The sequence below is a fragment of the Xyrauchen texanus genome, chromosome 26 (genome assembly GCF_025860055.1).
Source record: "Xyrauchen texanus isolate HMW12.3.18 chromosome 26, RBS_HiC_50CHRs, whole genome shotgun sequence".
Taxonomy (NCBI): Eukaryota; Metazoa; Chordata; class Actinopteri; order Cypriniformes; family Catostomidae; genus Xyrauchen; species Xyrauchen texanus.
Window position 1 is genome coordinate 40,617,213 of NC_068301.1, and position 68,811 is coordinate 40,686,023.

Below are 68,811 nucleotides of genomic sequence, written 5' to 3' on the forward strand. Positions count from 1 at the left end.
ATCAACAGTAACAAGTTCAAATTGAAGTTCACAGCTTTTAAACACTTCTGTGTACAAATATGAAGGCTGCTAATTGGATCAATAAAGGTAAACGTAATATTAATGGAGAGGTTACGACCTACTAAATCTTGCATTAAGAGCAGTGGTGGCTCAGTGGTTGAGACTCAGGGTTACTGATCAGAAGGTCAGGGGTTCAAGCCCCAGCACCACCAAGATGCCACTGTTGGACTTGAGCAAGGCACTTAACTCCAGGTTGCTCCAGGGTGATTGTCCCTGTAATAACTGCACTGTAAGTCGCTTTGGGTAAAAGCGTCTGCCAAATGCATAAATGTAAATGTACTAAGCCCTTGGTGTGAACTTTATGTCCCAAATTATGTGAGACCTTTCGCACAGCTGGACCCAACCCAGGAACACAGACAGTGCTGAAGCCTTTGATGGTGAACAATATGTATGGTTGTTTAAAATATTCACATTTTATGTAATAGTTTATTTGAAAGTTTCCCTGAATTTTGACGAGTTTTGTTTTTATTCTAAAATAACTTATTTTAAATCATCTTGGAAGTTCATAATTTTTTAGGTCCCCTATAAGGGTAGCCGGCCTCCTGCTGATAGATGCATGTGGAATGGGATTAGGAGGGGTGGTGGTGTAGTGGGCTAAAGCACATAACTGTTAATCAGAAGGTCGCTGGTTCGATCCCCACAGCCACCACCATCATGTCCTTGAGCAAGGCACTTAACCAGGTTGCTCCGAGGGGATTGTCCCTGTAATAAGTGCACTGTAAGTCGCTTTGGATAAAAGATTCTGCCAAATGCATAAATGTAATATGTAAAATGGAAATGGAAATGGAATGCATCCTTTAAGACCTGCAAAGGGTGGTGCGAAATGCCAGAAACATCATCGGAGGTGAGCTTCCATCCCTCCAGGACATCTATATCAGGTGGTGTGTGAAAAAAGCTCAGAGGATCATCAGAGACTCCAGCCACCTGAGTCATGGGCTGCTCTCACTGCTACCATCAGGCAGGCGGTATCGCAGCATCAGGACCCGCACCAGCCGACTACATGACAGTTTCTTCCCCCAAGCAATCAGACTGCTGAACACTTGATCTCTCATGATCAATATACACCAGTACTGCACTTTATTAATCTATTATCTCACACTGGACTGTCATAATTATATTCTCCACAATACAACTACAGCATATATACTTTTTTTTCTTGTATGTGCATTCTATATTGTGTGTATTGTTTACTGTATATTGTATATTATTATTGTGTTGTGTAATTATGTGTACATTTGATATGTCAATTGTGTTGTGTAAATATGTTATTTAATGTAATTGGTATATGTCTCGTCACTGTCATGACTGCTATGTTGCTCGGAACTGCATACAAGACTTTCACCTACTGTTGCACTTGTATATGGCAGTGTGACAATAAAGTGATTTGATTTGATTTTGAATGGTCCGGCCTTTTTTTAATGGATGCTTATGGATAGGTTGTTTCAAGAATAAACTGCTTTTGTGAGGAACCAGCTCACTTATTGAATTGACCACCTGTCGGACATTCTATGTTTTACTCTAACTCTGTACGGAGGCGCGCAGGTCGTTATCTCGGTATTGAAGTATGGTCAGCAGATGGCAGTACTACATCTCGCGTCTCACAATATCAACATTGATAAAAATCAGAGAAGAAAAACCGGCCCACAATTCATTGCTGCTTGTGAGAATTGCCAGTCATCTTTAGTGTTGATCGCGAGTGGTACGAATTTAGACAGTTTGGGACTGTTTCATTTTTATTCGTATTTTCTTCAGTACGAGTGTTTGAGAATGAAAGAATTAACGGCGAAGAAGCGCGAGAAGCCGCGAGGGGAAAAAGAGCCTAAGAGCGGCAGCGGGCCCGAGCCACAGGATGTGGAGATGAACGAAGACGAACAGAAAGCACCCAAAGAACAAGATCAACTTACACTAGAAGGTCTGATAATTTCATAAGTTCTGATTGTCTATATAACATTAGGATTATCTTTTTATTATAATAAATGACAAGTCCGTCGGTCGTGTTTTTTTGTTATGTTTGGATGGCGGTGACTGACTGACTGACTGACTGACTGACTGGCCGGCCAGATATGCAGTAAACTTGTAGTTACTATGTTTTTTTTTAATGTATATAAATACTTTAGTCAAGCTATGGTCTCTGTTGTAAAACATTGTTTCTTTTCATAAGAGAACGTTTTTGCCCCCCCTCCCCCTCCCCTCCCCCTCTCATGGGTTTGCGTCCCTGAAATAAACAGTCTTCATGTAAACATAACGGCTGTGTCTATGACTGCACGAAATTGTGATCAAAATTGTGATCACGATTATTAATTGTAACATTTCTGTGAGAATGTTTTATATATATTACAGGGCTGAACGATTTGGACAAAATAAATCAATATTGCCACTGCTTTGATATCAATTCTAAAAGAAAGAAAGAAATAATAATAATATTAAATTACATTAAACTGAAGGTCTCATATTGAACAAAGTGTTTTATGAAAATGCTTTTATGCCAATATAAGAGTTACTCTAGGGTTTTAACACTTACATCCTGTGTCGAGATCTATTTTTATTATTATTGTTTCAATATAGAATATTAATACTATTTGGTAATAATTTACCATACAGCATTGCTATATGGTCTGTAGCCTTTATTTTGATGGGAAAATGTGTTGTGTGTTAACAAGTGTTTTGTGTTGTTTTTGTGTTTACATTGGAAGGAGCAAAAAGCTGTTGTCAGATCAATGCTCTCATTTCCTCTTTGCTCTAAACAAGCGGTTCTTAAAATTTTTGCGAGTGCGACCCCCTTTCAACAACGACAATGTATTGCACCCCCCCCCCCCCCCCCCAATCTTTATTAAAATATAGTTTTATAATATCAAACAACATCAATGTTAACTCATTCAGTGGGATGGTTGAGCTTGGATAGAAGATGTGAGGTGGTCCAGTCATGGCTGAGTAGGTCTGAGAAAAAGACGCCATCTTCAACAACTAGTCTTGCTCTATACTTGTTCTTCAGGTACACTAGCACTGAAAAACCAGTCTCACAGAGATAGGTCCATGAAAAAACTTCTCCCATTTGCAAAGCAATGTCACTCAGTTCTTGGTGTTCAGCATGCACTGATATCCAAAATCCGCTGTGAACCTCTGCTTCAAGGCCATGTCTTTTGCCCTGTCAATGATGTCGATTTGAGCCTAATCCACTCTTCTGTTACAGACACAGCTTGATTTTCAGGGAAATACTCACGGAATTGCATTTGCATTTCATTTTGGTGAGCCCCGATAACCAGCCACAAGTTGGCTTTTAGCACTGTTCCCGTTCAGAAAATCATTGAAAAGCATCAAAGATATCATTGTCCAAGCATGTTCACCATAATTATAGTTTTCTGATTCTTGCTTCAATCTTCTCATAAAGAGTGAAGAGCGATATATTTTTGCCCTGAAGTCCTGCGTTTAGATCATTAAGTTGGCAGAAAATGTTAGGTAGGCCAAAAGGGCAGCCATTTTTTATCTGAAAATTTTGGAGATAGCAGGGAGTTTTTCTCCAAAGCTTCCTCTCGGAGATCATACGGTCGACTGAGAACTTTTCCACTAGAAAGCCACCGTACTTCACTATGGAACAGCAGCTGCTGCTGTTCTGCACCCATCTCTTGTGTATAGTTGATCATTTAGACGCGCACATGAAACCCAAAGTAGTCTATACTTTGCTTGTCTCTTTGCGGTGTGTTTCGGAACACGCGCCGCCTTGGGAACGGTATTTCTTGCGCTCTTTTTATTATTAAACGCGTCCCGCAATTTAGCAACAGTAGCATTTTACAACAATCACAGATCGTGCTGATTCTGACGTTAAGTTTGAGTTTTAGGGAGAAATGTCAGTGCACCGCTGTGAAGGGAAGGAAGTTGTGCTAGACAGAATGCGGCTTATGTATAAATATTCTTTTTATAATCTTTGGAAGGCTAAATCTAAAATAAAATCAGGCAAATAATCACAGATCCTGAACAGTAATGTTAGCAGACTAGGGCTGGGACAACGCGTCGGACGTCATCGATGACGTTGACGCAAAAAATACGTCGATTCGTCGGACCCAAAACAAAGATGGCAGCGCCGGCAAGTAGTAGCAACACGAGTGGCTCCTCAGACTATCAGAAGTGCAAGGCGGCACGCACTCGTTCCTCTGAAGTATGGGAATTCTTTAATTTAAAAGGGAACAATTCCATGATTTGTGGTCTTTGCAAAATGGAGATGGCCTTCCATTCTAGCACCACGGCAATGCACCAGCGCCTTAAGAGGCGCCACCCGGGAGCAGCTGCAGATGACAGAGCACCGTAAGTTTTTTTTCAACTCCCAACTTTGCACTCGATGTTGGAGTAGGCTTATCGATCCGATACGTTGTCGACACCTAAAGTTTTCGCTTATAGCTATTAATAATGCGCTTATAGCTATGAATGTCGTGAAAAATACATAGAGGACACTGACAACGCGCTGACAGACAGGACCAAGCAGGTAACATTTAATAAAGTCTCAACTTTCAAATTTGGTCATTCAAAGAAAATTAAACCATAAATAGCCCTACTATTTTGTGGCTCTTTAATGTGTCGTGACAGATTGCCTCAGTTAAAGCTGCTCGTGAACCGATCATCTTTTCCTTGGTTAATTTATAGCATCAACTAGGCTAAACATGAATGTAGCCTACATCAGAAGGACTGTTGTTTTAACCGCGGAAAGATGTCAGTACAGTAGCCTACAATCCATTATTCAAATTCAAATCCACCGACATTAATCTTCTCTCTCCTGACTACTTTGTCGGACAAAAATGGAGTATTATGATTGATTGATCAGATCGCCAGTCAATCAAACTCCCAGCAAATGTTTTTTTAATTTTTTTTTACATTTTATACACACCCACCCCCGATGAAACCGGTATAACCGGTGTTGTCACAAGTCGATTAATCGAATCAAAATCGAATCGGACTGAAAAAACGAATCGTTAGATTAATCGATGCATCGAAAAAATAATCCCTAGATTAATCGTTTAAAAAATAATCGTTTATCCCAGCCCTATAGCAGACCTTCCTGAAATAAAATTATTTATATATATATATATATATATATATATATATATAAAACAAAAAGAACCGTTAAGAATACCGTTAAAGTACCGGATCGATAAGCAGTATCGGTAAGATAGTAATACCATTAAAACCTTAACGATACCCATCCCTAGTTATGCCTGTGCTTCTCTTGGATGCTCTGAATATTGGATTACGTGTCTGGATTGCCCCTTAATTAAAGCTGCATTTGGATCTCAACCTTCGTGTCTCGGAGCAGTTCAGTAACACCTGCTTTGTTTATTTAATATATTTGTTATTCATTATTTATACAATATGTTTTCACATTATACATTTTTAATTTTAAGTGTACAAGTGCAGATTGGTCAAGTGTTCAATAAATGTATTTGTTGAGAAATGTTGTCTATCTTAAGTAATTATTTGTGTTACATTTTATCTTTCAAATAAAAGGTTCAAATAAGAGGTTAAAAACAAGCACATATCGGCCAAATATCGGCCAAAATAAATCGGCAGCATTAATCGGCCATCGGCCGACCCGGATTTCAAAAGATCGGCATCGGCCTGAAAAAAACAATATCGGTCGACCTCTATTTGTGACCCCTTTGTGAGGTTAAGAACTGCTGTTCAACAACCTAAACATTTTGGGGGTGGGTGGTCATGGGTGTTGAAGTCACAAATATAATGGTCCTTTTTTGTCCATTATGATATTAAAGGCACTCCATGCAGTAATTTTCTGAATAAAGGTTTTAAATGTTATGAAGGCCCACAATTTGATTTGTTTTTATTTGAAAAGATATGTTTTTTTTTTTTTTTCACACAATACAAGACTACCACTGTTTCAGTCAGCTTAACTTTTTTGTGCTGTCTCAAAGAAAAGTCTTGAAACAGTTCACTGCTGTCAAGGTCCAAAGAGAACAAAATAAATCATCATTAAACAGGGATGCAAACTACTCACCTTTCTGCTAGATTTTCCTTGTTAAAGTAACCCTCTCAAGTGATATTAAGCTAAACACTTAAAAAGCTTTAAAGTTTTAAATCAACAGAAATTATACATCTGGAACTCCTGCTATGACTTTCTCACATTTTTCACCTGTCATGAGTTTGTATCCCTGATTAAAATACTATAAAAGTAGTCCATACAACACAAAGCTGCTGTATGCTGTACAGAAAACTTGGAATATAGTCCTGGTCATATGGACAAATTTTATGCTCTCTTTATACAAAAATACTTTAATAGTGTTTTATAGTATTTGTCCTTTTTTAATCTTGACTACTCCTGCTCACTATAAACTGTACAAACTCTAAACTTCTATGGAATAGAGATGCTTAAAATATCTAAGCATAATATCTTTTTATGTTTCAAGAAAAAGTGACCACATATGGGTTTGGAATAACTTAAGGGTGAGTACATTACAGAATTTTCCATTTTGAGGTGAACTACTCCGTTAACTGGTGGCTCTTTCTTTAAGCACAGACCTTACAAGTGCATATCTCTTTTTAAAAAAAGACAACTTGGGAGTTGCTGTCAAAATGCTAGAATTAAAAATGATACTGTACTTACCAAAACCTAAAAACGCAATGGAAGCCACAAGTCTTACAATGTTTTAGTTCTAGTCTGAGGGTGATAACACTTCAAAAGCTAGCCAGATAAGCAAATTCCTTCATAATACACACATTCACTTTTTATGCTGATAACTTTTCTGTTGATGTTTTCACATTCCCAGTTATCAATGACATCAAGAATGACATAATTTACATGACAAATCAGTTCTAAACAATGATTTTTGCCAAAATGTGATTAGTTTGCCTCCTTGAATATTACTGACAATGAATACAACCGACAATTTCAATTGTAAAATCATGGGCAAATACTGCATGTTTAGTTAGATACTCTTAATCTGAATTGCTGACGCGTGGCGCTGGAATAATTGGATTCGTTTTTAGCTTCTATGGCCAAATTTGCACCTTGCATTAACATGCTTTTTCGGTGATCGGATTGCTAACATAACACTTTACTGCATTAACGAACAGGTGTAAAGGCACCCAAGACCCATGTCTGAAATTAACATTTTAGCCCACTAGCTATGGTTGCTGGTAAATGGAAAAAATCAAACTAGTTGGATTTCTTTAGATTTTATTGCATTTTACAAGTGGATTTTACAGATATGAGATACAAAAAAAAAAAAAACAATACTGTAAGCATGATTAAAAGTGAAGTGCTTTTTTAAAATAATTTTATTGTGTTATTATTTATTAAATATTTAATTGCCAGATAGATTGCCTTTTCAGTATTCGCTGATACTGATAACTATTTTTTGTTTTATTTTTTTCTGAAATCCATAGCAACAGTTTATTTAAATTTTATAATCAAAATTGTCTCTAAATAAATTAATTTAAAACTTTAATAAAACCATTTATTAATTGAAGTGCTTTTATACAGAACCTCACAGCCTAATCCAAAATATGACATTGGGGTTATTTTAGTCAAATAAAGTGCTGCATAACTTTTTTGTAAGATATCGCTTAAATACGATACAATAACTATTGTTTTATTATTAGAAGTACAGGGTTTGTTCGAAGTGTTTTGAAGTTTTATTTGGCTTTTTCACATTTATTTGAAATCCATTTGTAATTTCGGTCATTTCCTGTGTGCGCGTGCGTACGCACAGGCACACATAAGATTTGTTTACCCATTCATTCTGTATATCACACTTAGGTGGCAGCAAATCAACATTTTCATGTGTTTTGAGTCATTAAACCATTGATAAATCACAGACTAAAAACAAGTCTAAATATACTTTATTCAAACCAGCATGTCTACTAAAGAGACTTTATCAGTGTTTAAATATCATAAGTGTTTTCCCTGCAAATGACAACAAAGCATATCATTTTGTGAACTGCTGTGCATGACCATCAAGGAATATACGAAAAAGACAACATAGCCTGAAAGAAATTACAGGTTTGAATTACATCCTGATGTCATTGTAATGACAAAAGAATCTTTTTTAATTAATCCAGCTCCTTTCTCTCCTTGTTAAATGGGATTATCGAACTAAATGAGCATGTGCCTCCTCTATCAATCGTTCATAATAAGACACTGATCCTTGCTCATTCATAAATTGAATGAGGAAATGGGGCTTATTACTTCAGTGGCTCAAACCAATGATATGCTCACACTACAGTCAGTCTTTACATGTGGAAATCAACCAAAGTGCCTCACGATTCAAACAAGTGCAGTGTTGCGGTTGCAGCTGTTTAGAACGGTTATGTGTGCTGATTGCAAAGTTACTTACTTTTAGGGGGGCTGAAGCCCTCCTAAAAAAGGCATAATAATGGCTATGGCTGCTGCTAAGACACTTGAAAATAAGTGAGGACAGTTCTAGGAGAGTGCGCTTGGTGTCTGCACGCTCATACACTCACAAGACTGTTCCTCACAGCTTCCAGTATGCACTCGCGCATCATTGCAAGCTAAATATAATCACGCTCTCTCTCTCGTCTCCGAGTGCTCGGTTAGAAGACTTTGTTCACTCCATGTATTTTTTTTGTGCTCTCTCGCACGTCATAAATACAGCACTGGGCCGATTGGGCAAATGACAGTTCTTGCAGCTGGCCCAAACCTCTCTCACACTGGGTATTTCTTATTGTCGAGCCCTGCCTTTCCATTTTTGTGTGTGTTAACGGAAGTTTCACCTCTGGAAAAGCCGGTCGCTATGTGACTCAAAGTAATTATTAATCTGTAAACAGCTGCTGTTTAAATAAATATGTAGTCTCTATGAATTAATTTAGAGCTCTCCTCGTGATCATTTGCTACAAACAGAGTGCACATTTATTTAATCGTGAAAACACACACTGTCTTGGGTAAGTTAGGATCACTATTTTAAGCATGTGAAATGTCAGAATAATAGTAGTAAGAATTATATATTTCAGCTTTTATTTCTTTTATCACATTCCCAGTGGGACAGAAGTTTACATAGTTTGTTAGTATTTGGTAGCCTTGCCTTTTATATGGTTTAACTTGGTCAAGCGTAGGGCTGGGTATCGTTCAAAAATATCGAATACCGATACCTTGACTTTGATACCGGTTCCTAAACGATATTTTTTCTATACTCTGGTCTGGAAAAAAAAACTGCAGGAAAATGACGAACACCGGTATTACTGCTGGTTGGACGCTAGGTGGTACTATGGGATAATTTTCAGTAAACATGGTTAGGTTAAGCTTACAGAATAAAGCATTATATTTTAACTAAAAGTTCAAAAAAAGTTCAGGCTGTTTCAGAAGGAAATTGGTACTTTTTAATTCACCAAAGTGGCATTCAACTGATCACAAAGTATAGTCAGGACATTACTGATGTAAAAAAATAAAAAACAGCACAATCACTATTTGAAAAATATCCTTTTCGATCAAATCTTGAAAGGCCCCATCTCCAGAAGCCATCACTCCAACACCCTATCCTTGAGTAATCGTTCTAAATTGATCATTTGGTACTAGAAAATCACTTGCCATTATATCAAACACAGCTGAAAGCTTTTTGGTTTATTAAATGAAGCTTAAAATTGTCTGTGTTTGTTTGAGTTGCAATAGACTGTGCATTTTTGTAATTCTTGCTAATTTCCTGACCAGTGATTTATTTATTTTTGGAGTGGAAACTGGACAATAACCAGTTCTCTGTAACCAACCCTACTTAACCTTTTGAACTCCCTACATAGACTGCATTGTTTTACATTATTGCCACGTACTAAAGTTTTAAGGTTTTGAGACACAGCCATTGACTCAACATACCAAAGTGGCCAGTGTTATCAGTTTTCCTGAAAGGCATCATTACAGTGCATCCGGAAAGTATTCACAGCGCTTCACTTTTTCCACATTTTGTTATGTTACAGCCTTATTCCAAAATGGATTAAATCCATTATTTTCCTAAATTCTACAAACAATACCCCATAATGACAACATGAAAGAAGTTTGTTTGAAATCTTTGCAAATTAATTAAAAATAACAAAATCACATGTACATAAGTATTCACAGCCTTTGCCATTACACTCAAAATTGAGCTCAGGTGCATCCTGTTTCCACTGATCATCCTTGATGTTTCTACAACTTGATTGGAGTCCACCTGTGGTAAATTCAGTTGATTGGACATGATTTGGAAAGGAACACTCCTGTCTATATAAGGTCCCACAGTTAACAGTGCATGTCAGAGGACAAACCAAGCCATGAAGTCCAAGGAATTGTCTGTAGACCTCTGAGACAGGATTGTATCGAGGCACAGATCTGGAGAAGGGTACAGAAAAAATTCTGCAGCATTGAAGGTCCAAATGAGCACAGTGTACTCAATCATCTGTAAATGGAAGAAGTTTAGAACCACCAGGACTCTTCCTAGAGATGGCCACCCAGCCAAACTGAGCTATCGGGGGAGAAGGGCCTTGGTCAGGGAGGTGACCAAGAACTCTGTGGAGAGAGGAGAACCTTCCAGAAGAACAACCATCTCTGCACTCCACCAATCAGGCCTGACTGAAGCCACTCCTCAGTAAAAGGCATATGACATCCCGCCTGGAGTTTGCTAAAAGGCACCTGAAGGACTCTCACACCATGAGAAACAAAATTCTCTGGTCTGATGAAACAAAGATTGAACTCTTAGGCCTGAATGACAAGCGTCATGTCTGGAGGAAATCAGGCACCGCTCATCACCTGGCCAATACCATTTCTACAGCGAAGCATGGTGGTGGCAGCATCATGCTGTGGGGATGTTTTTCAGCGGCAGGAACTGGGAGACTAGTCAGGATTGAGGGAAAGATGAATCCAGCAATGTATAGAGACATCCTTGATGAAAACCTGCTCCAGAGTGCTCTGGACCTCAGACTGGGTCGAAGGTTCATCAACAAAGGAGTGGCGACTGGACAACTCTGTGAATGACCTTGAGTGGCCCAGCCAGAGCCCAGACTTGAACCTGATTGAACATCTGTGGAGAGAGATGAAAATGGCTGAGCACTGACACTCCCCATCCAACCTGATGGAGCTTGAGAGGTCCTGCAAAGAAGAATGGGACAAACTGCCCAAAAATAAGGTGTGCCAAGCTTGTAGCATCATACTCAAAAATACTTGAGGCTGTAATTGGTGCCAAAGGTGCTTCAACAAAGTATTGAGCAAAGTCTGTGAATACTTTTGTACATACAATTTTTTTTATATACATTTGCAAAGATTTCGAACAATTTTCTTTCACATTGTCATTATGGGGTATTGTTTGTAGAATTTTAAGGAAAATAATGAATTTAATCCATTTTGGAATAAGGCTGTAACATAACAAAATGTGGAAAAAGTGAAGCGCTGTGAATACTTTCCAGATGCACTGTACATCCTGAATTTGAAGAAGTTTATTACATGATAGGAGTGCAGCACTGTAATGTATGGCTAATATATGTCATTGTTGCAGACATCAGGGAGCACGTGAGGCAGATTGAGAAAGCGGTGATGGGGAAGGAGCCACGGTTTGTACTTCGTGCACTGCGTGCACTGCCCTCCACCAGCCGTCGGCTCAATCCTAATGTTCTGCACAAGGCTGTGTCCGGATTCTTCACCTCCAACGCTGCCGGAAGAGAATTCCTGCTCCGCTTCCTGGAGCAGGTACCAAAACATAATGACCTTTCTTTTTGTCAATACATGTATGTTTTTGTTTCAGTTAGTAAGAATTGCCCATTGATTTTAGCATTCAAACAGGCTGAAATACATTATTTATAAATCATCTCCAACATTTTATGAGAATCCGTTCTGTAGTCCTTTTGAGCGTTTGAACGAATGCCTGGTAGAATAAAATTTTACCTTTTTAAAGGTTATGGGAATGATTGGCTTTTATGATGGAAATAGTCCAGTTGATTCATAGTGAATCATGAGTTGGTTGGGAATTATTATTGTTTTTTTATATCTACAAAATGTGTTTAAATGAGCATTAAGTGATTTTAGCCATTCTAGAATTTCCTTACACACGGAGTCGTTGGATTAGCCATGGCCCCTCTTTCCAAAACCCAGCACTCTAAAGATGCCAAATTAGCTTTATTGAGACCAGAAGCAGTTTTCAAAAACAACAGCAGCAAAATAGTGCCCTCAACTGAAAACTGTTATTTACAACATGGCAACTCTCTGAACAGAATGTGTTTTTTTTTTTTTTTTTTGAAAACTTTTAATTTAGTAAGGATCATTGTTTAATAAGGTTTACACAACATCTGATTTGTCATAAGACCTCTGCATCCCCAACAACAGACAGACCACTATGGCTGCAGATGCTTTTTTAAAACCATCTATTTTACTTCCATTCTGGTTTTGAGTAGTCTTTATCTTGTTGGATGTTGTTCTATATGCAGATTTTCATTGTTTTTGTCCTTCTCTCCTTCAGCCAGTGGATACTGAGGGAGCCATGCAGTTCAGGCCTCGCACAGGTAAAGCAGCTGCTACTCCGCTGATTCCAGAGGTGGAGGCTTATCTACAGCTCCTGCTGGTGGTCCACCTCACCAACAACAAAAGCTACACTGAGGTAAACACAAATCTGTTTAACGTGTTGTAATAGAAGAGAGAAGCAGGGAAGAGATGTTTCCTTGCACCTGAGAGCAGGCGTTTAGTTATGGGTAGTTAAGGGTACGCTATGAATATCTGATAATAGAAAAACATCCAAAAAGATAATGAGTATTCAAAACTAAGCATGTGACGGTATAACATTTTCACATCACAATAATTGCTGAATCTGTACTCATGGTATACATAATCAAGGTATGAATTACATTACAAAAACGGATTAAACGATATGCAAATGTTTTTTTTTGTTCTCTTAAAAACAAGTATAATTTTTCAATATTATGCATGTTTTTCTGGATAGCAAGCCAGTTGCTAATAGGCGCTAACTACAAATTTAATAAACAAGTTCACTGGCACTGTATGGCAACGTACGAATGCGTGCCGTTCCAACATGAACTTGAAATTGAAATGATCATTGTGCCACATTGCTATTATTAATTACAGGACTTATTAATGATAGCTTTTTTTTTTTTCCCAGGCTCAGAAAGTGTCTGATGACCTGCTTCAGAAGATCAGCTCACAGAACCGTCGTGCTTTGGATTTAGTTGCTGCCAAGTGTTACTACTACCATTCCCGCGTGTACGAGTTCCTAAACCAGCTGGATGTGGTCCGCAGGTCAGTCATATTTACAATGGCTACTTGCACAACTGCTTTGGCATTCTATGTAGTGCAGCTCAGGCATTTCCGGTTTCCCGGTCATGCGAAGGCAGATTATTTCTACTTTTTAAGGCTTTCAGTTGATTCCAACAATAAAACATGTTTTTGGCGTTAACGTGACTTCTCTCAAAGTTATAATTTGCTGGGGAGTCACGTGATGCCATGCGAGGAGCGGACGTGTGAACGACGAGCTCTGGCACTTTGCTAGTTTTATTAATATTTGTGTCATAAACCGGTGAGATTCAATACACCCTGATTCTTAACTGTTCAAGGAAGACAATATGCCAAAAATTCTAAATCCGGGGGCCTGGTTAGCTCAGTGGTAAAGATGCTGGCTACCACCCCTGGCAACAAGATTGGCCCGGTTGCTAGAATCACATGGGGTAACCACCTCGTGGTCACTATAATGTGGTTTGTTCTTGGTGGGGCATGTGGTGAGTTGAACTTCGATGCTGCGGTGGATGGCGTGAAGCCTCCACACGCTATGTCTCTGTGGCAACTCGCTCAACAAGCCACGTGATAAGATGCACGGGTTGACTGTCTCAGACGCGGAGGTAGCAAAAGGGGGAGAAAAAAAAATCTAAATCCTCTGGCTCTGGTGACATTAAAGACACTTACGTGCTCAAGCTGAAGCCCCCGAGCAACAGGCCTAAAGCCCCGGACTCAATTCGGATGGCAAACTGAAAGAACTCCGGCTTGAATTGATGAATGTGTCGCAATTCTGACAAAAGTAATTGCAGAATTTATTGCCTCCTTCATGCTCAGAATTCCATAATCATAATCGATCAACGTATTACAGCGAGATACTCCAAGTCAGCAACAACCTTCGTCAGCATCACTGAAATTTTGGACAGTTGATGCTGGATTTCTCCCGCCACGCCACCAAATCGAGTCCCTGTCCACAGGCCCGTCAGAGGTTTCAGCTTGAGCATGTAAGTGTCTTTTAATGTCTCCAGAGCCCGAGGATTTTTATTTCTTTGCCATGTTTACCTCAAAGAACAAATATGTAACTGGGTGTATCGAATCTCATCTAATTCTAACATGAAAATAATTAAACTAGCAAAGTGCGCAGAGCTCGTCGCTCACACATCTGCTCATCTTTTGGCCCTGCATTATTAACACTACTAACAAGCTTCTCCTTGAACTAGACGACATAAAATTATACAGTATCTCACAAAAGTGAGTACACCCCTCACATTTTTGTAAATATTTGATTATATCTTTTCATGTGACAACACTGAAGAAATGACACTTTGCTACAATGCAAAGTAGTGAGTGTTCAGCTTGTATAACAGTGTAAATTTGCTGTCCCCTCAAAATAACTCAACACACAGCCATTAATGTCTAAACCGCTGGCAACAAAAGCGAGTACACCCCTAAGTGAAAATTTCCAAATTGGCCCCAATTAGCCATTTTCCCTCCCCGGTGTCATGTGACTCGTTAGTGTTACAAGGTCTCAGGTGTGAATGGGGAGCAGGTGTGTTAAATTTGGTGTCATTGCTCTCACACTCCCTCAAACTGGTCACTGGAATTTCAACATGGCACCTCATGGCAAAGAACACTCTGAGGATCTGAAAAAAGAATTGTTGCTCTACATAAAGATGGCCTTGGCTATAAGAAGATTGCCAAGTCCCTGAGCTGCAGCACGGTGGCCAAGACCATACAGTGGTTTAACAGGACAGGTTCCACTCAGAACAGGACTCGCCATGGTCGACCAAAGTTGAGTGCACGTGCTCAGCGTCATATAGTCTAAATTGAGATGGTGGTGCGAATGCATCGCAATGCTCAGTGTCTCTCCAGATTCTGCAAATTAGTGGTAATATGCTTGTTTATCAAGTATTTTCGGTAAAAAGAGTTCAGCGTACATATTGTACACCCAACAGGAACTCTTGAACATCGGCTCCTGCAATTCTGACACCGTTACCTAAACAACGCCGTAGGGGGCCACGAAGTGGAATTTGAGCGAGGCTAAAGCTAACTCCACATCGACTTGCTCTTCCAAGCCTTTTCCTTGGCAATGTTCGCTCACTGCTGAACAAAATGGATGAACTGCGGCTGTGGATCACCACAAACAGAATGATTATGGACTGCAACATCATGATTTTCACAGAAACTTGGCTTAACAGCGGGATACCCAACAGCGCTATCGAGCTAGCTGGATGCTGTCTCTTCCATGTGGACAGAACAGCTGATGACTGCGGTAAGACCCGAGGTGGGGGTTTGGGCATTTATGTTAACAAAACGTGGTGCACGGATACCACCATCACCGAGAGTCACTGCTCAGCTAACCTTGAGTATCTCATGGTTAAGTGTAGACCTTTCTATTTGCCCAGAGTGTTTACATCAACTGTAGTAACAGCAGCCTACATACCACTGGATGCTAATGCTAAGATTGCCATGAAACTACAAACTCTGCATCCAGAGGCAGCCTACATTGTCGTGGGTGACTTCAACCACTCAAATTTAAAGAATGTACTGCCTAAACTCCCACACGGATGCCGCCTCCATATCAACTCAAACATCAACAGTGTCACCACCCTCAAACGGATTACCACTTTCCCTAATCAGAAGCCATGGATGAACAGTGAGGTCAGACTCCTGCTGAAAGCACGAGACATTGCATTCAGATCAGGTGATGCTCAAGCCTATAGCTCATCCAGGGCAAACCTGAATAGGGGCATCAAAAAGGCCAAGCACAACCACAAGCTAAGGATTGAGGATCACTTCAAGAACAACTCTGACCCCCGACGCATGTGGTAAGGCATCCAGGCTATCACAGACTACAAAGCTACTAACTCCACCCTCCCCGACATCTCCTTGCCTGATGAGCTGAACCACTACTATGGCCGCTTCAATAGGGAAAACAAGGAAGTGGCCATCAAGGCTGTGGTCTCTGCAGTTCACCAGCCCCTCACACTCTCCACCACTGATGTGTGTGTGGCACTGAGCAGGATTAATGCACGCAAGGCTGCTGGTCCTGATGGTATCCCCGGATGCGTATTCAGGGCCTGTGCTGTGCAGCTGACTGAGGTTTGGACTGACATATTTAATCTGTCACTAGCCCAAGCAGCTCCCCCGCATGCTTTAAAACCACCTCCATCGTGCCAGTGCCAAAACACTCCAATGCAACAAGCCTTAATAACTACCGTCCAGTTGCACTCACCCCCATCATTATGAAGTGCTTCGAGAGGCTGGTCCTGGCCCATCTCAAGACCTGCTTACCACCCTCACTGGACCCCTTCCAATTCGCCTACCATCAGAACAGGAGCACAGGATGCCATCTCTACGGCACTTCACTCTGCCCTGTCCCACCTTGACAATAGAAACACCTATGTGAGAATGCTGTTCATTGACTTTAGTTCAGCATTCAACACCATCATCCCCTCCAAACTGATCACCAAACTCTGTGAACTGGGCATCAATTCCTCCCTCTGTAACTGGATTCTGGACTTCCTAACCAACAGACCTCAGTCTGTTAGGTTAGATAATCACACCTCCTCAACAATCACCTTGAACACCGGTGTGCCACAGGGATGTGTGCTGAGCCCTCTCCTTTACTCCCTCTTCACCTACGACTGCACACCTGTACATGGCTCTAACACCATTGTCAAGTTTGCAGACGACACTACGGTGATTGGTCTCATCAGCAACAACGATTCACCCCACTCCCCTCTGGGAGGCGTTTCAGGTCCCTCCACACCCGAACCAGCAGGTTCAGAGGAAGCTTCTGTCCTGCGGCTGTCACCCTACTGAACTCTAGCTCTGCATCCCGGTGACAATTAGATATGTGAATATCACATTACACCTTTCTGCTTTTTTGCACTTCTGGTTGGATGCAAACTGCATTTCGTTTTCTTTGTACTTGTACTCTGCACAATGACAATAAAGTTGAATCTAATCTAATATCAGAGGTTGTCTTTGGGAAATAAATGTATGAGTGCTGGCTGCATTGCTGCAGAGGTTGAAGTGGCGGGGGGGGGTCAGCCTGTCAGTGCTCAGACCATACGCCGCACACTGCATCAAATTGGTCTGCATGGCTGTCGTGCCAGAAGGAAGCCTCTTCTAAAGATGATGCACAAGAAAGCCCGCAAACAGTTTGCTGAAGACAAGCAGACTAAGGACATGGCTGATGAGACCAAGATAAACTTATGTGGTTAAGATGGTGTCAAGTGTGTGTGTGGCGGCAACCAGGTGAGGAGTACAAAAACAAGTGTGTCTTGCCTACAGTCAAGCATGGTGGTGGGAGTGTCATAGTCTGGGGCTGCATGAGTGCTGCCAGCACTGGGGAGCAGTTCATTGAGGCAACCATGAATGCCAACATGTACTGTGACATACTGAAGCAGAGCACGTTCCCCTCCCTTCGGAGACTGGACCGCAGGGCAGTATTCCAACATGATAACGACCCCAAACACACCTCCAAGACAAGCAGTGCCTTGCTAAAGAAGCTGAGGGTGAAGGTGATGGACTGGCCAAGCATGTCTCCAGACCTAAACCCTATTGAGCATCTGTGGGGGCATCCTCAAATGGAAGGTGGAGGAGCACAAGGTCTCTAACATCCACCAGCTCCGTGATGTCGTCATGGAGGAGTGGAAGAGGACTCCAGTGGCAACCTGTGAAGCTCTGGTGAACTCCATGCCCAAGAGGGTTAAAGCAGTCCTGGAAAATTATTGTGGCCACACAAAATATTGGCGCACTGGGCCCAATTTGTACATTTTCACTTCAATCGGATTGAGATTGGGGGATTTGGAGGCCATGTCAACACCTTGAACTCTTTGTCATGTTCCTCAAACCATTCCTGAACACTTTTTGCAGTGTGGCTGGGCACATTATCCTGCTGAAAGAGGCCACTGCCATCAGGGAATAACGTTGCCATGAAGGGGTGTACGTGGTCTGCAAAAATCATTAGGATGGTGGTACGTGTCAAAGTAACATCCACATGAATGCCAGGACTCAAGGTTTCCCAGCAAAACATTTTTCAGAGCATCACACTTCCCCTGCTGGCCTGCCGTCTTCCTAGGGTGCATCCTGCTGCCATCTCTTCCCCTGGTAAACAATGCACATGCAACCGGCCTTCCACATGATCTAAAAGAAAATGTGATTCATCAGACCAGGCCACCTTAAATTGATCCATGGTCCAGTTCTGTCGCTCACGTGCCCATTGTAGATTCTTTCGGCAATGGACAGTGGTCAGCATGCGTGCACTGACCAGTCTGCGGCTACACATCCCTATATGCATCAAGCTGCATTGCATTGTGTGTTCTGACACCTTTCTATCATGGCCAGCATTACATTTTTCAGCCATTGGTGCTACAGTATCTCTTCTGTGGGATTGGACCAGATGGGCAAGCCTTTGCTCCCCACGCACATCAATGTGCCTTGGGCACCCATGACCCTGTTGCCAGTTCACCGGTTGTCCTTCCTTGTACCACTTTTGGTCACCCATGTCAAAGTTGCTCAGATCCTTATGCTTGCCAATTTTTTCTGCATTCAACACATGATATTCAAGAACTGACTGTTCACTTGCTGCCTAATATATCCCACTCCTTGACAAGTGCCATTGTAATGAGATGATTGATGTTATTCACTTCACCTATCAGTGGTTTTAGTGTTGTGGCTGATCTGTGTATGCATTAAATGGTTAACCCAAAAAGGAAAATTCTCATCATTTACTCAACCTTCTTTCTTCAGCAGAACACAAATTAAGATTTTAGCAGAATATTTCAGCTCTGTAGGTCCATACAATGTAAGTGAATGTGTGCCAACATTTTGAAGCTCCAAAAATCACATAGGTCCACATAAAAGTAATTCATATGACTCCAGTGATTAAATCAGTGTCTTCATAAGCAATTTGATATCAACTGTAACTTTCACATTCTTCTTGTGTTTTTGGTGATTCACATTCTTCATTCATCCTGCCCAGTAGGGGAAGAAGAATTTCTTGCAAAAATGTACATAAGATATGGATTTAAACATTGGATTACTTTTATGTTGCCTTTATGTGCTTTTTGGAGCATCGGAATTTTAGTACCCATTCACTTGCATTGTATGGCCCTACAGAGCGGAGATTTTCTTCAAAGAAATCTTAATTTTGTGTTCTGCAGAAGAAAGTAAGTCATACACATCTGGGATGACATGAGGGTGAGAAAATTGTGAAAGAATTAAAATTTTTGGGTGAACTATTCCTTTAACACCAATAGTGATTGAAGTGACGTGCAGGTCTTAAAAGAAAAAAGAAATGATCTTGAAAGGGGTATTTAAAAGTAGGGATGCACCGAAATTTCGGCCTCCGAAAATGTTCGGCCGAAAATAGCACTTTCGGTTTTCGGCCGAAAGAGAAAAAAGTCGAAAATATATACCTCCTCGCCCCGCCCCTCAGTGCTCAGATTTCAATCTGGATCGATCTAGCCCTTATCACGGCGCTACCCAACAAAGGCCGATCATGTCAGTGGTGTGGAAATTCTTCAAAGTTTCTGATAAGGACATAAAATTCGCGATCTGCAGTGTTTGTTCAGCAGAAATGTCAAGATATATATATATATATATATACAGAGTACAGCAAGAGATTCTACAGGAAAGCGCCCCGATCCACAGCAGTGCCACAACTAGCGCAGCTACACCACAACTTGAGGCGTATCTAGCTGAACTATCCATTGCCAGAAGCGGCAATCCCCTTGACTACGGTCGCATAAACAAAGACCGCTTTCCTTTACTTGCGTGGATTGCACACAGGTATTTATCTGCCCAAGCACCAGCACAGAGAGTGAGAGACTGTTCAGTGCAGCATCTCATGTTCTTGATGAGCTTTCTGACAGGAGAGACTGTCAGAAAATTTAGCAACTTTTGTTCTTGAAGAGAAACCTGTCACTTGTACTTAAATATAGTGGTCCAATTTGATGTGTATAGCAATTACATTACACTTGTTCTTCACTCGAGGATACATCTGTTGTTTACAGTTGAGGTTGGATTTAGTTCAATTACTGCTATATTTCACTGTTGTTTTGCACAATAATTTTCACTTAAAGTGTACATACGTTTACATAAACAGAATAGAGCACTGATCTATATATATATATAATTATATATTATAGTTTTATATATATATATATATATATATATATATATATATATATATATATATATATAGATAGATCAGTGGAATAGAGGCCCTCTGCCATTCTGTGTTCTGCCTTTTTGTTTTAACTAAAATTACTGTTGCATATTTAATCTTTTTGAAAGATGCTAGCTAAGTTCATTACTTAACTGTTGTTTTGCATATAATAGTTTTCTAAAACTTTACATTATTTGGATAATTGTTAGTAAAATTAGATTTTTACAGAACTGAATGTAGAATAATATTTAATAATGTTTTAATATTTTTTTGTCCAATATTGGTGTGTTATGTTCAATAAAAGTGTGATTTATTTTATTGGTTTGTAGTTTTTCAATTCAGATTCATTAAATTTATCATATTAATACAATTATACACAACAAAAAATATATATATATTTTTTTAAAATAGGTAAAAAAAAAGAAAAAAAGTAAATTTCGGTTTTGGTTTTCGGCCAAGTGCATCCTGGATTTTCGGTTTCGGCCCAGAATTTTAATTGCGGTGCATCCCTATTTAAAAGTATTACATTGTGCTTATACCTGTATATTAAACCCTGGTTTATGATATTTCATACCTATTGTGCTTCATTGAAAAATACCACTATACAATGATTGCAAATGACTTATTATGGTTAAATGGCCCAGATATATTAATTTATCAAAACATTAGCCATTCCCCTACTCTGAGCAGGCTTTAAAATCAAAGAATGAAACAGTTTTGATGTCAAATTGAATAAAAACATCAACTGACGTTAATGTTATTACTAACTATTTTTGGCAGCTCTTCTGCTTTTATATTTCAAGATATAGCTCCTGTGGTTAAATGTCTGCTACAGATCTCTGTGTGAGGAGAAATGGCGAAATCGCTTTGTGTATACTAGCCATTGCATACATGGTAACTGGAAACTAGCGAGTTGCTTTATTTAAAAGTGGAAGTACGTCATGAGGCTCACTGCAAGTAGTCCATTAACAATTAAACATTGTTCAGCTGAAAATTTTTTTTTTTACAATGTAGAAGGATATAAAAGAATGACTTGTTACATTCTGAATAAAGGGTTGTGGTTATAACTGTGCTTTAATTTCTGCAGTTTCCTGCACACACGTTTGAGGACAGCTACATTACGTCATGATGCTGATGGTCAGGCTACACTGCTCAACCTGTTGCTTCGTAACTATCTGCAGTACAATTTATATGACCAGGCAGAGAAACTTGTGTCCAAATCAGTTTTCCCTGAACTCGCCAATAACAACGAGTGGGCTCGCTATCTTTACTACACTGGTGAGTGGGAAATTTTGTTAATCAGAATGATATCTATGAATCGATAACTATTGATTAAGTGTTAACAAACAGCCAGCCACTTCACATTGGTTTCTGATCACCCTTTGGGGGTTTATTCTGTAGTACTGACCAGATGAATGTACGCAGAGTCCAAAATGAACTTTATTTGAACTTTAATGCCTGAAAGTCCATGTAAAGTCCTTTTTTAGACTATTTACGTATTGCATTAATACTCCATTGTATTTTAAACTACATATTGTCATAAACAACCAGCCATTAGCTGATTTAATTATCATTTTATTTAAAGTGGAGCAATTATTCAGTCGGATTAATTCAGCCAACACTCCAACTGATTAAAGTCTTTTTGATTCACTAAAAAGAGCCGTACAGACCCTTTGTTATTAATAAATGGGACAACGGTAGTTTAAAACCATATTAAACGGCCCAGAAATTCTTAACAGCACCGAAAAAGAAAATGTGGAAAAACACTGTGCTGTGCATACACAAATTAGAAGGTATCTATATGTTAATGCAAGACTTGTAATCATGTTAAAGATTCCTTGGATTCTTGTCAAGTGCTTGAATTTCACTCTTAAAAAAGCTGTACAAACCCTGAATTCAGCAGCGGCACTGCAGAATGCATATAGGGCAAACACTGTGATGGAATATAGCAGCGACCTTCTATAATATAGAAGGTCGCTGAATTACTGTGGGGCTAGACAATTCAAAGCTTTGTAAGTAATTAACAGAATTTTTAAATGAACATGAAATTTAACAGGAAGCCAATGTAGCAAATAAATTCGATCATATTTCTTGGTTCTTGTTGGCACTCTATCTGTTGCACTTTGAACCAAAGTTTATTTATTGAAACTGTAGGCCATCCTCCCAGTAATGCTTTACAATAATCTAGTTTTGTGATCATGCATGAATTTGTTTTTCGGCATCAGAAATGGAGCATGTGTTTTAACTTAGCAATATTTCAGAGGTGGAAGAATACTGTTCTACAAACATTTGAAATGTGATTTTTCAAAGGACAGTTTGCTGTTAAATATAATGCATAAGTTCTTAGTTGAATATGACGTAACGGTACATCCATCGGGAGTCAAATTATATTTTAGCTGCTTATTTCTAGTGGTTTTTTTAGTCCTATAAATAGTTTTGTCGGAATTGAATAGAAGTGAATTTCTAGCCTTCCGGTCTTTGAAATTGGGTATCCTTGGCATGTCAAGTCATTTTTATTTGTATAGCGCCTTTCACAACACATAGTTTCAAAGCACCTTCACAGAAAATGAAACTGTAATATCTATGTCTTAGAATCATCATTGTAAAGTTTGATCAGATACAATTGTGAATTGTTTAAAAAAATAATTAAATAATAATTGTATTTATAACCTCAGTGAGCAAGGCAACTGTGGCTAGGAACACAAAACTCCATAAGATGTTGATTAATGGAGAAAAATAACCTTGAGAGAAACCAGAATCACTGTGGGGACCAGTTCCCCTCTGGCTAAAATCATGAATATAATGCCAATATGTATAGTGCAAGTAATGGTTTAAAAATATTAAACTAAGTAAGTGTTAAGGGACAGTGTTTAAACATAGATTTTGTAAGAACTGTCATTTTAATGACTAATGTCTTTTGAAGTTCATCCTGGATTATCTGCAGAAGTTCACATAGCTGCATTGTCCTTTTATTAGTTGACTGATGAAGGGTTTTGTTGGCAATTCATTGATAGTCTGTGTAGGGATGCACCGATCCGATACCTGGATTGGTATCGGCTCCGTTACTGACGTTTTAAAACTGATCGGGTATCTGTCCAATGAGCCCAATCCAAATCTGATATGGTGTGTCAGTCATTTTCATTACTGTCCAACTCAAAAAAATGACAAAAGAACCATTAACACATTTAAAGTAGTTCATATGACTTGTGCATTTTATTCAAATGAGTGCTGTGACGGCAGTGAGGAAGAAAGTGCGAGAGACTGGTGGATCCATGACAAAAGTTGCACGATTGAGATGTATTACTATTATCATTTGTTTACAAATTATAATGATATGGTTCCAATAATAACTGTGAAATGAAAAGTGAGCTGATTTCTTACAACTAAATAAAACCAAAAATAGATCTGAATCGTTTAAAGTCCAGATACAAGTTGAAGAAAAATAGTTAAAAAAATAAATTGGCTTCATTTCTACTGATGGCTTTACTGGAATTACTATTAATTTTTGCTACATTATCCTGTAAACTAATTAATAATAAAGTGTTTCTTAAACTATACATTTATATTGAAATAATGTGTAGTTACAGGTTTGTGTTTCTTTACATATTAAAGAGTACTCTCAATTTGTTCCACACAAAAGATAATAAAGATATTCTAAACTGATTATACAACACTGGTATCGGATCGGTATCGGCCAATACTGAGATTTGAGATATTGGAATCGGATCGGAAGAGAAGGTGTTATCTGTGCATCCCTAATCTTTGTATTCCATTATAAGAGTGTAGTCCATCATTAGACAGAGGTGATGCAGGCAGAGATCAGTGAGGTCTATCCTAAGTCCAAGGTTCAGGCAATGGCATATGATGCATCCCATGTCTTAAATTGGAGTTGGCATCAGTTCATCCTCTGAAGTCCATTGTAATAGACTGAAGTGATGTGTGGCTGGCATCGGCTGCATTTAGTCATTGTCACTCAGAGACATGTAGTAGTGGAGTTGATGTGCTACTCCCAAAAACAATACAGAGCAGGTTGAGCGGCTGTAAATGCCAATAGAATTGAGATCTGGTAATCCCAAAGTGCTGAACCAAATTTTCAAAAGATCTCAAAACTCCACTCTCTCGTATAGGTCACCGAGTGTAGTAACCCCCCTCACAATCCACTCTGACCAGCAGAAAGGGGACTTATTAATACATAATTTAGGGTTCAGCCATATGCTTGAGGCAACATTTAAATAAATGTCTGAATTAAACACTCTGGACACTTATCCATACCGAGTCCAAATGCAAGATAACAGGGTGTAACTTCTCTGATTAGTTTGATAGAAAGGCTTTGCAATGGCAAATTAGGGGCAAGGACTTCCTGATCAATGCAAAACCATGGAAGGGCTCTCAGGTGGAAGCAATCAATGAGCCAAATGTCTGAGACCGAATGCATAATAATAAAACTAAATCCTGGGTTGGCCTCGTCTGAGGTGGGTAGTAACTCGTTACATTTACTCCGTTAAATTTACTTGAGTAACATTTTGGGGTAGGTTTAAAAGTGGGTACTTTTTACTCTCACTCAATGATCTGCATTACTGGGTTTAATTTGAATTAATGTGTAATTTATTGAGAGATTATTGAATGGGACTTTTACGAGAGCGGAAGTTCACAGCTGCGCGCGATGAGATGCTCTCACAGACTTGTCACTCAAGTCATCAGTGCAGCAGCATCAAACTCTTCAAAGAGAAGCACTTTCTTCACTCCACACAGTGAAAAAAAAATTATAGTTCCGTCATGCAATGCCTTCATTTAACACCAAGACAATTAAAGTCACAGGTCCAACTTCAGGCAGCACACTGAGGTAAATTTTGGCTCTAATTCTAACGTGGAAATTTTCTATGTAATAAGATGGTCATTTTCAGGGTGATTCTCTAACTGGGCTCTTATGACATCAGTTTTTAAGTGTACATTTTTAAATCAGCAGCAATATATCAGTGTGCTTTGTCCCGCATGTCATAAGCAGTGTTTATGTATTTACTGCACGCCCTCGTCGGGTACTGGAAACTATCACAGCTACTTCAGGCGTATTAACTGTATAAATCCATGTAAACATCCAAGTTAAGTGTAAATTACTGCCATTCGTGTGATCGACAACTGGAGACAGCATTTCTGCGCGTGCACCGCTAGGTGCACAGGGCGTGTGTGATGTGCACAAGGCAATCGTCACGATGAGAGTGGCTCTGTCCGCAATCGTTCACTCATTCACTATTTCCTGTATAGCGAATGGCAGTTAGTGTACTATATCTCAGCAGTAAGTGAACGTAATGAGTGAATTCGGACAGGAGTGTCGGAGCTCTGGGGCTGTCGCAGAAACGTCACGTCACATATGAAATACTTGGGCCTTATTTGTTGTTCTTATTAAATAATATATTAATAAAATAAATCTTCATTCTATTTGTCATTTTTAATATATACAGTGTGTTAATATAAAGAGTAAATGCATTTGATCAAATAAAGAGTACATTTTAAAATGTTTCAGTATGCTTTGTCTCCATGATATTGTTATTTTAATCAAGTAATGATTTGTCAATTTTATTTACTACATTCAGCATGAAATGAGTGAAGGAAGCAGTAAACTCCCAGCTCGTACGTCTTTCCCGTGGTGGATTGTGGGAAATTAACAGTCATCGAGTGTACTTGAAATGGACACTTGAAATTAGAGTGCATTGTGTGTAAGAATGAGTGGCTCACTCAGAATTCAGACACTCCTGCAAAATAGCAAACTCAAAATAGTGCACTATATAGTGGATCGGGGGTGGTTTCAGACACAGCGAGTGTTCCACGATCAGGGTTGGTGCCCTACGTAGGCTGCATGCTCTGCATTTAGAGAGCGGCAGTACTGCTGTACAGAACTATCAATCTAAATACTTAAAACACTGAAAACTGTAACTACATTGAAATATGAATCCACACAGGATTTAAAGGCTATGAAATTGCAAAAGAAGGCATTATATTTCAGCATTATATAATATGCGGCTGGGGCCATATCTAACACTCATTGGGAAAGGCATTCTTTTCCAGTCCTATTCTTTCAGGGGGAAAAGACCCTGCGGATACCACATCCTGGGTCTGATAGGCTACCCAGTGGAATACTCAGTGGGTGAGCCTCTATTTGGAGACGGTGTTCCCTTTCCGCTGTCCACCAAAGCAAACAAAGAGCTTCTCAGAATCTATAGCTCTTTTTGCAGACCAAATAGGTACGCAAAGTACATACCGGATACCGCAACGATAAGTCTGGGTCTGCCTCCTCCCAGGGCAGCGCTTGCAGGTTCACTACCTGGTCCCTGAAAGGGGTCGTAGGAACCTTGGGCACAAAGCCCGGTCGAGGTTTTAGGATGACATGAGCATCTGCTGGACCAAACTCCAGGCAAGTGTTGCTGACAGAGAAAGCTTGCAGGTCTCCAACCCTCTTGATGCAAGCGAGCACAATCAGGAGTGCCGTCTTTTGGTAGAGGGCACTTAACTCGACTTACTCTAGAAGGGGGTTCTCTGAAGACCCGTAAGGACCACGGAGAGATCCCACGAGGGGAACAGGCATGTCCTGGGAGGATTCAACCTCCAGGAACCTCTTAGAAACCTGATGATCAGGTTGTGCTTCCCTGGGGACTTCCCGTCCTCTGCATCATGGTGGGTTGCTATAACGGCTACATACACCTTCAAGGTGGATGGGGATAGCCTCCCCTCCAGCTTTCCCTGCAGGAATGAGAGCACTGACCCGACTGCACACCTCTGTGTGTCTTCACATTGGGAAGAACACCAATTTGCAAACAGATGCCACTTTAGGGCATAAAGCAGCCAAGTAGAGGGAGCTCTGGCTTTGTTAATCGTGTCTTCGACAGCTGGTGGCAGACCAGATCGTCCGCATCCCGTCCAGGGGCCAGTCTCATATGCATCAACCCTAGATGTGCGACTGTGGGTGAGGATGCCATATGCCCCAGGATCCTCTGGAACTGTTTTAGAGGGAACGCAGTGCCTATTTTGAACAAGTTCTGGTCTATAATTTGCCAGTTCTCCAGGATCAAGTTGAGGCTTCTTAAGCGGTTTGATAACAATTTAAAGTTTCTTGGGACATGTCTAAGGATAGTGAGGAGTTAATAATATCAAGAGGTTCTGAGATTACAGGGAATACCTCTTTTAAGAGCTTATTTGGTATTGGATCTAACATGTTGTGGCTTTTGATGTTTTGATAAGTTTTGTTAGCTCTTCATGACCTATGAAAGTGAAGGGATGAAGTTGCATGTTTGGAAAATTCCGACACCAGTTCTGTCTGGAGGAATGGGCCAAAATTCCAGCAACTTATTGTGAGAAGCTTGTGGAAGGCTAACCAAAACATTTGACCCAAGTTAAACAATTGCAAGGCAATGTTAACAATTGCAAAAAACATCCAGTGAGCGGGCAGTTCTTCAGATGGAAATGCCTTGTTGATATGGGAGGTCAACAGAGAATAGCCAGACTGGTTCGAACTGCCGTCTACGGAAACTCAGATAACCACTCTGTACAATTGTGGTGAGAAGAATAGTGTCTCGAATGCTATTCTGAGAAGTTTTAGTGGCACGAGGGGGACCTAAACAATATTAGGCAGGCAGTTTTATGTTGTGGCCGATCTGTGTATATCAAAAGGTTTTGCCATGGCGAGGCATTCGATTAATGGTGAAAAATTGGAAACAGGAAGTGTCTCATATCTTCTGTGTGCAATGTGTGATTTAGATCAAAATTGAGATGTATGTTTAGTCTTTGGGACTAATACATTGATTTGACTATTTTGGGTCAAGGTCATAGCACCACCATATGGCAGCAGGAAGTGTGGCTCTTACAACAGACTTTAAAATATTTACCCAAATTGTTTAGAATAATGTCAGATTTGTAGTTCAGCGTGCCTCACTGGTCTGAAAGGCTCCATAAGCTCATGCGCTGAGTGTCTGTGCTCACACTGACTGCTGTCAATCAAACACTCTGCATGCTGTTTGTAAGCTGCTCTCTGCAAATAATGAAAAATAATTTTATCCAGGTAACGAGTAACAAGAGGGTCTGTATCAGAGTAAAATGTATTTGTTTGGCTAAAAAATTTTGCAAAATAAAAGCTTAAGTAAATTAACACAGTACAGTAAGTTTTTGAACTTCGTTACTTTACACCACTGTTTTATTGTGATGTTTTCAGGGCGTATAAAAGCCATTCAGCTTGAGTATTCAGAAGCGAGAAGGACTCTTACAAACGCTCTGCGCAAAGCCCCTCAGCACACTGCTGTGGGCTTCAAACAGACAGTAAGTTTAATCTTTTCAACTCCAGCATCAGAATACACTGGAATCTTGTTTGTTTGTGTGTGTTGTTAGCGTTTTTGTGTCCATCAGGTGCATAAGCTCTTGATTGTAGTGGAGTTGTTGTTGGGTGAGATTCCAGACCGTCTGCAGTTCCGTCAGCCATCTCTGAAGCGGTCACTCATGCCATACTTCCTGCTCACACAGGGTAATTAAACACTTCTGATCAACTGTCCTACATCAGTACATCCCATAATCAGTCATCTTTTTCATATAAACTGTTAAATGTCATGAATACAGTGGTCACAAATCTTTCATTCATTATTACTGCAAATGATTGGACACTTTATACTTTAAAATGCATTGTGTCATTTCATACTTGTTCTGCAGATTTGTGCAAAAACTTTCAAAAATAAAATTTCTCTGTATTGGATATTCTGTGAGATGTATTGGCATTCTGAGCTGATGTGTTTTTCTGTCTAGCGGTGAGAACTGGAAATCTTGCCAAGTTTAACCAGGCGTTGGATCAGTTTGGAGAGAAGTTCCAGGCTGACGGTACCTACACACTGATCATCCGTCTGAGACACAATGTCATCAAAACCGGTCAGTTCTGATGCTCAGAGTGCAAGTTATCCATGTTCACCTTAATTTTTCTACCAAAACATACATAGAATCTTTGTAAATGGGGTCACCTAAAATGTTGCGTAGCAGAATTATGTTTTTATTATGCTAAATTAGTTTAACCTGTGATAAATGTTCACCATTATTTTAAGCTTGAATCCTAGATAGCAGATTAATCAGCACCAGGTTTCAAACATGTTTTGTAAAACAAATTGAATGTTTAATTCTTATGAATTATTTAACCTCTTTGCACCAGATATTAAGATGCTTCGGGTGGTCTGATCACAAGTGTTCAGCTTAAAATGCTGATGTAAATGGGGTCATAACTTTTTGTGATGGGATCATTGAAACCACATATGGCGGTGATCAAAAACCATGTGACAATGTTTTTTTCCCTGGTTTGTTGACATACCTTAAACGTAGAGGCATTATACAGTCATGAAATTCAGAAACCCTCCTCTCAAAATCTGAGCACAGGAGACACATTTGAGCGACCAGGTGAAAACAGGCCTTTTAGTAAATTCTATAGTTCTTCTTTTGGTAGTGGAGAAACGAAAAAGCTTGTAAAGCTGATGTTTGTGATGTGTTTGTGTAGGTGTGAGAATGATCAGTTTGTCATACTCGCGGATCTCTCTGGCTGATATTGCTCAAAAACTCCAGCTGGACAGTCCGGAAGACGCAGAGTTCATCGTAGCCAAGGTCACTATCACACCTAACTTTTGGATCTGTTGGACAAAGATGCAGTAATGAAATTGACTTAAATTTGATATTTGTATATATGGCATGATTTCAACCCAAAAATATTAAATTTTATGCGATTTGAGTTTTTAGTGTTTTCCTGTTCACTTGAATTGTTACTGACTGCTCAGGGAATAACAGTCAGCAGATAAATAAAAAATAACACAATTCTTCTCCATTCCCCAGGCGATACGTGACGGTGTTATTGAGGCGAGCATAAACCATGAGAAAGGTTATGTTCAGTCTAAAGAGACCATGGACATCTACAGCACTCGAGAGCCACAGCTCGCTTTCCACCAGCGCATTTCGTTCTGTCTGGACATACACAACATGTCTGTCAAGGTACGAGAAACATCTTTATATGGGAAAATACATTTAGTGTCAACCAGAAGTCTCCGGCTCAATTTGGTTTTTAATAATGAAAAAAAAAGAAAATTACTGGTAAAAGAAATGCATAAATTAGGGCTGCACAATTATAGCATAAATCATAATTGTCAATTATTGCCCTTGATATTGTAGGTGCGATTATTAATGTCGATTAAAATATTAGATTACTGTGACGTCACAAAACAACCGTGTGGTTCTTCAGAGTAGCAGATTTCAAAGGTGGATACGAGCTATGCTCCAGTTTCTTTGAAGCATATTTTAAGCATTATATTGTATGTTATATTGTAATAATCTTTAAGTTAAGGCAAAAAAAAACATATTTTAAATGGATATCTATGTTATAGAATAAATAAAATTTTTGCTAAATTACTGCTTAAATGATTAGTTCACGTACAGTAAATAATATGGCATATTCAATATTCAAACTTATAACAGCCGATTTAAATCGACCAAGTTATTGCGTTCAGTAAGCCCTTTCATTGAGAGACTGGGGACCATTCATCCCGTTAGATCTTCAATGGTGATCTTGTTAATGTAACATCATCGTTAGATCATTTGTGGCCTCAGTGGTTGCACTTTGGAAATTAAAAACATTAATTTGCTATCGGAGTTTGTGCAATTCGTGAAAATGTTAAATCTACCAATACCAGCTGTGTGGCAAATGGATCTTATTAGAGCAGATGCAATAACAATGACGGTGATTCCTGACATATGCTATTCATGCCATATTCTTTATGTTGGCTACACCTCCAGCCAAATTACTTTATTGCTATTTTGTACAAATCAAATTCACATTGGCCTACTTATTAACATGACAAAACAAAACTGTTTTTCATTTTTAATAAATTGTACACCGAAATCGAACAACGTGACAAACTCTCCCATTACAATGACTGCTGTCACTCACTGCAGGTTTACACTGTTTGAGATCTGCATTTCAACGCAAGCTCAGTGACGCTCCACACAATGTTATGCATTCTCGCGAAATGGTCTAATCAGCATAATAAATCAGTTATTTACACCGCGTCTGTGCCTCGATTAGAACGGGAGGTTTTGTAGTGTTGCTCATTTGCAGTGTATTTAACATCTACATTCAAAGCGAGCGGTGCAATATGCAATGAATCCAAAATAATTACAAAGTGCTTTTCGCTCTTGTTCTACAGCTTATTTTCGAGTGTCGGGTGATGTTTCTTCAGTATTAATTTTCGTGTGCCACGCGAACAGATGTGGAACATAAAGCAAGCATCCGGGCATTCAGACGGTTTAAAACTTGCGCATTAGGATCAGTTGCATTACAGATAGGACAGAGGACTAATGTAGGAGGCTCTGATTGGCATTGCAGTTTCATTGCTCAACAGACATGTTAGTTATTGGTTAGAGTACTCAACTGCTGCAAAAACATGTTGTAAATAGAAAGCATTGATGCAACAGGAGCAGACTTAAATTGAATGCTGTAATCGTCAGTTTTCACGATTACATAATCGTGGCAGTCGTAATCACGATTAGTTTTTCGATTAATTGTGCAGCCCTAGAATAAATTATGTCATGGATGAATATTTTGTTGGACAAGTAAATCTAGCTTAATACACAGACATTTTCTTTTCTACCATTGGGAATGTATACAATTAAACTATTTACGCATGAAGCCACACTGAGCCCCATATAATGGTTAATCACTTTGATAATCCCATTGATATGTAAATGCTAAAAGGAAAGTTTGTTCTAAACTAGAATCAATAAAACTATAAAGGCGGTATTTACACATGGTCACCTTATCCGTTTTTACAGATCGGATAGATATTCAATAGACTTGGGATCGAAGCCTTTTTCATGCATCGATAATCTGAAGACTTTCCAGATGATTATTGATATAAATAGGGCTGCATGTTGCAAAATTGTCTTTTGTTTTTTAAAACCTATTTCTCAACACAACTTTGGTAAATTAAAGGGTCACACACCAGATAGTGGATGACGTGGCGCATTCTAAAATTTGAAACACTTCTTTTCTATGAATGTTTGCATCACCAACGTTGACCTTAAAAATTCTGCCGCGTATGACTGTTCATTGAATTCTACCCAAATTATTATCGAAGAACAACATTTATTTACTCTAGCCATTGCTAGCATATTGGTAATATGTATCTTTCATATAGCCTACAAAATTTTTTTCAATTAAAAGTATGTTTTGTGGTTTGATAGCTTGAATGAAATACCTAATCAACGCTACATCCAGAGAAATTGCAAACTGATAGATTAAAAATGGCGATGTTTATCATGCAGAGTTTCATACACTAACCTGCAAACTCATCAATGTCACTTTGTTAATTCTTGAAATACAAAAACCTTCGGAAATTTCATCACCCTCTTGTTGTCTCCTAATGCTATTATGCCAGACTTTTAAAAATGTGAAATGTCAGCTCATTTTAATCGCTTGATGCCTCAAATAAATATCCATAAAATATTGAACATGGGGTTTATATCCGTTTATGTGGCAAAGTGTAAATGAATTGCGCTTATTCAATTGGATAGCAATCCGATCAGGAAAAACGCATGTTGTGACCAAGTGTTATACCCCCTAAGATATCCACCATTAGCGTATAATGCAACAAGGGGTGCTAAAGTCAACTGATTTCAGTAGTAGACTTGCCCATCTCTGGTATTTTTCTTAACTGTAGTTTTGTTTCTAAATCACAAGCACACTTTCTACAAAATAATGGATTACTCTGTAAATATTGATTCATGGCATTTTATATTTAATATTCATCACTTGTTCATCTTCAAAAAAGGTATGACATTTATTTTTTTAGAAAATGTTTCTGAAATTAGGGTTATTCCATGTCAAATCAACCATTATTTACTGTTGAAAGGTGGTAAACTTTATACTGTTGTTTTCATAATCCATGTCTCTCTGTGCAGGCAATGAGATTCCCACCAAAGGCTTACAACAAGGATCTTGAGTCAGCTGAGGTACGAGATATGTCTCTATTCCTTCACACATTTGCTTTAGATAAAGGCCAAGACATTCATGTGTTATCTGTATGTGTCCACAGGAGAGAAGAGAGAGAGAGCAGCAGGATCTGGAGTTTGCTAAAGAGATGGCAGAGGATGATGATGACAGTTTCCCATGAGTCTGCAGAACATTACTTTTATTAATGTGTCTCATACTGTTTTGCTCCCCAGATCTGTAAAAAAGACTCGTCAGCTCTTCATTTTAACTTCTGTTCAACTGCGCTCTTCTCATGGGCCCATGAACATGCTGTGATATGACATCATGAATGCATCATCAGTTTTAGGTCGTGCAGTTATGTGAACTGTGCATAGTTGTTTTTCTTTTTCACTCCCAACTCAACAGCTGTAAAATCTGTACATGCATCAGTGTTTTATAAAGATGCATTCATAAAAATAATAAATGTTCTTAAATAATCTCAAAACCTAAAGCTTTGCCTGACTTGCATACAAGATGAGATACATACAATTGCTGAGGAGCAGTGTTGTCCTGACCAGATATAATTTGGCTCATGACTCTAAGATGTAGGTGAGATTTTCTGTAAATGAACTGGTTGTTGGTGTTACTTTACATTTAATAGTATGTTTTTTTTTTCTCGTTGAGAATTTATCTTCAATTAAAATTCAGCACCGCTTCAGTTAAGTGTGTTTGGTTTGAGTATTGTATGTGATGCCGAAATATTTGATACATCTAGAAATGCATTAAGAAACTGAAGGCAAATTAAGACACACTTTAGCTTTAGAACAGTTTCTGTCCTGGGAAATCTTCCATACTAAACTGTGAACTGATTTGCTTTCTGTTTAAATTATAATGTTCTTTACAGTAACAAAAAGGACTTATGCAACAAGTTCAGCATACCTCAGTTTGAAGAAATAAAAGCATCTTAAAAATGCAATCCAAAAAAGCATCTCAGCCATAAAGTCTTAAGAAAATGGCAGCAAACTATCAAGATGTCTACCTATTTTAGTGCACTGGGAGTGTGGGGTTGAACAGTATCAGCATTCAAGTTAAAAATTCTCTGTCTAATAGATTATAGTCATCATTTGAAATGGCTGTGGTTCAGAGTGGTTTCTTTCTCTCCTTGGCATTCCATAATGCTGTCTGTGACTTCAGAAGATAGTTGAAAATATTTCATAACATAGGTCTGAACATAAAGAATACATGGATTTTAGTTTTGAATAGGGTACAGCAGTGCTAAGTAAAGGCACTCCTCAAGGAAAATAAGCTTTTAGTTAGTAGTGCAATAGTTGTAAAGTGTCGAAATTAATTTCTCTGATTGAATATTGATGAAGCCACTTGACCATTCAGTTCATAATACTGGCATCATTATCAATTGGGTCATTATCAAAATATGGTGACAAACATATCCCTTGACAAAGATTTCAAATGGTCAAGAAACCTTATTTAAAAGGCATTTTTTTATACGTCTATATTTTCTTTTATTAAATAATATGAAATGGTTTGACTATGGTTTTACACTTTATATATATATATATATATATATATATATATATATATATATATATATATATATACTTTTGTCAACTGTCTGAAGAAAATAAAAACTCCCTTAATGTTTTGGAAATTCCAAAAACTTGTGGAAAAGATCTTCCAAGGTCATAGTTCAGATTCACAGATGAACCCGTCTTTATTGAATGCAACTCAATTTCTCACTGAAGCTCCATATTGGACTGCAACACACACACAGAGGGGTTTTTTGTTACGAATAAAGACAGTGGGCTTCGGCCTATTTTAGATCTGAGACACTTGAATTAAGCGCTGGCAAAGCGCCCATTCAAAATGTTGCTCCGAAACAGATCTTCGCGCACATCCTTCCTCAAGACTGGTTTGATCTGTTGGTTTGACAGGCGATTTTTGAGAATTACGTTCAAGGGAATTGCATATCAATTCAAGGTCCTTTTGTCTGTTTCTGGCTCTGCGCATGTTCACGAAATGTATCAATGCGGCGCTTGCCCCATTGAAAATGAACTGTATGCATGTTTTTAATTAACTCTGCGATTAGTTATTACTTGCCCAATCCGAGTCAATACTGAGTGAACAGAGACTTGCTGCTTTGCCATCTGAAAAATCTGGGTCTCAATGTCAACTGGGCGAAAAGTATACTTTTCCCCAGCCAGCAAATCTCACAAATCTGCGTACAGACCGTTCTTCTGTGTCTTTCTCAGTTCAAACTGGGGAAACATTGCCACTGAAGTCATTTCAGAGAATGCTGGGATTTATGGTGGCAGCACTGGTCCACGAGATGCCTCTATGCACTTAAATGGCACATGTTTGCAAATTGGTGCTCTTCATGTGGTAAAGATACAGTGAATTTCTTCCTGTATTGCATGTCACATTTTTACAATAGCCTCCTCCATCAGCAGTGAGGGATTGACATGTGATAAATGTAAGGAATTAGTCAGGCTGACCGAGAAGTTTAATGAGTTAGAGACACGCATCCGAACGATAGTGGAGGTCAGTGAGAAAGAGTGAATGAATTTCTGAATTAATTTTTTTACAGATTAAAATTGAAATAATAAAAAATTAAATTGGAATTATCCAGTCATCTGTCATAGCACCCTAGAAAACAGTGTCTAATAATTTTCCTCACGTGCAACTTCAATCCATCGCTGTCATATCCTTCGCAAGCCACAACATGTTTGTTAGGTCCAGTACCAACTAAGCTCTTAAAAAGGGATCTCCTGTCATTTCAGAAACTCTTGTTAATATATTAACTCCTCGCTATGCTTAGGACATGTCCCAAGAAACTTTAAAATGGCAGTTTTCAAAATGCTTGTTAATAAGCCACAACTTGATCCTGGAGAACTGGCTAATTATAGACCGATTTCAAATCTCCCGATTTGTCGAAAATACTAGAAAAGGTAGTATCCTCCCAAATGTTCATTTCTACAGAGAAATAGTATATACTAAGAATTTCAGTCAGGCCTCATCACAGTACAGAGACAGCACTTATCAGAGTTACAAATGACTTGCTCTTATCATCTGATCACGGAGGCATTTCTCTTCTAGTGCTTTTAGATCTTAGTGCTGCATTCGACACAATAGATCACCACATTCTCTTGAATAGGCTAGAGAATTATGTTGGCATTTGTGGAGTTGCATTAGCATGGTTTAGGTCATATTTAGCATATTATGCTAAATAATATTACACCATATTATGTAAATGAGGAATTGTCAAACCAAACAAAAGTCAAATGTGGAGTGCCACAGGGATCAGTTTTAGGGCCTCTGCTTTTCTCCTTGTATATGCTTCCCCTGGGAGATATTATCAGGAATTGTGGAATAAGTTTCCACTGCTATACCAAAGATACACAACTTTATATTTCTTCAAAACCTGATGATATTTCACAATTCTCCAAATTAGCAGAGTGTATCAATGAAATAAAAGATTGGATGGCAGAAATTTCCTTCTACTCAATTCTGACAAAACAGAGGTACTAATTATTGGACCAAAAAAATAACCCACTACAATATAATTTGACTCCCGAAGGATGTACTATTACATCATCTTCAACAGCGAAGAACTGTTTTATTAGAATTAAGTATTAATACAATTATTATTTAATTATATTTAAACACGACTAACAATCGTATTTTATCTAAATTGCACAATGATTATTCATCGACTTTATAGACATTACAGTTTTATCGTCTGTAAATGCTGATCTTCTGTAAAGCTGCTTTGAAACGATGTGTGTTGTGAAAGGCGCTATACAAATAAAATTGACTTGACTTGACTTAGGTGTTAATTTGATACCAATCTTTCCTTTGAAAATCAAATTACCAATATTTGTAGAACAGCATTCTTCCACCTAAGAAATATTGCTAAATTAAGGCACATGCTCGCATGAATTAATGCGTTCATGACCTCAAAACTAGATTATTGTAATTTTGTAATATTGAATGGTCTAGCGCCGCAGTACTTAAGTGACCTTCTACCATACATTCCATCACGTTCATTACGATTGCAAAATTCTGGCCTGTTAATAGTTCTTAGAATATTAAAAACCACAAAAGGAGGTAGATCCTTTTCATATTTGGCTCCTAAACTATGGAATAGTCTCCCTAACACTGTTCGAGATGCAGACACACTCCCTCAGTTTAAGTCATCTAAAGACTCATTCAAAGACATTGGTCATTAATCTTACGATTCAAACAAAATCGATGTTTAAACACTGACCCTTAACACTTACTTCGTTTAATAATTTTAAACCATGACTTGAACTATACATAAGTAATATTTACATTATATTCAGTGAGTCTGGTTTCTCCCAAGGTTATTTTTCTCCATTAATCAACATCTTATGGAGTTTTGTGTTCCTTGCCACTGTCGCCTCCAGCTTGCTCACTGGGGTTATTAATACAATTATTATATAATTATTTATTTTTAAAGACGATTAACAATTGTATTTTATCTAATTACATGATGATTCATCAACATTATAGACATTACAGTTTTATCTTCTGTTAATGCCTGATCTGCTTGCTTAGAGCTGCTTTGAAACGATGTGTGTTGTGAAAGGCGCTATACAAATAAAATTGAATTGACTTGACTTGACTTAGGTGTTATATTTGATACCAATCTTTCCTTTGAAAATCAAATTACCAATATTTGTAGAACAGCTGAGATGTGGACATTCCTTCAAGAGCGTCTGGACGCCGATCTTACCCAATAACCTTAGAGGAGCTTGGTGAGGTAATTAAGGCCTTGCCTACAGGCTAGGCTCCAGGGCCAGATTGCTTTGCTGCTGAGTTTTTTAGATCTTGATACAGAACTGTCTTCACGCTTGCTAGAAGTTTATACGAACTTACACTAAGAATGGAAAGCTTCCCCCAACCATGCTGCACGGATCAGTCTGATTCTTAAAAAGGACAAAGATCCTAGCAAGTGTAAGAGTTACCGTCCAATTTCCCTGATCAAGCTAGATGTTCAAATATTGTTACAAATTTTGGCTAACCGTGGGTGACAAGTTATGACATCTCCTACACATATAGATCAGGTGGGGTTTATTCAGGCCGTAGCTCTTCTCATAACATTAGGCTTTTCATCAATATCATGTGGTCAGTGACAAATGATCAGTCTCCGGTTGCTGCCATCTCACTTGACCCCGAAAAGGCATTTGATATGGTAGAATGGGCTTTTTAAGATTTTGGAAATGTACAGGTTCGGGAATACTTTTATTGGTTGGATTAAGTTACTTTAAGTTTCTCATTAAACTATTATTTATATTGTCAAGTCGGTTCTCGCCTCCTCTTTGCCCGTCTAAATCCATTTACACTCGCATTTGCACTCGGTATGGATAAAAGTGTGCAGAGTGTTTAATTCGGACACTTATTTAAATGTAGCCTCGAGCAGATGGCTGAACCCAAAATTATGTATTACTAAGTCCCCTTTCTGCTGGACAGAGTGGATTGATTGGGAAGTTAATACACTCAGTGACCTACATGTGAGTGGAGTGTTGAGATCCTTTGAAAATATGGTTCAACATTTTTTGATTCCCAGTTCTCTGTTCTTTAGGTATTTACAGCTATGCCACATGCTCTGCACTATTTTTGAGAGCAGCATACACCCCCTAAAGTGGTAGATACTCTGGGTGTGGTTATTACTGCTTTTGGAAAAGGTCATGAGGCATCAGTATATTTATATACAGAGTACTCTCTGTTAAATCAGAGTCTGGGGGACGGAGCTTTGGATTCTCTCAAGAGATTATGGGAGAAAGATCTAAAGTTGGTACTGGAGGAGGGAGTGTGGAGCTAGGATTCTAAAAAAATGTCAAGTCTACATCTAGGGATGTAAGGGTGTGAAGATTTTACATGGATCCTTTTGGACCCCTTCTAGATTGTATAGACTTGGTCTGAAAGTCACACCCACTTGCTGGCCATGACAAACAGAAATGGAGACACAACCCATGTTTTTTTTATTGGTGGTCTAGGGCTTTTTTATCAGCCTTCTAGGGCTTCAGGTCAACTGGGAAAATAGCAAGCTCTGCTCGGTTCAGAGTATCTCTTTTCTCTGCCTCAGCGCGGTTCCTCTAAAACAATTCCAGAGGCTCCTGGGGCATATGGTATACTCGGCCGCGGTTGCGCCGCTCATGTTGATGCATATGAGACCACTTCTGCACTGGCTTCAGACTCGAGTCTCGACATTGGCATGGCGCCACGGCACGTTCTGTGTGTTAATCACCCCATACTGCAGTCAGACTTTCAACCCTTGGATAGACCTCTGTTTTCTGTGGACAAGAGACCCCCTACAGCAGGTATCCAGAAGTGTCGTGGTCACCACAGATGCCTCTCAACTGGGTTGGGGCGCCGTTTGCAATGGGCACGCAGCCGCTGGCTCCTGGAGAGGTCCTCCGCTGCATTGGCACATCAACTGCCTAGAGTTGCTGGCTGTATTCCATGCCCTGCAGAGGTTTCTCCCGCTGATTCGAGGCAAGCACGTCTTGATCCGTTCAGACTCAGGTCGCTGCATGCCACTCATATGCCGGGCAGCCTCAACGCGACAGGGGATGCGATGTCAAGACAGGTCTCGCTCAGCGGAGAGTGGAGTTTCCACCCCCTGGTGGTCCAGCTGATTTGGGACTGGTTCGATATGGCACAGATAGATCTCTTTGCCTCCCCAGACAACTCCCACTGCCCGCTCTGGTACTCCCTAACGGGGGCCCCCCTCGGGACAGACACGCTGGCACACAGCTGGCCCCAGGGGCTGAGCAAGTTCGCATTTCCCCCAGTGAGCCTTCTTGCACTGGTGCTGTGCAAGGTCAGGGAGGATGGGGAACAAGTCACCTTAGTGGCTTCTTACTCAGACTTGGATCGCACGCTCCTCGTGACAGCACCTCCCTGGCAAATTCCACTGAGGAAGGACCTGCTTTCTCAGGGACGGGACAACCTCTGGCATCCGCACCCAGACCTCTGGAATCTCCAAGTCTGGCCCTTGGATGGGACGCGGAAGATCTGAGTGACCTACCACCTGCGGTTGTAGACATGATAAACCAAGCCAGAGCTCCCTCTACCAGGCAGCTTTATGCCCTAAAGTGGCGCTTGTTCACAAATTGGTGTTTGGTCTGAAGACCTGCAGAGATGCGCATTTCGGTCAGTGCTTTCATTCCTGCAGGAGAGGTTGGAGTGGAGGCTGTCCCCCTACATCTTGAAGGAGTATGTAGCCACTATTTTGGCCCACCACAACACAGTGGATGGTAAGTCCTTGGGTAAGCGTGACCTGATTATCAGGTTCCTTAAGAGGCGCCCGGAGACTTAATCCTCCCCGGCCAAGCCTGTTCCCCTCACTGGGATCGCTCAGTGGCCCTCTCGGGCCTTCAGAGAACCCTCTTCGAACCGCTTGATTCAGTTGAACTCAAGGCCCTCTCTTCGAAGACGACCCTCCTGATAGCGCTAGCATCCATCAAGAGGGTTGGGGACATGCAAGCGTTCTCTGTCAGCGACACTTGCCTGGAGTACTCATGTCATCCTAAGACCACGACTGGGCTACGTGTCCAAGGTCCCTGTGACCTCCTTCAGGGACCTGGTCATGAACCTGCAAGCAAGCTGCCCCAAGGACGAGGCAGACACAGCCTGATGGAGGGAACGAGACGCTCTGTCGATAGTAGTGACACAAGGGGTCTTTCTTGAGAGTCTCGAGTACCTCTGTATTTGAGAAAATGTCAATGAGAAATTGGCAGACAGAATTTGCATGTCTTACCACCGAACATACAGGTATAAAGGGAAGCAGACGTGCAGTCAGGTTTTTGCACTAAGGAGCCGAGAGTAAGGTTCGGCCATTTACAGTGGTAGGACTAGTGTCGTGGCAAGGGGGACACAATGTCTTGTTCCCTCCATCAGGGAACGGAGGTTACAACAGTAACCATGACGTTTTCCAAACAAAGCCTTTCCCAGCATAAAATTCGAAATGGAATAAAATATCACCAATTCAAGTTATATCAAATGTTTCCCAAATTCAGTTTTTTTTAAAATACATTTTATATTAAGAAAAACCTGTCTAATTAAATGAATGAATATAACTTTAAGCAAATAAGAACAGAATAAATAAAAAACATTCAAAAAAGTATACTTTGAAAAAACAACAAGAATGCACATTCACAGCTAAACTGTGAATCTTAGCAATCCATCTCTACTGCCCCTCTACAACAACTTCCTATCAAACAAATACCATTTCCCAGCCTTCTAAAAATCACCTCCTCGAATGCTGCCACCCGCCTATCTCCCCACATCACTCCTGAAACGAGGGTGCCCCAGCCGACTTCCACCCCCATAGGATGATTTGTCTGCCGATCTTAACTCCGGCTAAGACCCAACTTTTTAAATGACTATCCCCAATATTAATGACCGCCCCATCACCTAAGAGAGACATTCTGGGGTAAAATGAAAATTGAGTGTCCAATACATCACAAATAAAGCTCTGAACCTTCAACCAAAATTCTTGGATCTTTACACATCCCAAAAAATATGGATTCTTTGTCCTTCTTCTGATTGGCATCGCCAGCAGGTGGGTGTGTCTTTCAGACCAAGCCGTTACAATCTAGAGGGGGTCTAATAGACTCGATGTAAACATTTTCAATTGCATGAAAATGCATCTCTTGTTTTTAGAATCCTAGCCCACACTCCCTTAAACTAAGTTTAAATCTTTCTTCCATAATCTCTTGAGAGAAGTTGAAGCTCCGTCCCCAAGACTCTGAATTAACAAGGAGTAATACACTGATGCCTCATGACCTTTTCCAAAAGCAGTAATCACCACTCCCAGAATATCTGCCTCTTTAGTGGGGTGTAGTGTATGCTACTCAAAAAATAGTACAGAGGGCGCCATGCAAGGTTCAGACATGTGAACAGTGAGCTCTGCGCACTTTGCCAGTTTTAACACTATCATTGTCATAAACCGGTCAGATTCGATACACTCTGATCCTAAACTGTTCTAGGAAGACAATATGTTAAAGAACTCAAAATATTTGGGCTCTGGAGACACTTTCACATGCACATTCAAGCTGATGCCACTGACAAGACCAGGGAGCAGAGCAGGCCAGTGAAGTGCAGGAAATCGTCAAGAATTGTTGAATTTGCCAACGAAGGTAGTTGCTGACCTGGAGGATCTTGCTGCAATATGTAGATATTGTATAGACGAAATTCACTGAGGTGGTTACAAGAGCGGGGGATGTTGAGAAACAGATCAATTAGCGACCAAGGCTGATTTGGAGCATGTCTGGGAGAAGTTGGAGGATATGGCGAATCGTAATCGGTAAAATAATATCAGAATTATTGGAATTCCTGAGAGAGCAGAGGGTCAGAATATGGTGGAATTCCTGGACAGGCTCTTTATGAGTCTGCTCGAAATAGCAGGCCATAAGCTGAAAATCGAGTGAGCTGAAAGGTTTCCGGCTTGGTGAACCACTGAGAGAGACAGGCCCCAATCAATTCTGGCCAAGTTTCTGAGATCATCCAATAATGATCTCGTGTTACATGAGGCAAGGAGTAAAGGAAGGCTTTCTTGGAAAAACCACAGCATTTTCTTGTTCCCAGACTTTGCGAATTCGAGAGAAACGTGATCGATTCAAGGAATGCAAGAAACTTATACATCAATGGAAGGTAGCTTTTGCACTGATATTCCGGCCAAATTGAGAATAGATGCTAAGGATGGCCGTAAAATATTTACATGTCCCCATCAAGCTCTGTCTTTCATAAAGTCAACGGAGTGAGTCACATTGCTGCCAAGTGGGACTGACTCACTGAACATTCAATTGACTGAGAACCTTTTTGTTTCTTTTTGTGCTGGTTCCGCCTAGAGGCTGGAGTTTGTTTTATGGAATAACACTCCTTCAGGACAGTTCTGTGGATGAATATGCACACTCTGTGTGCTTATGCCTCCTGTTGGCTGGAGTATGTTTTGCAGAGTATTTCTTGCAGGACATGGAGTGATTAGGTCATTGTAGAGCGGAGGAGGGCAGGGCTGGGCTGGAACGACACATGCCCGGTCCCCAATCAGCCTGATGGGGCACGTGAGGGATAAAGGTGCCCGGTGAAGACATTTATAGAGAGAGAGAATTACAGGCAGCTTATTATAAGTTTATCATTAAACATTATTTATATTGTCAAGCCGGTTCTCGCCTCCTCCTTGCCCATCTTAACCCCTTTACAGTCATTTGTTGCACTCATGTAGAAGTCAAATGGGCCGGCTCACTGAACATTCATTTGACTGAGGAAAATGAGCTACTTTTTTTTTTAGTGCTGGTTTAGGCTAGCAGCTGGAGTTTGTTTTGTGGAGGAACACACCTTCAGGTCAGTTATGTGGATGAATCTACACGTTCTTTGTGTTTATTCCACCAATTGGCTGGAGATTGTTTTATAGATTATCTTTCGTTGTGTAATTCATTCTCACAAAATTATATAGAATATATTTATAGAAACACCAGACTAGAGCATTCCGAAAGCAAAGTTTTAGCAGGGGTTTTAACATGGAGTGTTTGAGTTTAGAGGGTCAGAGCGTTGTGTATGGGGTTAATGTGCAGATTTTTCTTTTTTCTGTTTGTTTGGTTCTGGGAGAAGTATGGAGTTTGATTGTTGCTTTAATGCTGGAATCTGGCCTTTATAATTTTGTTTTTGAGATAAATCTATTTTTTATCATATGTCAAAATGTCAAATGTAAATATGAGTGTATTGTCTATCTCCATGTGGAATGTGAATGGGTTGGGGCACCCCATAAAAAGAAGGAAGATTATTTCTCTTCTTAAGCATAAGAAATATGATATAGTGTTTCTAGAAGCTGAAATATTGGGAAGATATGGGGTGGACAGGTTTTCTTTAGTGCTGGTTCAAGTAAGAGTAGGGGAGTCATCACACTGATAAGTAGACATCATAAATTCAAATGTCTCAAACAGATTAAAGATAAATTAGGAAGAATGGTTTTAGCAGAAATCCAGGGGCAAAGTCGTATTTTGGCTAATATTTATGCACCTAACGTTAGAGATGGGCAGATCGAGGCTTCGTGAAGCAATGAAACAGTCGAAGCAAATGTGCCATTTTGTTTCGAGGCTTCGAATCAATCCGAAACCCGTCTCCACGGTGACACCTAGTGGTCACTTGCAGGTGTTGATCTGAAACAACCTTTACAAAGAGCTAATAAAAAAATGTGTTGGTTTTTTTTTTTTATTGTATTTTTGTAATATATGAAGCTTGTAACCTGTAGTCTCTTCACATTGCATAATGTGATTTTGGTCATGAAAAATGAATATTAATAAAAATAAATCAAGCCACAATGTCTCCCTTTCTTATAGATTTTTATTCAAAAATATTAATTTCTCTGCTGTTGAAGGACTCAGCCTACTTCTTTTTTACAGATAATTTCTCCAGCCTTTGAAAAAATTCTCTCACAAGGGACACTTGTTGCTGGCATACAAAGATATTTTTTAGCTAGGACATACAAATGAGGAAAGATTACTGCTCTCTCTTTCCAGTAAGTTAGAGGATCATGAGTTCTGGGCAAAAACGCATCGCTGAGGTATTTTTTCACTTCCACTGTGGCATCAGCTGTAGGATTGTGTATCATCTGGGTCTCACGGATACGATTGTCAAAATGTTCCCATAAACTGTCTTGTGTTTCAACTGGTGTTGATGATGGGCCTGATGTTGACATTTGTGGTTCTGAATTAAAAGAAAACGGCAATTAGTAACAAATCATAAACTGACAACACATATGAAGTATAAATTTCATGAATCACATTACATAAGATAACATAGACTGAAACTCACCAGGAGTTGTGTTTGAACGCATCAGTGAAGCACACTCCAGTGTGATGTGCTTTTCAGCATCCAGGGCTTTGGCAGGATTTCCAAAAGCCACATTTTTAAACCTTGGGTCCAGCAGTGTAGCCAGTGCCAAGGCTCTAAAAGTCTCGTACCCTCCACATCTGGAGTGCAGACCTTCTTGTAGATGTGAGCCTATGAGCCAACACAAGAGAAAACCATATTAATTAAAATAATGACAACAATATGAGAGTTATGGCCAATTACACGTATGGTCATAGTGTCCTACCTAATTGTACAGTTGATTCCTGCGTTGCATTTCCTTTTTCTGTGCAAGCTTGTGCTGCAACATCCTGTACAATGGTATGAGCTTTGAAGCAGACACTCTCTGTTCCTCTGACATCTCTGTTGTTGCTAGTTTGAATGGTTGAAGAAGTGTCAATGACTGTTGAATAATGTCATACTCAAGACTTGTCAGGGGAGCAGTATCACTGTTTAAATTGGCAAGTGCAGCAGCCACTGGCTCACGTTGCTCATACAAGCGTTGTAGCATGTCGAATGTGCTGTTCCATCTCGTTTCAACCTCCTGTATCATTTTCAGACTTGGTCTGCCCATCAAGCTCTGCATCTCCACAAGCTTGTCCTTTGCTTTGCAGCTGGATCTGAACAACCCCACTATCTTTCTGGCTTTCTGGCGAATTTCATTGATGACTGGGGTTTGATCCAGGGCCTTTTTCACTATCAAATTCAAATTATGAGCAAAACATGGGACATGGCGAAGGTTGAGTAGCTGGGCACTTAGGATCATGTTGGATGCATTGTCAGTCACCATGCAGTGAACTTTGGAGGTTATTCCCCACTCAGCCATTAGCAAGGATTTAGCCTCCATGAGATGCTGGGCTGTGTGGGTTTGGTAAAACCTCCTTACACCCAGTAAAACAGTTGCCATTGTTGCCTCTGGTGTTATGTAATGGCATGTTACACCAAGATATCCATCCATATTAATGGAAGACCACATGTCAGCCGTAAGGCTAACAAATTCCGCCTTTTGTAGGTCCTCCATTGTCTTCTCCTTGGTTGTGTTGTACCTTTCGCTGACCATTGTTTTAAGCACCTTCCGGGATGGGAGGACATAGCTTGGATCAAGCTTGTTCACAAAGGCCCTGAAACCCTCATCCTCCACGATGGTGAAGGGCTGCAGATCCTTCACCACCATGTTCAGAAGAGCCTCATCCAATTCCCTCTGTCTGCCTTTTAAAAGAGAAGATAAAACATACTTTCAGACAAATATATTGGAAAAATAGTAGCCTACCGTGAAAGTAGTCTACTGGTTCATTTGGAAACCTTCCTAAACAAAGTTATGTTATGAATATTTATGCTCAGTGTGCAGAGAAAGATAAAGTGCATTATAGAAATACAACAATTACAAAAAAACAAAATGATGTCTTGGCTGTAGATTGGGTACTCATATGTAGACATATAAAATGTATATTCACAAAGTATAATATTATATTGACAACATTTGTTTTTAAAGTGATTGGCAGTTGTGATTGGGATGTTAGGCATGTCTTAGTCCATGGCCTTTTTAAACAATGGCCCAACACTTAGTTATTATATTTCACTTATAATTAGCCTATATTTCAAACAATGCATACCTTGCTTAGATGGCCCAGCAGTGTCAGTAGCAGGCCTTGGTACAGGGGAACACTACCATCCTCTGCACCCTGCAGAATGGCAGGATGAATGCTCCTCAAATGGCGCATCATGGATGATGTATTGTTGCAGTAGGCTGAGCTGCCGATCACAATACACACATCTCACTTTATTTGGGGTTTCCAAATGGAAATGCTCCCACACCACAGATGTACGGCATCTCTTCTGTGGAGCCTCCATTTCTATCTATCTATCTATCTATCTATCTATCTATCTATCTATCTATCTATCTATCTATCTATCTATCTATCTATCTATCTATCTATCTATATATCTATCTATCTATCTATCTATTTTATATGTAGCCTATCTATCTAATAATCTATATGTATCTGTAATATATGTATCTATCTATTAATCTATATATATATATATATATATATATATATATATATATATTTCTATCAATGCATCTATTCATGTGTCACTATATGTACTCTGTGTGTCTCTAAGTCAATGTGTAAATGTAAATTAAATCCTAAATATAACTAAACAAATCGCACTATAAATGTCACTATATCACCAAAAATCCACTATCTCAAAACCAAACTCCTCTCACAAAAACCCACGATATGAAAATGCGTTGACAAAACTTTTATACTGTGTGATTGTGTGATTTGTTCCCGAACCGACCAATCAATGAAACCCTGATTCGGCGGAGCACTCCACCTGATGAAACACTTAGACGCTTCATTTAGCCGTTGTCACGTGACGTGGGTGTTTTGAATCACGCTTCGGATCAGTGTTTCGAATCATCTTTGCTTCGGGATCTCGCAAAGCTTCGGAACGTCTGTTTCGCGCCAGCCATCCTTACCTAACGTTAATGATCAGGGCTTTTTTATAGATATTGAAGGGATGTTGCAAGCCGCTGGCACCCCTCATGATATAATACTTGGAGATTTTAATCTTTTGATGGACTCAGGCCCTGATCATATTAAAGCAAATGTGTGTAAGCCCCCTAGAGCAACATTGACGCTTCACAGGATGTGTACAAATCTTGGTCTTACAGATGTTTTGAGACTTTTGAACCCATCTGGTAGGGACTATACATTTTTTTCATCAGTCCATAAAATGTATTTTAGAAATATTTTTTTATATCTAATTCCCTCATCCCTCATACTTAATTTGAAACAACTTACTCTTAGATCACGCCCTGGTGAGGTTAGAGGTATTGCCACATACGGAGAATGAATGCTTTAATGTATCCCTTTTGCAAAATCCTGAATTTCAAGAAATGTTAAAGGCTGAAAACAATGTTTACATGGAGACCAACTGGTCCTCAGTATCCTCTGTGGGTGTGGCATGGGAGGCACTTAAGGTGATTCTTAGGGGTCGGATCATACAATAATATTCATCCAAAAGCACGAAAACTCGTAGAGTTGGAAGGGAATATTAAAAGTGCTGAGGCAGAGCTGAAGCACAGAATGTTGTCTGATGGCCTCTGAGAATTGACCCGATTGAAATACAGATATAACACTATTGAACTACAGATACAATACTATTTTATTGCGGAAGGTGGAGTATTGGCTATTTAGGGCAAGACAGTCATACTTTGAGTCAGGAGAAAAAGCAGGGAATATTTTGGCTAGATATAAAAGCAGGGAGAGTTTTTTCTACCATTCCCTCTGCTGGTGGTGAAATATTGATCTCTGGCATTAATATTAACAATGCTTTTTATGAATTCTATCTTGATCTCTATAGTTCCACGTCTTTGTCTACTGATAAAGATATTAGAAACTTTGTGGAACCATTAGAACTCCCTAAACTATCAAGCTTTGCCACTGAATTTTTTATATCTTATGCTACAAAACTGGCTCCACTTTTTTACAAGTTTATATGGAATCATTAAAGAATGGAAAGCTTCCACCAACCATGACACAAGCACAGATCAGCCTGATTCTGAAGGACAAAGATCCAAACAAGTGTAAGAGTTACCATCCAATTTCCCTCATCCAGCTAGATGTAGAAATATTGTCAAAAATTCTGGCTACCTGGTTAAGTTTATTCTGGGCCGCAGCTCTCAAATAAAATCAAATAAAATCAAATAACTTTATTGTCACACTACCATGTACACAAGTGCAACAGTATGTGAAAGTCTTGTGTGCAGTTCCGAGCAACATAGCAGTCATGACAGTGACGAGACATATACCAATTACAATAAACAACATATTTACACAACATAATTTACATATCAATGTACACATACTTACACAACACAATAATAATATACAATGTACAGTAACCAATACACACAATATAGAGTGCACATACAATAAATATAAAAAATAAGAGTATATAAAAAATATATATACAGTAGTTATATTGTGGAGAATATATTTGACAGTCCAGTGTGAGATAATAATATTAATAAACTGCAGTGCTGATTATTGATCGTGAGAGATCAAGTGTTCAAAAGTCTGATTGCTTGGGGGAAGAAACTGTCATGTAATCAGCTGGTGCAGGTCCTGATGCTGTGATACCGCCTGCCTGATGGTAGCGGTGAGAGCAGCCCATGACTCGGGTGGCTGGAGTCTCTGATGATCCTCTGAGCTTTTTTCACACACCGCCTGTGATGTGTCTGGCAGTTCGCACCACACTTTGCAGGTCTTTGCGGTTGTGGGCGGTGCTATTGCCATACCAGGCAGTGATGCAGCCAGTCAGGATGCTGTCTACAGTACTGGTATAGAACCATGTGAGGAGGTGGTTCATTCCAAACTTCCTCAGCCGTCTCTTCTTCACAACGGCCTCAGTGTGGACCGACCATGTATCAATAATGTGGACACCGAGGAACTTGAAACTGCTGACTCTCTCCACCGGTGCTCCATTAATGGTGATGGGGCTGTTTTCTCTGTCTTTCTTACTGAAGTCCACTACAAGCTCCTTGGTCTTACTGACAATAAGGGAGAGGTTGTGCTCCTGACACCAGCATGTCAGAGTTTCATCTTTGTCAGTGATCAGACCTACCACCGTAGGCTGAGAACACTAAGAACACAGCCCTGCGAGGCTCCAGTGTTGAGGGTCAGTGATGAGGAGATGTTGCTGCCCATTCTAACCACCTGACGTCTGCATGACAGGAAGTCCAGGATCCAGTTTCTCTTCAAGCTTGGAGGGCACTATGGTGTTGAATGCTGAGCTGTAGTCTACAAACAGCATTCTCACATATGTGTTCCTTTTTTCCAGGTGGGAGAGAGCAGTGTGTATTGTAGATGCAATGGCATCATCAGTGGAGCGGTTGTTGCGGTAGGCAAACTGCAATGGGTCCAGAGAGGTGGGCAGCACAGTGCAGATGTGATCCCTGATTAGCCTCTCAAAGCATTTGCTGATGATGGGGGTCAGAGCAACAGGATGCCAGACATTTAGGCAAGTGATTTTGGCTTGCTTCGGTACAGGCACAATGGTTGACGTTTTGAAGCATGTGGGGACTACAGACAGGGAGAGGGACAGGTTGAAAATGTCTGTAAAAACACCAGCCAGTTGGTTTGCGCACACTCTGATGAAGCGGCCCGGAATGCCGTCTGGACCCGCGGCTTTACGGATGTTCACCTGTCGGAAGGATCGGGTTACATCCGCAACAGAGACGGAGAGTGAACCAACCTCTGTAGCGTCGGCCACGAGTGCTCTCTCCACATGGGTGGTGTTGTTGTCCTCGAAACGAGCATAACATTTATTAAGCTCATCCGGGAGAGAGGCAGCGGTGTTCACGGCAGAGTTTTTATTCCCTTTTTAGTCCGTGATGATGTTCATTCCATGCCACATACTTCTAGAGTCGGTGGTGTTGAACTGTCCTTCAGTTTTGTGCCTGTACTGGCGTTTGGCTGCACTGATAGAGTTACGGAGGGCACAACTGGCTTGTTTATGCTCCTCCACGTTCCCGGAATTAAAAGCGGAGGGCCGCGCATTAAGTGTCGTGCAAACATCGCCGTTAACCCATGGTTTCTGGTTGGGGTAGATCCGTATTGTTTTGGTTGGCACAACGTCCTCTACGCACTTCCTGATGAAACACGTTACGCTATAAGCGTAAACCTTGATGTCGTCATCAGAGGCGGACCAGAACATCTCCCAGTCCACGTGAACAAAACAGTCTTGTAGCATAGAGTCTGACTGGTCCGACCAGCACTGGATCGTTCTAAGGGTGGGTGCTTCCTGTTTCAGTTTCTGCCTGTAAGCGAGCAGAAGCAGAATGGAAGAGTGGTCTGATTTGCCAAATGGTGGGTGGGGGAGGGATTTGTAGCCATCCTGGAAAAGAGAATAGTAATGGTCCAAAACCCGGTCCCCTCGTGTGTTGAAGCTGATGTGTTGGTGGTATTTTGGTGCTATTGTTTTAAAATTGGCTTTGTTAAAGTCCCCGGTAACAATGAACGTGGCCTCAGGGTGTGCGGTTTCCTGCTCACTTATACTCCCATACAGTTCCTTGAGTGTCCGGTCTGTGTCGGCTTGTGTCGCTGTGAATTCCATCAGTAGCCAGAATGGTCGACACAGAAGCATGAGATATTCAAGATCAGGAGAGCAGAAAGACTTGATAAAATGTGCGTTCCTCTGATTACACCATGATTTGTTGATCATAAAACATATACCACCACCTCTGCTTTTACCTGAGAGGTCTTTCGCTCTGTCCGCTCTGTGCACGGAGAACCCTGCGGCTTTGATGGCCGAGTCTGGAATCTCCGCAGACATCCAGGTTTCTGTAAGGCAGATAACGCAGCAAGCCCACGTCTCTCGTTGGAAAGAGATCCATGCTCTCAGCTCGCAGAGCTTGTTGTCCAGAGACTGAACATTTTCCAGTAGTATGCTGGGTAGCGGTGGTCGATTTGCGCAATGTCTTACTCTGTTGAGACCGACGACTCTTTTTCCCCTTTTCCTTCTGCATTTCCGCGGCAGGGCAGCCCAGACTAAGGGCTCCGCTGGCATGTTTGTAAACAGCGGGTCGGCATTGAGGAATTTGAAGTCCGGTTTTTGGTGTGTAATTGCAGAAACAATGTCCAAAAGCATTTGTCTGTCATATACAATAAGGCAGACAACATCCAAGACAAAAAAAAACTAAACAAAACAAACAATAAACTGCAGTGTTGTGTCGGAGCTTGCAACGCAGCAGCCATACGCGGCGCCATCTTGAAACCAAGCTCTTCTGATAACATTAGGCGTTTCATCAATATCATGTGGTCAGTGGCTCCAGTCGCTACCATCTCACTTGATGCCAAAAAGGTGTTTGATATGGTAGAATAGGATTATCTTTTTAAGATTTTGGAAATATATGGGTTCGGGAATACTTTTATTTGATGGATTAAGTTACTTTATAGACACCCAGTAGTGGCGGTACAAACAAATGGATTAATTTCAGATTCTTTTACTCTAGATAGGGGCACCTGGTAGGGTTACAATTTTTCCCCATTATTGTTCTGTCTTGACCTGGAACCATTAGCAGCTGCGATAAGAAGGGAAGATGATTTTCCAGGGGTGTTGGTGGGAGGTGTGGCGCATAAGCTTTTGCTTTACGCAGATTATATTTTATTATTCGTATCTGACCCCACTCATGCCTTGCTTCCGCAAAATTATTCATTTGTTTTCTAATTCTCAGGAGACAGTCAATTGGTCAAAATCCGCAGCTCTGACAGCGTACTGCCCAGTAACGGGTTTCAGCTGGGTGCCTTCCAGTGGCCCAAACAGGGCATTAAGTATTTGGGCATTTTATTACCAGCAAATTTGTCTGATTTAATTAGAGTTAATTAGGATCCTTTAATAAAAAAGTTTTTTGAGAGATGTGGGCGGGTGGGCTTCATTACATTTATCTATGATTGGGAAGGTTAATGTTATTAAAATGAATTGTATTACAAAATGTAACTACCTGTTACAATCTCTCCCTGTAGATATCCCCCTCTCTAATTTCAAGCAATTTGACAGCATAGCGAAGTCCTTCATTTGGAATGGTAAGCGTCCTAGATTACATTACAATAAGTTACATAGGCCGATTGACAAAATTGGGCTAGGCCTACAGAAGACATTGTTTAATTATTATGCATTCTGTCTCAGACATTTGCCTCAATGGTCACTTCCAACTGAGAGAGCCCCTCCCTGGTTTCGTATTGAACATGAAGTTCTTGCCCCATTTTACCATTGCAAAACCTTTCTATCAAACTAATCGGAGAAGTTAAGTTACGTCCTGTTTGTTACGAATGCAGGAGAAGGCAGACAGGGGTAGCGGATCCAAAAGCAGGTTTTATTAACAAACTAGCAAAATAAACAAACACAAAAACAAAAGAACAGTCCACGATGGGAAAAACTTAACTAAACACAAACGAACACACAGCTGGAAGAATGAACACGAAGGGCAGGAAACAAGGGCACATGCACAACAAGAAGCCAGACATGAACATTCAACAATCGACAGGGAGTGAACAAAAAGCAGGGCTTAAATACACAGGGAGTGATGACTGGATTAGACACAGGTGAGAACAATGAACCAAAATGGCAGTGCTGATGGCAGGTGGATGGTGGGAAATGTAGTTTTAGACAAGGACAGTGAAACACGGGGCGGACAACAAGGAAAACGTGACATGGAGCGTGAACGGTGACGGGTGAAATGGAAACACGGAGCAGACAAGGAAACATGACATGGACGTGAATAGTGAGACACAGAACACAGGGTAGACAACAGAGGAACGTGACACTGTTATCTCGAATTTGCACTCGATATGGACAAAAGTGCCCAGAGAGTTTAATTCAGACATTTATTTAAATGTTGCCTCCAGCATATGGCTGAACCCAAAATTATGTATTAATAATTCCTCTTTCTGCTGGTCTGAGTGGATTGTGAGGGGGGTTGCTACACTCGGTGACCTATATGAGAGTGGAGTGTAATTCTGTGGAGGCAAAGCATAGATCTAGTTGGGTCTGAGACAGTTGATTCACTTGGCTGCAATGTGGGAATCACAAAATAACTTAGTCCATTGACTTTATGAAGGACTATGCTTGCTGGGGTTATGTAAATACTTTACGGCCATCCTTAGTATCTATTCTCGATTTGGCCGGGAATATCAGTGCAAAAGGGACCTTCTATTGATGTAAGAGTTTCTTGCATTCCTTAAATTGATTACGATTCTCTCTTGTCGAATTTGCAAATTCTGGGAACAAGAAAATGCTGTGGTTCTTCCAAGAAAGCCTTCCTTTACTCCTTGCCTTGCATAGCGTGAGATCTTTATAGGATGATTGTTCTTAGGTATTGCTGAATCTCTGAATTATAAATTAAAACTAATGGTTTATAACCACCATACTTAAATTTATGAATACTAAACTTTGCCAACAAAAGCAGAACATTAATCAAATAATATTCCTTATGAAGAGACATGTCATAGCTAAAACAAACGAATAAAATATTTTCAAAACAAAGTTGAAAGCTGGAAATAATATGATCTCTAACAATCTTGCAGAAATCGGACCAAAAACAAGTCGAGTAGGGACAACTCCAAATAAATGAAAAAATGTTTCCTCCTGCAGACCACAAAATGTACAGAATATATCGACATCATGATTAAATCACTCTGCAAGAAAATAATTAGTGAGGTAGTACTTATAAATAAGTTTGAAGGAAATTTCTTTGATTTTATTCGTGATTTATGGGGTAATTTCCAAATTTTGCACCATCTCAATCCAGCGTCAGACATGCTTGTGTAGTGTCTCGGGTGCGTTGCATTATAAACATAAAATATTTAGGTCACTGTTTCAAGTTAAATATAGTTTAATACTCAATCTTTAAACACATCTTGAGATCCCCTAGTTCGCATTTGCGCTCCTTCAAGTGTTTTGAACACAAGAACGTGTTGTTCTGCCTACTAAAGTGTTTTCTTCACTGTATAAACTGTGCGTTGCTCATACAGCTGAAATTTTACTTACTGCCCTCTGGAGTAAACAGGTGGTACTACAAGTTTGCATTTCTCAGGACTCTTCCTTATTATGGTCTGGGGGGAACATGTTATTTTTTGTCAAATGAATCGCAATTAATTAACGTGTTAAATCGACAGCCCTAATTTAAATATTTCAATATGATTATTAAAGTGTTGTCCACCGTTAATGATATTTTGAAATTATTCTACAAATATATATTCATATACAATAACATTTTACAGCAACTTTACCTAATTAACCCGGTTGTTCTACCTACTTTTACGAGGCCGCCCTGGTTGACTCTTGAAGGTGATTCGGGGGCTTCAATGTGTACGGTTCCGCTGGGTAATCCCCCAAGGACCGCCCACACCGGTATGCTCGTTTGCTCCCATCCAGTTCTGGGATGAGACAGGCAGCTCGCCTCAGTTCAAGCCTAATGCCTCTTTCAGAGCTTGTGAGCCAGATGAGATGTCAATCGCTGCATCGGAGAGCGCCTTGGTGATGTCGGTCGCCGAGGACTGGAATGGGCTGCCGACACTGAGCTGACCGGCATGCTTGCCCTTGCCACCGCGAGTGTTGGGCTTGAGTGGAACCCTCCACCAGCCCCTGAGCACTTGCGGCTTGATGACTGGTTCTGGTTCAGGAACGTCGGATGCGACCCTTCAGTTAGTGCCCCTTGCCCTTTCGCTTTCCAACCCATTGTGCTGGTTGGAAAGAACCATCGACTCGGCTACGCGATTCAATTTGCCAGGCGCCCACCCTGGTTCCATGGCGTTCACTTCATGGCAGTGAAGGATGAGAGCTCTGCCGTCCTGCAGGCGGATATCGCGGCCCTTCTGCAGAAGGTTGTGATATAGCCTGTCCCTCCAGCCGAGGTGAGGTAAGGGTTTTACAGCCCTTACTTCATCCTTCCCAAGAAGGGTGGTGGGTTGAACCAATCCTGGACCTGCGAGTTCTGAACCGGGCCTTGCACAGACTCCTGTTCAAGATGCTGACGCAAAACCACATTTTGACGTGCAACATCAGGATTGGTTGGCAGTGGTAGGCCAGAAGGACACGTACTTTCACATCTCGATTTTACCTAGACACAGACCCTTCCTTTGGTTCGCATTCAACGGTCAGACGTATCAGTACAAGGTCCTACCCTTCTACTTGTCCCCTTGCATCTTCACAAAGGTCGCAGAGCCAGCCCTTGCTACGTTAGGGGAAGTGGGCATTTGCATACTCAACTACCTCGACGACTGGCTGATTATAGCGCACTCTCAGGAAACGTTGGTCACTCTGAAGTACTTTCAGAGGCTCCTGGGGCATATGGCATCCTCATTCCATCCTCACTCAGTCATGCCACTCGGGTTGATGCATATGAGACCGCTACAGCACTGGCTCCAGACCTGAGTCCCGAGGTATGCATGGCAATGCAGCACTCATCGCGTGGCTCTCGTGCCCGCCTACCACCACCTTTTCAGCCCTTGGACAGACCTTGCATTCCTGTGGCCTGGAATCCCCATACAGTAAGTGTCCAGATGCACCATGGTTACCATCTGTTAGTGCCACTTGCCCGGAGTTTGGAGCCATGGCTATCGCTTTCCAACCCATCATGCTGGTTGGCCAGAACCTTCCGACTCCCCATACAGCTAGTGTCCAGGCGTGTCGTGGTTACGACGGACACCTCCAAGACAGGCTGGGGTGCCATGTGCAAGGGGCATGCACTCTCTCATCACATGACATAATTCACCTGTCACCTCCTCCTCTGGAGTCACCGGGAATCCTCCTACTGCCCTCTCTGTTATGCCCTGACGGGAGCTTCCCTCGGTACAGACGCGCTGACACACAGCTGGCCCAGGCAGCTGGCCCAGGCTGCGCAAATATGCGTTCCCCCCAGTAAGCCTACATGTTCTGTGCAAGGTTAGGGAGGACAAGGAGTAATTCATTCTCGTGGCTCCGTATTGGCCCACCCAGACCTGGTTCTCGACCTCACGCTCCTCACAACAGCACCTCCCTGGCAAATTCCCCTGAGGTAGGACCTTCTTTCTCAGGGACGGGGCACCCTCTCCCTTCTCTGCTTCCAGTTGATATGACACCCCCTGAACACTTTAAAATACTCATGATAGCTTCTGACAACTGTAACCTGTAACTCCACTTCGCTAGCTAATTACACTTTGACATCAACACCATAGATATCTATATAGAACCGATAGAATGGAAGTTCAGAGAAAAACATTTAAAGATGGCTGCACGCTAGTTTTTCTTGCGCATAAGTGTAGGGTTGCACCTGCTGTGCATAAGGTCTCACTTAAGTTGAGATGTAAAGTTCACACTAAGGGCATAGTAACTACTAGTTAGTTTGTAACTAAGTCAGTGCTTCATTTGGTTGCAACACCTGTTCTTAAGGCAAGATGTTACTAATAGGTCGTAAGCTCACTGAAAATTGATGTGTATTCGCATAATATGACGTTTCATATCCAATAAGCAGCCTTCAAATTTGTACACAGAAGTGTTAAAAAGCTGTTAAGAAACTGTTTCATTAATTATATATAGCTTATGTAAATAACAATATTCAATAACTATCTAAAATGAACCAGGGGCAATTAATAAATAAATACTAATACAACAGGCTGGAAAAAATAGACATTTATTAATTGTAATATCTTATATATATTGTATATGTTGAAAATCACCATACACTGGAAAGTGCACCATTAGATCGGTTTCATGCTGAAGAAGTCAGGTTTTACATTATGTTTTCTCTCGTAAATGTAAACGAGTGTAAATGCAACATCATCATAGATGTAGATAGAACTGAAGTCTGTCAACCCTAGACATGGGCTCATTGATGTAATTGATGTAAAAAAGTCTGCTTTTTTAATTCCATCTGTTACTCCTGGTAAATATTTAATTTATATGTAGTGCACACTGTATGATTTTGGCCACTATTCTGCATATTACTATACTATAAGACAAATTTTGGGAATCCTAAAGGATTTCTCTCGTCGCATGGCAAAATCAGTTTACAACATTCAGTGTGACGTTCACAGACAGCCGATAAATAGCCTTTGAGATGATCTACAGCATCCAACGAAGTTCTGGCAGTGTCTGAAATTTAGCATCGTAGCCGTATAGTGTGACTGCTATTACGACAGGATGAAATATTCCGCTCCTCTCTCGCACCCTACTTGGAAAGAAACCTGCTCCTCGTTGCCCCACCGTAGCAACATTTGTGCCCAGTTATCACTCTACTCAAGTACTTTCAATGTTTTTTCTTCTTTTCATTTTATATCAAAAGTTTTAATAAATAAATAAGCAGAAAATACTTGGAGAAAAGTGTAACACATCTGCAATATGAAAGCATTATTTTCTGAATTAAATAATTAGCTTACAAAACGAAAATAAATAAATGATTCATTATTTTTCGTTACATTTATCATGCATTTTCTTTACTTTATTATAATTACTATTCTACTTTTAATAAATTTACTTTAAACATATGTAAACGTCTTTAGTAAAGATTCACATAACTCCAATTTTATTTATAAATAAATAAAATAGAAAGATTAAACAATTTATACTGGTAAGTATTTATGGGACGTTTTAATCCAAATCAGCAAATACAGTTGGATACAATTACAGAAATCTATGTCATGATTGTGCATCATCCATAGGGAATTTGCAAGCGTGATATATTATCAGCCTTTATGAATTTTCGAAATTTTGCGTGGCCGATAGGTTACTAATCTAAAAGAGGAGAAAGATGTGAACTTTCTCCAATGTGAACGGAGAAGTTTGTAATTTTTCATGCCACAATATTTGCTTGTGGAAGCGCATTACCTCCCGCACTCACGTTAATTCTCAACATCTGTAATTTTCTGTATTTGTGATCAAGCTGTTTTTTTTATGGGCCTATTTGACAAAATCCATCTTTCTTGTAAATGTTAGCCTATGCTCATGATTGAGTGGTATTGGAGCAATGAAAAAGCTGATGCCCTGACTTTCAGAGACAGAAAAAATATCCTCCTCCATGGTGGGCAAATTTCGCCGTTTCGCTTCTATTCCACAACACTCCCGTAACGTGAGTCACGTTCACTGATCGCTATGATTGGGTCCACTGTAGGCTACTGTATATCGTGCAGTCTGACATAATGTCGCACAGTGTGCCATTGTGATATCAATGCGTTCAGATCGTACAGTCTGACAAGCAACAATCGTAAAAGACTATTATAAATCGTACAGTGTGCACCCGCCTTTAGTCTAGTTGTGGCGTAAATGGGCCCTAAGTTGCAACATATAACTGAGTGCAACCGGCCCCAGGCTAGGATTGCATCAGCTGTGCATAAGATCTCACTGAATTTGAGACGTAAAGTTCACACCAAGGGCTTAGTAACTACTAGTTAGTTTGTAACTAAGTTAGTGCTTAATTTGGTTGCACCTCCTGTTCTTAATGCAAGACTTAACTAGTAGGCTGTAAGCTCTCCGTAAAGTAATGTGTAGTCCATTACTATGATGTTAACCTTTACTGATCCAATAAGCAGCCTTTATATTTGTACACAGAAGTGTTAAAAAGCTGGGAATTTTAGTTTGATCTTGTTATGATTGATGTTCAAACCATGTTTGCTCAAGTAACTGTCAGCTGTATTAAATTATATCCCCATTGAAATACGATATGTAATAAAACAAGGTTTCATGTAAATAACATTAGGCCTATTTAATAACTGTATTTTACATTTACACTTTTATCCAAAGCGACTTACAGTGCAATTATTACAGGGACTATCCCCTGGAGCAACCTGGAGTTAAGTGCCTTGCTCAAGTACACAATGATGGTGGCTGTGAGGATCGAACCAGCCACCATCTTCTGATTACCAGTTCAGCGCTTTAGCCCACTACGCCACCACCATGGTAACTGTATCTAAAATGAATAAGGGGTGATACATAAATAAATACTAATATAACAGACTGGAACAATACAAATATATTTCCTATATGTTGAAACTTGACACCGGGCGACATACACCGGAAAATGCAACGTTAGTTCGGTTTCATGCTGAAAAAGTAATTATTTTACATAAAGTGTTCTCCTGTAAATGTAAACATGTGCCAACATCATCATTTATGTCAAAAGGACTGAAACCTGTCAACCAAAACATGAGGCAACTGATGCCATTTGTAGCATGCCCCCCGAATAAGGATGAGACTTTTACTGATGGTTTTATGATGTTTAATTCCTTCATGAACCTTAATCCGTTCACCATATTACCAGCATAAGAGCTGAAATGTATACAAAACATGTAACTGATCAGCTAACATTGTTCACATTTACATTTGTGCAAAACGAACATATTAACAGATAAAATGCTCGTATATCAACGGATTTAACAAACCTTTTGCCTCTTCAGAGGGGCTGCAAGTATGCATTTGACATTTAACCACGGCTCCTTGTCGAAGTTATTGCCGTATTTGGGATAACAAGCTATCTGTTATAAAACTGCGCTATCCAGGGCGCGCGCGCTTACACAAGAAAAACAAAAAGCGTGCAGCTTAAGACCGGAAGTCATCCATTTCAAAACAAAAATTTCAAAATAAAAGACCATCACCTTTTCTGTAACAAAATATACTTATGGTTATTTACACTCCCACCAAATTATGAGTTTGTTATATCAGGATAACAACAACGAATAATTTTTCAACATGAAATAAACATTTCTCTTAATTAGTTTATGAACATTCTAATATCAGAATTAACTTTTGTACAGGACGCTCTACACTAGAAAGCTTATTACTGCATTGACCTTTGTTATTCAGTCTCTTATCTCCAAAGGAGATTTTCACTCTTCTCACGAGTCCGTCCTTGCCGCTAACAGTCTCCAGGACTCTGGCAAGTCTCCATTCACCTCTGGGTGACAGTTCATCAATGTCCAACACAACATCACCTACTCTTAGATTTCTTTTTGGTGAGTGCCAGCATTTCCTAGCAATAATGTTGTGCAGATACTCATGCCTCCACCTGCACCAGAACTGCTCAGTCAAAAAGTGCACACGACGCCATCTCTTTGCTCCATGGAGGTCCTCCTTTGGGAAGGCACCAGGTTGGGGCAGTGTTGTGCCGGATTTCATGTGGAGCAGGTGGTTAGTGGTAAGTGGTTCCAGGCTGTCAGGGTTATTAAGGTTGTCTACAGTCAGTGGGTGACTATTGACTATGGCCATAGCTTCATAGAATAATGTCCTTAATGAAGCATCATTAAGTCTACCATGCGCAAGTGACAGAGTAGTATTCAATACACTTCTGACAGTTCTTATCTGGCGTTCCCACACTCCACCTGCGTGACTGGAGTGAGGTGCATTCATCACAAAGTTGCACTGTTTTTGGGACAGATAAGTACTCAGTCTTTGGGTGTCCAGTTCCCTTATGGCAGTTTTAAACTCATTCTTCGCGCCAACAAAGTTTGTTCCCTGATCACATTGGATTTGGCGAATTGCACCTCTGATAAAAATAAAACACCTTAATGCATTAATGAGTGTGTCAGTGGATAAGTCCTCTAATAGCTCAATGTGAATGGCGCGGGAGCAAAAGCAAGTTAATAAAAGTCCATACCGTTTATGTGAAGGGAGGAGAGGGCTCTAAGCGTTCTGCTGGTATTTCACTCATTCTCTGACCCTCAGGAGCTTTGCGGAGTTTGCGACAAATGACACACTGACATTGATGAAAGAAGCAACGGTTCTGCTCATCCCTGGGATCCAGTAGCCACTGGATCTGATTTCGTTTATTGCCTTTTCCTTGGTGTTTTACTTTGTCGTGACAGTGAGCTATTATGAGTTTGGTCACATGATGTTCCTTTGGAATCACAATAGGGTGTTTGAAAGAGTCTTCGATAGATGAGACCATCTGTGTCCCTGAAAATGTCTAAGTGGGACAGTTTGTTGTGATGTGGGAGCTGGTTGCCTTTGTTTAATAGTTTTATCTCTTTTCCATATGTTTGTTTTTGTACATCCTGAATGATGACATGTACTGCACTTTCTTGTTCACTCAATGTAGCCGGCACATTTGATTTGACTTTCTTGGCCCTTCTTATGAGACGTGCTACAGCTTTGACTGCTTCTGAGAACTTGGACAAACGTTCTGCAAGGCTGAATGTCTCTGTAACTTTGGTTAACATTGTCTGTGTTTTTCTGACTTCTGGATCTCCAAGAGATGGTTCCAGCTCTACACTTTGTGTTGTGGGCAGGTCCCTCTCCCAGAGAAAGGAGGGTCCAGTGAACCAGTTGGATGAGAGAAGCTCAGTGACCAATTTACCCCTAGATGCACTATCAGCTGGGTTCTCTTCTGATGGCACATAAAACCATTGCTGAGGTTTTGTACTTTGGCAAATCTTTTGTACTCTATTCGCTACAAAAGTATGGAAACGACGTGCCTCATTGTTTACGTAGCCCAAAACTACCTTAGAATCAGTCCAGAAATACTCTTTGACTTGAGCGTAGCAGAGTTCATCTCTCAACATGTTACTAACTGAGACAGAAACTATAGCTGCAGTTAGCTCGAGTCTGGGGATTGTAGTCAGCTTGGTAGGAGAAACACGGGCTTTGGCTATTACCAATGAACAGTGAATCTCCTCTTTAACGTTTTTGGCTCTTAAATAGGTGCATTGTCCATAACCACTCGTGCTCGCATCTGAAAAGTGGTGCAACTCTATTTCTTTAAGCTCTCCGAAACTAGCGGGAAAGTAACAGCGAGTTATGTTTACCTTGTCTAAGTTGGCAAAGTCACGTAGCCAGCTCTCCCACCTTGGCCTCAGTGCTTCTGGTAGGGAGTCGTCCCAGTTGATACCTTGGTGACACATTTCCTGCAGGATCCTTTTTCCGTGAAGCACATATGGCGCCAGGAAGCCAAGGGGGTCGTAGATGGATGCAACAGTAGATAAGATGCCTCGACATGTTCCTGGTTGGTCTTTTAAAGTGTTGTCAAATCTGAAACAGTCCCTTTCAACGTTCCATTGGATACCTAAGGCCCTTTCTTGTGGCATGTCTTTGAATGTTAAGTCTTTTGTTTTTGTCTCTACTGCACATTCAGATGGTGGGATGCTTTGTAGAACAGCAAGGCTATTTGAGATAAATTTGTGTAGACGGAGCCCTCCTTTCTTGCGTATCTCTGTGGCCTCTTGTGCAAGCTGTATTGCCTTTTCAACTGTGTCTGTGCTTGTGACTCCGTCGTCCACATAAAAGTCCCTTGCCATGAACTCAGATCCTACAGGGTGTGTGTGATAATGTTCTTTAGCTAAATACTTTAATCCATAATTTGCACACCCTGGGGATGATGTTGCACCGAAAAGATGTACCTTCAATCTGTATACCCGTTTTGTGTTGCCGTTTTTCCACCACAGAAAACTCAGGTAATCTCTGTCGCACCGCTGGACGTGAAACTGATGGAACATCTTCTCTATATCGCACATTAGAGCAATAGGATGTTGTCTGAACTGTAGGAGGATGCCTGTTAGATTGTTAATCAGGTCTGGCCCTTGGAGAAGATGATCATTTAGACTTGTACCATTGTGTTTGGCTGAACAATCGAACACAACACAAAGTTTAGTGGGCTTTTTAGGGTGATAAATCCTGTGATGGGGAATGTACCAATGTTCACCTTGTTTTCCTTCATTGTGTACTTCTTCGTCATCACCCCTTTCAATAATGTCTTTCATGTAAGTTATATAGTCTCTTTTGTACTTTTCATCTTTGTTGAACTTTCGCTTTAAGTGTTCGAATCGGATTTCAGCAAGCTTTCTGTTGTTGGGTAAGTGTGGCCTTTGTCTGAATGGCAGAGGCATCTCACAGTGTCCTTGTTCGTTTTTCCTTATTCCCTCCTTGAGCTTGTCCAAAAAGATGAGATCCTCTTGTGAGACTGTTTTGTCGCTTGCCTTTGTGTCCTTAAAATCTGACTCTAGCACATTAATCACGTCCATGGGAGTTACAGGGGGTAATTCCTTTATTGTGATTCTATGACACAAACTTGGCTGAGTTTCATTGAGCGCTGGTGTGGAGCCTCCAACGATACTCCAACCTAGGTCTGTGCGGATGGCATATGGCTCCTCACCTTCTCCTAGTAGAACTTGTCTTGGAGCTAAAGTTCTGGGACAGTAAAATTCAATAAGGAGTCCAACATCACAACTCAAAAGAGGTGGTATCTTATCAGCAATTTCTGTCAGGTGGGGCCATTGTTTTGCTGTGTCACTAGTGGGTATGTTGTCATAGTTAACTGGAATAAAGTCTTTGGTATATGAGGGGGGTAGGTCGATGCGAATGTCTGAGTCATAACCTCTCACACGCAGTGCAGATACTCTGTGACTCTTAACAATAGAGTGAACACCCAGCATGGTAGTTAGTTTTAACTTTACAGGATGAATGTCCGCTCATAGCTGGTTGCTTAATTCTTCACAGACAAATGTGCTGTCACTTTGTGTGTCTAATAGTACGTAAACTAATTCCTCTTTAGACGGGCTTTGAACCGTAGACACCCATACAGGAACGATCATGGATGTGCTAGTTGACTGACCCACCTTAGTAACGTTGAGAGCTGTGACTGGCGCGGTTTCATCTGGAGTACTTGGAGCGGTGTTGTCAGAGCTTCGAGACCTTTCATATGCCTTGTGATTGTCATTGTGCAGACAAGTGGGATGCCTTCCTTTGCAAATGTCACAAGTGTGGCGATTGTAACAATCTTTGGCATTATGGCCCACCTTTAAGCATCCATAGCACAGTTTGTTGTCCTTAACATATGTGCGCTTCTCTTCTAAGGGCTGATCTGAAAAGTTAGGGCACTTTGACAACTGGTGTTTTTCATCTTTGCAAAACATGCAGGTTACCTTTAAATTTGTGTTGCTTTTCCTTGCCTTGTTGTTTTGTACCGTGGTTTGCGTTGTGAAGACTTGTGTGGATCTGTTTAGTTTAAAGTCCTTTATGGTCCTTTTCTCGTAGGATGAGCTGCATGAGTGAAGAGCATATGAAGAAGTGACCGGGTTGCATGCGATCTCTGCCTTGACTGCCACAAAATGTGCAAAGTCCTTAAAGGATGGAAAATCCTTGCCGTCCATAAGTGTAACTGTGACCTGGCGATTCCAACGGGCTGCCAGCCAGTCAGGAACTTTCTGCAGCAACTTTTGAGTTTCCTCACAGTCACTTAGTATCTCTAGGCCTTTTACATATGGTGTGGCTTGGAGACATGCATTTAGAAAGTCTGAAAATGTCCTTAATCCTTCTGCGTCTTTTGAGCTTATTTTAGGCCATTTTCACAGTTTGTCTCTGAAAGCTCTTTGGACACCAAAAGGCTGTCCATAACGTTGGTCAAGCTTTTGCCATGCATCCCTGTATGCCTCTTCATCACTGCGATAGAATGTGCCCTCAAGACATTTTTGTGCAGAGCCTGTGACATACCTTTTGAGCAAGTGAAGTTTATCAGCAGGTGAGATGCCTTTGCAGTCCACAAGTGAAGAGAATGAAGCCTTCCTTTCATTGTAGTTAATTGGATCTCTGCTGAACACTGTGGGCATTGGCACTGGGATTCTGTTTATGGCTATACTTGAATTGCTTGGGCCAACTGGGAAATGTCCGTGGGAGGTGCTTGAGTGACAATTTGAGGGTTTGGATTGTTCACGGTGTGATTTGACGTATGGATAGACACATTGTTTTGTGGCATTAATAGAGGTATGCCACTAGAGGAAGCTTGTGCTCCATGAACAGATTGGTGGTCAACAGAGAAAGGCATATTGTTCGGTTGTATTTGCTGATTGTCCATATCCATGTTCATTTCGCTGTCGTAGATCTCAAGTTTTGTGCGAGCAGCTTGCATTTCCTTTTCTGCCTTTAAACGCTCAAGTTCAGATTCTATATCTTTCATTTTTTCCTTTTGTTTAATTTCCTCCTGCAGAATTTTATATTCTGCTTCCTTTGCAGCCAACTCCACAGCTGCATCAATCCTTTTGGCTGCGATGCTTGAAGTAGACTGCTTACTGACACTAGACTGAGAGGCGGTACCGTAGATGGAGCGGGCGTACTGGTGTGACAGTAACTGATGAAGGCGTTGCCTTTCCCTATCTTCTTCAAAATCACCGTCTATTGCTGTTATACGTTCATTAAGTATTTTCATAATGTCCTTAGTTACTGCCTCACAAGAGTCCATTTTGCGTCTTGTGTCAGGGGATGGCATAGTACGCTCCCTTATTTCACTGTACACCATCATCATGTTGTTCAAACCCTTTTCAAAATCATCGGCCAATGCACACAACTTGTGCTCTGATAAGTCAGTCTTTAGGCTTTCTCTGGATGTTCTGATTACCCCTTTCCATTGTTCATAGAGACTTAACAGTTTTTTATCCTTTTTAATCAGTTCGTCTTTTTGGTAGGCTAGTATTTTCTCCGTTAGCGCACTAGGCCGCTCTGAACGCCTGGGTAATGATAACTCGGTCGCAGCCTCCATTTTATGGAGCTCAGCTAATTGGTTTTCCTTGCATTCAATGTCGTCCTTTAACTCCTGCCTTGACATGCTCTCTGTATCTCCTTGATGTAATAAAGCTCTCGTTTCATTGATTTCGGCTTGTAGCTTACGTGTTTGCTCTTCGATGCCGTCCATTTTCCGTGTTGTTGTAGCTCGCTGCCTGTGATGTTGCTGTTGTCCTTCGTGTTCACGGGCCGCTCGATGTAGTACACTGAGGTGAAGCTCTTACTGTAGCATGCCCCCCGAATAAGGATGAGACTTTTACTGATGGTTTTATGATGTTTAATTCCTTCATGAACCTTAATCCGTTCACCATATTACCAACGTAAGAGCTGAAATGTATACAAAACATGTAACTGATCAGCTAACATTGTTCACATTTACATTTGTGCAAAACGAACATATTAACAGACAAAATGCTCGTAAATCAACGGATTTAACAAACCTTTTGCCTCTTCAGAGGGGCTGCAAGTATGCATTTGACATTTAACCACGGCTCTGTGTCGAAGTTATTGCCGTATTTGGGATAACAAGCTATCTGTTATAAAACTGCGCTATCCAGGGCAGCGGGCTTACTCAAGAAACACAAGCTTAAGACCGGAAGTCATCCATTTCAATACAAAAATTTCAAAATAAAAGACAATCACCTTTTCTGTAACAAAATATACTTATGGTTATTTACACCATTAAATGAGTCTGCTTTTTATTCCATCCTACTCCTGGTCGGAGGCTTCCATAAATATTTAGTTCATATGTTGAGTTACGTTCTACCTAAGTTTAATGGTGCAACGCTCACATATTTAGTAGTGCGCAAATTGTGACTTAGTGCCCATTTACGCCACAACTAAGCTAAGTTGTAACTTAGGTAGCCTATAGCTGGTGCAACTGGCCCCAGGTGAATCCTCGACGCAGTCACTTGTTTGCGAGGTTATGTGTGACAAAAATGACCTCAATGCGGCATTGGCGGAAGTGCGCGTTGGTGCCAAGACCTCTTTTCGCGCGGTCGTGCACACTCCAACTTTTGTCATTCGGGCCAACAGTGCACGCGGCCGCATTCAAAATTAATTACATCGAAGCACCATTGGCTGAACACATATGTCTGTAAAGGTAAATCTATGATCTGTCCATGTGGATAAAATTAACAAATGTATTATAATACAAGTAATAGTAGTAATAAAATAAATCAAAGGCAAAGATCAATAATCTGTTCAATTAGATCAGGGGTTTTTGAAGTCTTGGACAGTAAGCTCATGTTTCATAGTTTGCTCAGTTACTAAACTGCATGTAATCATTTCTATAAGAGTTTAAATGAATGTAAGCATTTCAATGTAAATTTTATAAGTGTAAAATATAGGAACGGTGCCTTCAAAGCCTTGAGCATTGCTCTTTAGATTGAAATTCTTTTGTACAGTTTGTTTGGAATCCTTTATAAGAATATAAGTTCAAGAAATATTCTATAAGGATTTATAAGAGTTTTGAGGCATAAATACACGTATTTATCTAGTGCCTTTTTTGAATACTGAATAAAAACTAGATTGACGTTTGACACTTTTTTTTCCAAAAAAAATGGAAAATTTGACATGTGCAGAACACACTTTTTTTTTGGTGTGAATTGTTAGTAAAACCATTCTTGCATAAATTTACCCATTTAGTTCAATGATAGAATTTACAATTTTACATAAGACTGAATTTACATACATTTTTTATACTCATGTTTCATTAATAAGTCTGTAGCATTGCTCTTTAGTTTTAAATAGTTTTGTATAGATTGTGTGAAAAACTGCATAACTACAGTTGAAGACAAATAAATTTAAACTCAGTTTTTCACAATTTCTGACATTTAATCATAGAAAACATTCCCTGTCTTAGGTCAGTTAGGATCTCTGCTTTGTTTTAAGAATGTGAAATGTCAGAATAAAAGTAGAGAGAATTATGTATTTCAGCTTTTATTTCTTTCATCACATTCCCAGTGGGTCAGAAGTTTACATACACTTTGTTAGTATTTGGTAGTGTACTGTCCTCCAATTTGTGTTCTAAACCAAAATTAGACAGACAGCCAAACTCCAGTCATGAATGACACGAGAGTCAGGAAATAGCGTTCTAGCTCTATTTTACTAAAGACTGTTGTAGAGCATTTAGACATGAGCACGGAGTGAAAACTGAAAATATAATCACACATCGATCCAAAAATGTGAGATCGAAGCTCAAACATAGAAAACATGCTTTTGCAGCTTTAAATCAACATGAATTCGACATACGTTTTATAATAACAAGTCTACAACAATTACTGAAACATAACTTACAGGCAAATCAAGAGAGGACAGAGGATTTTGGCACAGCTGAAGTGAACTCTCTCATGTGTTTCTACTCCCATACATAAACTACTTCCTGTATGAAAGGCTGCAATACCTAACTTAATCACTAGATATCCTCAGCACTATGTAAAGTATAAATGTCCAAAGAACAGAACACTCCCCGCTTGGTGTTAACAACACCAC

The 68,811-nt window shown here is 40.3% G+C and overlaps 1 protein-coding gene and 1 long non-coding RNA gene across 2 annotated transcripts; one reads left to right on the forward strand and one right to left on the reverse strand.

The window, feature by feature from the left end:
• The first annotated feature begins 1,698 nt into the window (after nt 1-1,698).
• On the forward strand, nt 1,699-34,536 carry LOC127619651 (26S proteasome non-ATPase regulatory subunit 3-like). The gene is made up of 12 exons (XM_052092609.1): nt 1,699-1,972; nt 11,532-11,722; nt 12,489-12,626; nt 13,143-13,279; nt 21,517-21,707; nt 28,630-28,733; nt 28,821-28,935; nt 29,211-29,330; nt 29,944-30,047; nt 30,273-30,428; nt 33,390-33,440; nt 33,524-34,536. Exons 1-12 carry the CDS (start codon nt 1,828-1,830, stop codon nt 33,599-33,601), a joined length of 1,530 nt encoding a protein of 509 aa, XP_051948569.1. The 5' UTR covers nt 1,699-1,827; the 3' UTR covers nt 33,602-34,536.
• Nucleotides 34,537-44,852: 10,316 nt separating this feature from the next.
• On the reverse strand, nt 44,853-46,119 carry LOC127619652 (uncharacterized). The gene is made up of 3 exons (XR_007967593.1): nt 45,539-46,119; nt 45,256-45,444; nt 44,853-45,147 (listed from the first exon to the last, which is right to left on the reverse strand). It is a non-coding gene; the product is annotated as an uncharacterized LOC127619652 (long non-coding RNA).
• Nucleotides 46,120-68,811: the final 22,692 nt, after the last annotated feature.

Excerpts from the sequence above, each read along its gene's own strand:
- LOC127619651 (XM_052092609.1), top strand. The coding sequence starts at position 1,828 with ATGAAAGAATTAACGGCGAAGAAGCGCGAGAAGCCGCGAGGGGAAAAA. Across the intron at positions 21,708-28,629 it reads TCGCTATCTTTACTACACTG|GGCGTATAAAAGCCATTCAG; the intron begins GTGAGTGGGAAA and ends TGATGTTTTCAG. Across the intron at positions 30,429-33,389 it reads TACACAACATGTCTGTCAAG|GCAATGAGATTCCCACCAAA; the intron begins GTACGAGAAACA and ends CTCTCTGTGCAG.